Genomic DNA, 72,089 nt, shown 5'->3' on the forward strand with positions numbered 1-72,089 from the left:
AATAGATGGAATGAAAGGGAAAGAAGGGAGAGCGTACCTGGATGGCTGCTTCATGAAGAAAGAAAATCGTGAAAGAAAACACTGAAGAAATCCTTTCATAAACCTAGTATCGTGAAAGAAAATCGTGAAAGAAAGAAATTCGTGAAAGAAAACACTGTGAACAAATCGTTTCATGAACCTAGTATCGTGAAAGAAAATCGTGAAAGAAAGAAAATCGTAAATCGTAAATGGAAAATCGTAAATGGTAAATCGTAAATGGAAAATCGTCAATCGTAAATGGAAAATCGTGAATGGAAAAACGTAAATGGAAAATCGTAAATGGAAAATCGTAAATCGTAAATCGTAAATGGAAAATCGTGAATGGAAAATCGTAAATGGAAAATCGTAAATGGAAAATCGTAAATCGTAAATGGAAAATCGTAAATGGTAAATCGTAAATGGAAAACCGTAAATGGAAAATCGTTAATCGTAAATCGTAAATGGAAAATCGTAAATCGTGAATGGAAAATCGTAAATGGAAAATCGTAAATGGAAAATCGTAAATCGTTTATGGAAAATCGTAAATCGTAAATGGAAAATCGTAAATGGAAAATCATAAATGGAAAATCGTAAATTGTAAATGGAAAACCGTAAATGGAAAATCGTAAATCATAAATGGAAAATCGTAAATCGTAAATGGAAAATCGTAAATCGTGAAAGAAAGAAAATCATGAAAGAAAATCGTGAAAGAAATAAAATCGTGAAAGAAATCGTTTCATGAACCTAGTATCATGAAAGAAAATCGTGAAAGAAAGAAAATCGTGAAAGAAAGAAAATCGTCAGAAACCATGAAATAGACACCAAGTTTGCATTTCTAGCTCATCTCGTTCAGAAGTTAGAGCCAAACCTATTTTCTGGGTGCTAATATTATGGCGGCCATATTGTGGCGGCCATATTGGATTTCATGGAAACTTGCATTACAAAAGAAGTTCGTATTTATATCATTGATCAACCTGTGATGTTTCGTGGATATATCCCTCAGTTTAAAATGTTGCCCTATTCACCCCCCATTATAATAGGGTCTAATATTGGGGCAGCCATATTGGATTTCCCGCAAAACATTGACCGCGTTGTCCATATAGATTGTGATCCTACGGGGTCATAGATATTATTTCTGGTGGACAACCTTTGAGGTCATGGCAAATTTCCATTTCAAAGTTTCCTAAAAAAGGGTGGTTTGCCCCCTGGGTAGCCTGAGCTAACGCTAGACATTTCTGGTCTGCGGTTCAGAAAAACGCGCACCCTGATTGGTTCACCGATCTGTCCGTCAGCCCCGGTCTCTCCTCCCCCCCCCCCCCCCTGTGCAGCACTGTTATTGTGTCGACCAGAAGCAGAAACCACGTGGTTGCTGGAGTATACTATTCTAACAGACTGTCAAAGTTATTTCCACAGAGTCGGCACACGTTGTTTTTTTTTCTTAGACGGTGTGGTGGGTTCTTCAGCCATTCTCCTCATTTTCCTCGCATAACCTTGTTTGAATTCCACTGGTAATAATTTCCTCACGGTGTTATTTTGAGGGGTGCACACCGCTCAGAGCCCTGACGTCACATCATTTGGAGCGATCCCACTTTTAGACCAGTGCAGCCCATGCAAATCCAGGCTTTCATTTTTCGCGCAGACGAAATGAAAGCCTGGGTATCGAGGCTACCCCCTGGGTAATACTGTATAGGGGAAAATTATGTTTATGAACTTTCTACTTGTTAACTTCAGCTTTCCCGAAATGTCACTTCATTAAAAAGTGGCTTTCAACTCTCTTCTTGGTTTGTTGACAAATGTGCTAATCTTTGAATGTTAGTTGAGTTGAGAAAGGTTAAAGTTATTCATCTGAAGCAATGTTAGAATTTATTAAAGCAGCAATGCATACATTTTTGTCCTCTCGCAATGGGGAGAGGTGATTGCAACTGTACTTGAGATTCACATCTACCACTCATGCAAAAGGGAATACACCCACTTGGCCAGAAGAGAGATTGGGCTTGTGAGCTTCAGGCAGGGCTACTTATATAAGCCAGTAATTACCTCTAGAACACTAACCACGGGTGATTTTCACCCGGACAATTATATTTTTGTAGAGTATCTCAAGTTTCCATGTATCAAAATATATTGAAGTACAGCAATTCAATATATTATGATGAGAAATATCTTTTATGGAATATCAGGTAAAATATAGGCTATCTGGGTTTAGTGATAGTTTGACAAAAGTTACGTTTATGTTCTAGGGTTAATTTGTACAAGGGTCTGGATTTCTCAGTGAAACATTGTATTACAGATTGTATCATACAGATCTTGTAAACTATCATTTGATTAATGAAAATAATGTCCTGGTTGCAGCTTTAATTTCAGCTTCATATGATGGGAAGTCTTTTTGTAACTACATTTGGTCAAATCAAATATATTTGTTTTACACTGTAATCAGGGAGTATGTGGGATATGTATACTTTGTTCAATCCTGATTATGTTTGTGACATTTAATAGAGTGTATTCATTCACTTTTTGTTTTGACAGCACTGATGACAAAGTTCCACTTCTGATAGGAGTAACAGAGGGAACGCCTGAGGCTGGCCATTGTATAATTTCCCGTATCCTCATGGTACGCAATGAAGATCACGGTCCTAATATATTTCACATGGGGAATAAATTTGGTGTATGAGGCTGTGATTTATCCTGACATGTTGTAGTGCAATCTGGGATTTGATCCGCTGTGTGACCACAAGAAATTAAGTGGTCTGGTGCCCAGTTCACCCACACGTATTTACATATTTGCTGGGAGCACATGAGCAGAAGAAATTGAGATGAATGCAGACAACAGAAACATGTGGGCTGCAAATGGAAAGGGTCTGTGTTGCAAAACTTGCAATAGCTCTCCCACTGGGACTAATGGCCAATTTATGCTCCATCGTACGACGGTGTCATGAAAATAACTGATCTACGAGCTCTTTTTAGCACGCAATACCGTTGTAGGAAAGAGCATAAACAGGGCTTCAGACTGTCTCAACCCGGGTGGAAATTTGGATCCATCCAGGTGAGGTGGGATAATGTTAACCTGACGCTGCCAGATGGGGGCGGTATTGGGTAACCATGTTCCCCAACACAGCTTCCATCTGGGATCTCTCAGGGAGTTCAGCTAACACCAATCCGTTCCGTACCGAACCAATCAGCGTGAGCTAAGGGCGGGATATGTGCGAAACCGGATGTGAAGCTATATAGACACGTCAATAAATATGATTGGTTGTGTTTGCACGCCCACACGGTGATAGACAGACGGTCCCATCCAATCATCTACCAAGTATCTTGAAAAAAAGGAACAGCCCCGTCATCGAATTTGCTTCCGAGATCCCAGATCCCAATAAGCTGTGAAACTAATTTGTGTAGCAAGCTTCTTGGATCTGGCAGCGTCAGGTTAGGATAATGTAACCGCAAAGAACAGAACTGACAGGAACTGCATTATAAAACACTTAAAAAGGAGCAGAAGATCCAATGCAGCAATGCATATGCAGACGTGCACACTAGGTAGAGGCAGCGCACGTTTCATTCTACTCTACAGAGCTCTGAGGGGGTCAGATAAGGTTGTTTCATAGATCTTTCACTTGGGGATTCTTTCTTTCTTTCTTTTGTTGATGTTGATGGCTACTGCTTTAGCCAAACACTCAACTCGCCCTGAAACAACTCACCCCGAAAGTGAAGACAACTCACCCCGGTGAGATGTCCGGACTTTCGGGGTGAGATGTCCGGACAACTCACTTGGAGGTGGAAAGTCAATTGTCTTGTTACCCGGCATATATGTCCTGGATGTAGGGAGGCACTATGTACTATGTAGTTTAATGGAGGATCTTCTATTACCACACACTTAATGACAGCCTAAACAGTGTATTTTATTTTATATTTCTCCTATCTATTTTTAACCCCACAAGTAGATGGCCTGTTTTTGTAGAATGGTGAATCATAATGTATACAAAACAAGTTCTTGTTCATCAAGATGTATACATTAGTAGTAGTGACATTTTTTCATGTTTATTTATTGTTGATTTTCAATCATACATTTGTCACTTTACTCATTATCATTGCCTTGTACTGACTTGTGACGTGTTCTGATCACGTGAGTCTGTACTCTGTACACAGCTGTCACACATGCCATGTGATCATGATGATTGGCAAGAAGGTTGTATAAAGATTTGTTCCTCTGTGTTCACCTTTAGTCTCGAAACGTCAGTAATCTTATTGTGCAAATAAAGGTATTTGTCACAGCATCGGAGCCCACAGTGTGCGTGGTAAGTGTGCGAGCGTCTTCATTTGGATACCGGAGGACTCACCATTTTACCAAGTCACCACGGCGAAAATCCTTCATCAATGTTTTCATCGTTATGCTAACATGCTGTCTTCATCAGTGTAGTATGTCAAACTCACAGATGTTATAGTTCATTTCCAAAGTGATAAAATTATTTTGTGGTCAGAAAAAGAAAGAAAGTTACTATGTTTACCCAGGGTAACTGGACTAAGCTCAAGAACTACAGCCAGGCCCTGCTCATAGAACATTTCATGGTAGGGGTTCAATGCCTTGTTCAAGGGCACTTCAGCGGTGGTAATTTTAACGTGCCGGTCCGCGGATACGAACTAGCGACCTTCCGATATCAAGACCGCTCCGCAAACTGTTCGGCCACTGCTGCCCCCAGCTAGATGATGATAAAAAGGTGAGTTTGTGAATACCAATGATAAGTAATGATAGGTACCAAGTACCATTTCAGGAATTGTTTACTAATGAAATTCATTGTTTCGGTACTTAAACATTTAGCATTCCTACTTTCTCTAGTGTTAACTCTAAACAACTATCCTCTCTCTCTCTCTCTCTCACTCTCTCTCTCTCTCTCTCTCTCTCAATTCAATGCAATTTAAATGAAGGTGAAGTAAAACTAAAATGCACTAAATCACGGTGAGTTGGTAAACTGGCGAGTTCTCCGGATACCCTTCATTTTTTATCCCTGGATGTAGGGACTCTAGGGAGGCACACATCCACAGATACGTTTGGCACGGCCCTCTGCATTGCTTTGTGGTTGAGGTCAGTTCCCATTCCCAAGTGGTAGCTACAATATGAAACAATGCATTATATTCATAACTGATGTGATGTTTTAAAATACTAGGGATTCTAAGAATGATGAGCATACTTGCATTTCTAATAACATTTTGAAAGTTTAAGTTTGTGCCTCCAAACCATGCATTGCTTTTATTAGGATCAGCTTGCGTGCCATAGTTCACTTTCAGTAATCTTTAAATTTGTCCTGTGTCAAGTAAAGGGAAATTGGTCCCTGTTGTACTAAGCATTCTTATAATATGCTATTTCATTCCTAGAGTGGCGTCTGTTGTTTGACAAGCCTCCCCCCTCCCCCCCTAAAAAAATTAAAAATATTGCACTTTGACAAGAATAACAGCACCAAACCATTTCCTGGTGTCACATGTTTCAACTCGGTGGAAGATGAAACAATTCGTTCTTTCATCGTTATGAAATATGAGATGACAGATAATCTTATAAATATGTGTTGTATTCCTTTTTTCTGCACTCCATGCCTGAGAGAAAGAGGCAACCCTTTGTTTGGGGGGGCCTGGCTCACAGGAAGTGATTGCAGCGGGACAGTGAGGGACACTCATCCCTTGGAAAAGGGGGGAATGCTGGAAGACGTAAACCTGTTTGATCAGGGCTTGCTGATGGATCGCCTGGGGAAAGGTAAATGGGGATCATACCTGAGCCTGTTGACAAGAGGCCTATTTTGATGTCTCCCCTTTTTCTCTCATTGCCGTTTCTCTTTCAAGCCAAAGTCTGGTGACCAGCCTGAGAAAATGGTCTTTTACCCACCACACACGCCACAGAGCTGTAAGTAAGATCCCAAACATGTTCATTTAAAGGGATACTAGGCAAGTCTGTGTGTGTCACACCCTCACACCCTCCTCCCCTCTCTGACAGGCTTTAATTGATTAGAGAGAGCACTAACGAGCACAGAACAAGTTTGAATCTTGCATGGCCCAATCAATCAACTAAGTGCACAACCATTTGAAGTTCAAAGGGATCAATTAAGAGCTCTGGCTAAGTTCCCCCCTCCCTTCACAGAAGAACACCCCTGCAAGGGATGAATGTCATCATAAACAGTGGAAATGTCAACATAAACAGTGGAACAAAACCAAAATACAGCAAGGAAACACATCAGCACAATAGTATATAGTGCCTGATAGAGGGAAATGGAGGATAACATATTTATATTAAAAAAAGGCTAAATGTTACTTAGTTTCCCTTTAACTCTGAGGAAGGGTCCACTTGGTTCCATTTGTACACTTTTGAGATGGGGATTGAGACCAAAATAAAGTGCTTTGCAGGCCTACACTATGGAATTGTGTCCTCCTTGCACTTTCATTGAAAAGGCTTCTGATTTCTTTAGAATACCTATTAGTTGCTGTCGGGAGGAAACCACCTAACTCCATTTTTGAGGTTTTCGATTTTTTCTTCTTTCAGAAATCAACTAACTCCACCACCTCTCCCCTCTAATGCAAGTAAATGGCAATATATAAAGTCACAACACCAACTTTGATGAGGCTGTATTTGCTTTGTTTTCAAAATGGGTTTTCTTAATTTCCTGAAAATGTTATGTTTTTCATTTCCTGATAGATGGTTTCTTCCCGACAGCAGAGATATTCTTTTTTTTTATCCTTTTATATAAGAAAAATATTTCACCTCAATGAGAGGGACAAGTCCTATGCACTCCAGGCAAAACATATATATGACTAGTTGGCTACACGTGAATTGAATACCAGAATCCAGCTTGCAATAAGCTTGAAATAAAAGTCGTCTGCACGCATAACAAGGGCGCTGGTTGTTTCATTCCCAGATTGTTTAATTCAAAAATGTCGAGCCCATGTGAGAAACATTATATCTGAGCAGCATCAAGCCTCCATATTCAATGTAACTATAACCTCAAAGGCCACATGTTCGAGCTGTGTTTATAATGCATTAGTGGAACAAACTCAGCACTGTACTCTCTTTACAAATCCCACCTGGCCGTGTATTAGTTGCAGATGTGGTTCTCTAATTCATAATGAACTAATAATGGTTGTGTTGGTGTAAGGTTGTTTTTCTTCCCTCCCTCGCACACACACATAGTTTGAACTAATCTGTATCGGAGGTGTGTCATTCAGGAGAAGATATTGCACGCTGCGTGAAACAGACTCAGGAATGCAGCGTACAAAGGCAGTGAGCTTCTCAGTAATGTACATCACACTTATAGGGATTTATAGAAAAAAACTGCTCAATATCCTTAAATAACACTGATTTCCCTTTTGGAGTGTTACCATAATGGACTTGCCAAGACTATGATGACTGATTGTATAGGGGGGAGGCCCTTGCATGAACTGTGTTTACTACAAAGTAGAACAGTGACTCTCAACCGTTTTACGGTCAAGGACCCCCAGTTTGGGTTAGGCATGCTGAACGGGAAGGGACGAGGCCGGGGAAAGTGGGCAGCCCTGGTGAAAAGAAAAGAAAAGAAAAGAAAAGAAAAGAAAAGAAAAGAAAAGAATGCAGAACGGGAGGCCGACCGGGGCACGGTGATGGCCGGCGATCGCCACCGCCATGCTTTTACTGTAACATATACACAACACATACAGATAGCGTGTGTAGCAGGTATATCATGTTTATAACATTAGCATCTTATGCAGGATTTGTGCATGTCCTTTTTGGGATGTATGTACATAACACTGAGGTGGGATTAAAGAAAGTAGCAGCAGGTGCAGTGTTCTTTCATGCAGCAAGTTGCAGTTCTTTCATACTAACCACATTGAGAACTAATGAAGTAGAAGGTTACATTTCAGGATAAAATACAGCCATTATGCATTTATGGTTTATTTTTTCTATACATTTCTTCAAGGTTGTACAGTCATTGCACCTGTGAGGGTTCTTAAAGCCCTTATATGTAAATTAGCATCCTTTCTTACAAGTGAATGACCTTGCTTTATACACAACAGATGAAACCAGATGACATGTAAATAAATCACTGAGTTTGTTTTCTAATGGAGGTTTCAACTCATCCGTCAGCGGTGTGAACCAACTTTCCCTGAAAAGAACAACTAGAACGTCACCGCGTAGCTGCTGTAATATAGAACAGGCAGTATCCCTGGCATGTTTCCCACTGTTACCCACTAAATACATTTTAGTCATATACTGAAGGCTACATTAAAAACACAAATGTCACTGCATTGCTATATACGTTCACTTTCCGCCAACCTTTGAATAAGACTTTTTTAATGAATGTGTCAATTAAATGCCTACTACATGTGTTTTCTACTCCTTTGGAAATATGCTTAAAGGTCCTTTCAAACGGGAAGCGATTAACGCGCCTAGTAATTCATTTTCAATGAGACCTGCGTTTTTTTGTACCCGCGGAGAACGCAAGCGGATTTATGTGGGCGCGGTCCCAAGGGGCCAGCTAGGCACTCCAATGTTGAAGCGCTGGTCCCTAGTGGTAAGAGGAAGGACTGCAGGCGGACCCGTGGATTCTTGACGAGGAAACCCCGTGCAACCGAGCGCCCAATGTAAAGCCCAGGTGCACTCTGGGTGCACTTCCGCATTTGGACACCAAAATGTGGTGTCCAAATGCGGAAGTGAAATGCTGAATCAGCGAAAAGACGGTACTTCCGGCAGCCTTCCGGGTGCTTCAAAACGCCACTGAGCAACTTCCACTGACTATCGTTCCACTAGCGGAGGGGGCGGAGCTTCGCGCTAGTTTAGTCTCTATCCTTTTAATACTCTATGGCGCGGTCCCGTGAAATTGTCGCGTACATGCTGATCAGGTGTGCATAAGACCTGTTACAGGTTCCACAACTTCATGGCATATTTACCCCTAAAACCTAAAGTCGTTTACAAACAAGCCGTCAGAGATTAGTATATCCAGGGACACATTTTCTCCTGCCGTGCTGGGAGCCGCATTCGTCGGCTATGACTGCTGGGTTGATGATCCGTTTGAAACACTGGAGCATTGGGGCACGGTGGCACATGGTAATGCTGTCGCCTCACAGCTAGAAGGTCCTTGGTTCGATTCCCGCTGGGGATGCTGTGGGCATGTTCCCTCCTCAGTGCCCTTACCCGAGGCGGGGTTGGCGAAAAGGCCTTTCTGTGTGGAGTTTGCATGTTCTCCCCGTGTCCCCTAGTAGGGTACCCCTCACAAAAACATGCAGGAACTGGTCGGAATAATGTGTTCCTTCCACGCGCTACGTCCGGCCGGGGAAACTCTTTGAAAAGAAGCAGCTTGGACTTCTCATAGAAGGAAGCATGAGGTCAGTCTGCTGCCCCCCAGGTTGGCAGAGGAAGTGTAGCGCCCAGGATTACATTAGATAATTGACACTGGGTGAAAAAAAGAGCTCCCTGGAGCAGAGCACAAACTACGAGCCTGTCATTGTTTCAGCATGACTTCTATAACACTACATTTGAAGAAACGACTTTGAAAAAACTAATAGATGAGTGAGAAAAGTGTGTTTACTGTTCACATTTCAGAAAACTAGGAAACAACTTGAAGCGGGCGCCCTGGCGCTGGTCTGCTGACGGAGTCTCTCGATGGTCTTTCGTCAGTAATGAGAGAACAAGGAAACCACGCCCCCCCTAATACAAAGCTAAGTAAAACAAACAAATATTATTAGATATGCCTACGTCACATCGCAGAAATCGAACACATTGAGCTGAATCTCAATGTATGAATGAATGCACCATTGTAAAGCGCTTTGAGCACTTGGAAAAGCGCTATAAAATGCAGAAGCCTATGAGCGAATTGTACTATAGCATTCTTCCCTATCACAAAGGACACAATTATTATTATTATTTGTCTTTTTGCTAAAATCTAAGAAAAAGTTATTTTCCATGGCTCGTTTGAGTTTTGAAGGAGGATTCTATGGTATCTAATGAAACTTGCTTGAGTGAGATAGGTAATTAACACATGAAATATCATTGCACATTTATGTTATTAATCAAAGTTATGTTATTGTTGTGTTTTAATGTCCTTTAAAGCGCAAATTGATGTGAAAGATGTACATAGGTGAATATAGTCCCTGGAACACTGACAAGTTCGGTAATGTTTTAAAAGGTGCAAGCAAACGGGCAATCTAAACATTAAGCCAGATCAGTCTGTCTGTTCTCCTCTATGGCTGTGAATGCTGGACGCTAACACAAGCCCTAGAGAAATCACTGGATGGGTGCTACACCAGAATGTTACGTGTGGTACTGAACATCAACCAGGACGAGCACATCACCAACAAGCGTCTGTACGGGGAATTACCAAGTGAATCAGAGAAGATAGCAGTAAGGAGGATGAGACTAGCTGGCCACTGCCACCGACACCAAGAACTCCTGTCTCCCGGCCAAAAAGCTTGCACTGTGGGAACCAACACAGGGGCATCGATCGAGAGGACGTCCCACACCTACCTATGTGGACGTACTAAAGAAGGATGCTGGCGCAGAAAGCACAAATGAGCTGGCCAGATGTATGGAGAACCGAGATGACTGGAGACGCCGATGGAGGGCTCGTCTGAGGACGGCGTAGAGAGAGAGAAGCCATGAACAAAAAATACAATTACAATGACATGGTCTAAAATAATATATGTATTTCATATTAAAGAGTTATCCAGTATATTGCAGCACAGCCAATGTTACAAAAGTCACATTTTACCTCTGCCGGACAAATAATGCATTGTGTTCTAGGATTGGACACTGGACACACCCATTATTTGGATAAATCCATGTATATTTAGCTTTCTTATGAAAGCCTGACATTTCAAGAGAGGATCAGCTACTTAAGTGGAGATTCCCATGTGCACAGATCAACCTACAGTATAACCTTTCTCAGATGCAATCTGTTTGAGATTTGGGAACACAACGGCAGTTGCCAAACACTCCACTAGCCATAATGCATTATGTTTTGAGAAGCTTTTTTATGATTTATCTATATGGATTTGGCCAATTGCCTCTGCAACAAATCATGCTGCAAAGAGAAAGGGGAGTAGAAGACATTTGGAGACTAAAGGTCTGACCATGAGTCATATTATGAATTTATATCCAGCCTCTGGATAGAGAGGCTTCTAACGGAGGAATGCTTCAGTGTGACAAAAGGCAGGCCAGACTCGGCACAATATGAGAACAACCCAGCCTGTCAAACGTTGTGGTACAATATTCTTCCACTGGCTTCACGCATTCCCCCCTTTTTTGGCTTATGTAAATGGCACACACTGCAGGACACAGCGAGTCACAGAAACACATCATGAAAAGGGTTTCTTAAATCGCACTGACTGTAATAGCCACAGACGTTAGCGCCAGGGGTCTTCCATGACTTAGCAGCATTTTGCCTATGACACACAACTGTTGATGCAAGTACACAAACAAAAGCTTTTGTGCTTTGTTGGGTCTCAAAAGGGTTGCAGGGAGACCCAAGCAGTGGTGAAAGAAGTAGGCTACGGTACTTAGATTCTGTAACATTAAAAAAGTAAAAGTAGCAATATCACAATGTAGAATAATAGTAATTGTCCTGTATTCATAATTTTGCTTGATGGCCCATTTCACAACAATTGGATTGTAATTAGTAATGCATTAATGTGGTCATCACCATTAATTTGCAGCTGGAGAAGGTGTGGCTGATTTCAATAGTAGGCTACCTCAAAATTAAGTACAATGCACGAGTAAATGTACTTAGGTACTTTCAACCACTGCAAAAGGGTCTCAGAAGACTAAAAAAATAATCTGTTATTAACCTGTAAAGAAAGAGCAAATAACCTGTCTCACAGGTTGTTCTAATTACAACTCTGAGACATCTGAATGAAGTCCTTTGTGACGTTAGTCGAGCATAGTTATACCTGCATCCGAGAATTCTGTTCCCCCACAAGACTGAGCAGTAAAAATAAAATTACAGATAAAAAAACAAAGGAAAATAATATAAAGGAAGGAATATGAACAGTGAACAAACACTGATAAATACTGTGTGTGTGTGTGTGTGTGTGTGTGTGTGTGTGTGTGTGTGTGTGTGTGTGTGTGTGTGTGTGTGTGTGTGTGTGTGTGTGTGTGTGTGTGTATATATATATAGAGAGAGAGAGAGAGAGAGAGAGAGAGAGAAAGGAGGAAATCTAGAGGAAAGCAGGACTGGGGGTATTGTAATTAGTTGCACCTGCTTCCTTTAACCCAGCTCCAGTTTCCCTCTACAAACGCATGCAGATGACCCATCAAAGCCCAGCAGTCGCCGCCTCTCCTCAATGGAGCCTTTGTTGCCAGTTGTCGGGAAGGCGGCCTGCAAAAAGTGTGCAACACAAACAGACTGCATAGCTCTGGAACTTTACAGCAGTGGTGGACAGTAACTTAGTCACAAAGTTACTGCATTTACTTGAGTACTGCACTAAAGTAAAAAAAAAAGAAAGGAAAATGGGTTCCCGTCCTAAATGGGCTAAGCGCTTACGCCCTATTTCATAGCAGATCTACAAGCTCTGAGCATGTAGATCTGATATTTCCACAATTTGTTTAACTTTCTCAAATTTACTGAACAATATAATTTGTAATGTTTAATACTTGCGTATTTACTTGAGTATTCATTAAGTGTAAAGCAGTAAATACGGCTTGACAGTTAGGACCATGCAGACCCCCCTCTCTCTCTAGCATGACACGGTCCCACCATGCTCTAGCCACAACAAGAATAATGGGGAGACAGCGCAGACAGAGCGTCTGCATCACTGTGTGGTCTATTTGAGACACTGGTGGCACTTATTCCATGGATGTGACCACAGCAGTTGCATCGTCTGTCAACAGACTGGGGAAGGCTGCTAGGGAACTGTGAATCTAAATAGGAGCAACCACTGCATGGCGACATACGTAACTCCCATATGCATACAATATGTCACTGAGATAATAATAATAATCTATAAATGCACCAAGTCTCTCTCTGTGTGTGTGTGTGTGTGTGTGTGTGTGTGTGTGTGTGTGTGTGTGTGTGTGTGTGTGTGTGTGTGTGTGTGTGTGTGTGTGTGTGTGTGTGTGTGTGTGTGTGTCTGTGTGTGTCTGATTGATTGATTGTTTGATTGGTTGAAATATTTATTAACAGTTTGCAGAATTACAGTGCATTTCAAGCACAACTCAACACAAAGACTGTTAACTGTAAGTGGACAACCCAATAAAGCATTACACTTGTCCACCTTGTTCAATTCATCAAAACATTTAGAGATGTACAAATATACACTTCTATAAAGCCAAAGAACAGGAATTCATCATAAAGGAGGTAAAAAGGGAAAAGAATCATATACTGTATAGTGAGGGGGAAAAGGGGGGGGATTCCGATTTTACGGGGGCCAGTTACGAATTGCAGCCGTCCGTAGGTGCCCTTTGAGAGCGGTTTTGAAGGAGTCAAGGGATTCACATGTCATGACTGTTGGTAGGGCGTTCCACATTTTGGTGGCATAGGAGCAAAAATAATTTAGTCCCTTGTTTGTGCCAAATCTGGGTTGTCCCACTCCCATGGTTGTCTCCCACTCCCTCTGGTGTTGTGGGTGTGTGTGGACTTTGTTAACATTAAAGAAGTATTTAGACAGGTACATGGGTATCTTGGTGGTGTATCGAATCTTGTGGACCAGATCCATTGCAAAATGCTGTACTCTGTCGTCAACCCTAAGCCATTCCAGCCTGTCAAAGTGGGCAGGGGTGAGGTGGGTTCGGGGGGTGATCTGTAATCCACGTAACTCGAGAACTGTTCGTCCAACAGACTTCAAATTTCAAATTGCGGTCCATATAACCACAGGGAGGTCAGTGCCTGGTCTCGAGTCGGTGGGACCCACGGTTGTCCAGAACCGCCACAAAAGGCCTCTGGTCAGGCTCTGAACAGAAGCCCTAGATCTCCTGGCCTGTTCTGACATCACAATATGTTCTGACATCTGCATAGACTCCATATTTGGGCATGCCTGACAAATAACACCATACATATATGGGCATAAAAAAAATAACTAGAACTGCACTCTGTCGAGTGCCTACTGGCTTGTTGCACACAAGTAGGCGGCCTACTAGTGCGCAAGCAGAGCGCGCAAGTACTGTCAACCGCTACAAACTGTCAGATCTCAGCTTTTCTGTGAAAGAAGAACATGAAGGAACATGAAGGTAATTCTATTTAAGCACTTCAAATTCATTATTTCGTTACGTAATTAATAACAATCAATTACGTAATGTTGTAATTAATATGGATGAGTGACGGCTTTCGATGGTGACGTACATGTCGATCAGTGTCGGGTGGATTATAGGAAATGCCTCTATGTATATGTATATGTAATTTGTAAGTTGATTAGCGGTATACTGTGGTTACTTTGAGTATGCCCCGTTTGATGCGTGTGTATCGTAGCAGCATAATGACGTCAGGGTATAACTGGTACAACTAGCTCTCAATGATGATGTAATAAAAAGATGTGGATTAAAGGACCCAATGCCAGGGTGTAATTGGTTTTCGATGGTGACGTAATGACGATATGTTTTAGTGTCGGGAGGATTAAAGGAAATGCCGCTATGTATACATGTATACATGTATGTAATCTGACACCACTGCCATATCAAGCACAAGTAGTCATTACGTCATACGCTGGCACGGTGCATACACATCAAACAGCGACATACGAAAACTATTACTTGTGCACTCTGCTTGCGCAAGTAATAACTGGGTGGGGCTTGCATTTCCAACTTGCCCAACGGGCACCGCTCTATCCTATTATAAATGCACCACGTCTCTTTGTGTGTGATGAGGTCAGATCAACATATAGAATGTCAGAACAGGTCAGCTCCATATATGGAGGTCTAAGGGGCAGGGTCAAATTAGCCAAATGATCACACCTGTACACCCCTAGATCTCCATATATGGAGCTGGCATGTTCGGACATCACAATGATATTCTGACATCTTGATAGACTCCATATTTGGTCATGCCTGACCAATATGGGCATAAAAGGGACACAGACATAATAACTGGGTAGGGCATACATTTCCAACTCGCATCATTCCAAGTAGGCCAGTGCCCAACGGGCACCGCTCTAGTAATAATAAATAGAACATTCGCAATTAAAAAATAATTGCAGGTGGTGGTTGCCGCAGTCGCTTACATAGGCCCCTCCCACTAACGTTGCTAGCCAATTACAATTTCAAGTCACACCTGTGATCACGTGTAAGTAATTCAGGGGGGATTTATGCAGATATTGCGAGAAATGGTTAAAATGTTCGCATTTGCGGCGCCCCTTATAGATGAAAATGGAATTGCTTTTGGTTGATTAAACCACCCCGAACATGTGATTAAAATTTGGAATGGATTGGACATTCCGTTCGTGATTTATGGCATTTCTTGTGATATAGGCCCCGCCTACTAACTTCGGACGACGATTACGGCCGAACGATACGCACTATCAAAATTCGGTGTTTTAATCGGATAGGTCGAGAGATCATGTGTGCTGATTTTTGTGAGATTTGGGCAAAATCTGTAGAAGGAGCAGCAAAAAGTGTGTTTTGGATAAAATTTAAAATGGCGGAAAATCTATCATGACGCAAATGGGCGTGGCCTATATGGGGAGATGCGTCATGACCCAAGGAATCCAGTGAAAAAATAATTTAGATTTTACGACCTATGGTTCAAGCCAAAACGTAAAGTGGGTTGTTATAGTGCCACCATGAGGCCGACCGATAACATTATAAGTAAATTAATTTTAGTAATTATTATGAACCTACCCTCCAAGTTTTGTAACTATAGTGCTTACAGTCTCTGAGGAAAAAATACTTGAATGTGAGAAAATGCTAAGACTAATCCAGTGGAATAATAATACGCATGAATAAAGTGTTGCAATTACAATAGTCTGCTGCCAGTTGGTTGCTCACTAATAATAATCACGGACGGACACTTTAACCTTTTTTCCGTGAGAAGAATGATTGCAGGATTAACACTTATTGGAAATAACAACAAAAGGCCAGGTTATCAATAGGGTTCATCCTCCGGGGAGCATGGCTGTTTCATGGCAATCGCCTGTTAGATTTTGAGATATCTTGTGTGTAACTGGAAATTACATGACATGGCAAGGGAACAAAGTAAGATTACTGGAACGTTAGGACCATTTAGGTTTAGGGCATAAGGAACATCATCCTTATCTGGCAGCAAGCGGATACAAAGCATGCTAAAGCTATTTATAATTATTATATATTGTTCAGGCAGGCGGGAAGACAGACAGACAAACAGACAGACAGACAGACAGACATCGGTGAAATTATACCCTCTCTGAAATCTAGGACTGCTACCAAAATAAGCCCTGTATTTCCTGTGCACTGCATTGAATGTGTAGTGCTTTACATTATTATCTGTAAACTTGCTGACTTACTGAAATGTTGTAAACCAGCTGTTTGAACGGAATTAGTGGTGCAGCACATTTTAGAGGCTGAAAGGACAAATCTGCTCAGCTAATATGTTTTTTTAATAACTGATATAGCACAAATACACTGTAGGCCTATTACAGATCTTATCAGGGTTCATTGGTCTCTTGACTGATAGGCCCACTCATAATCAATAACAGGCATTGACCTGTTGTGCATGTAGTGCTTCTATTTGCTGGTGTTGTGGATTCTGGAATGTTCCAGTGGAACACTACTATACACCAAGTAATCTAGTATTTCATGGTCACAGCATAATAAGAAATCTTTGATTCCATACTAGTCTTCTACAAAGCCAACACAACCAAGGCATTTAGTGGACCCCAGCAACGACACACCACATTTTTACCAGCTGCAAGCAAGAGCTTGCTATATATCCGACCGGGTAGTACACACTGGTAGTAGACACTGGAGATCATTTTCTGCTGAGCCTGCACGAGTGGTGTGCGCATGCGTGAAATTGGAACGATACAGAGAAGAAATTGGAACGAATAATGCAGCTGGTAATTCATTGATTTCATCAATTTGGGCTTGTTTTTGGACAATTAGCACAATCTTTTTTAAAGGAAAAGACAGAAGAAGTGGCATTGACATCATTACAGTGTTATGCCAATCCATGTCACAATGTGTTCTCACTCCAAATATAATACACACACACACACACACACACACACACACACACACAGTCATGTACTGTAGAGACCTTGTATCTGCATATTTCAATATATATAGCCTACCTATATTCTGTTAAAATAGCCTATGTAAATATTCTCAAAGTGAAAGTGGTTAAGTGTGTCTGTGGATTGAACCGATGAAAATGAACAAGAAAATCATAACTACATTGGAATCATTGGAACACTGAATCCAAGGTTTACACCGGACAGCAACGATATATAAATATATATTTTTTTCTACCCAATTTAGTCGTCATGCCAAATCATTCCTCCCACTGCTTCCACCCTACCCTCACCTGCCATTGGGGAGCTCACACTGTCTGGGGGGACTATAGGGCCTACTCTCCCGCTCAACATAACCAGCTGACAGGTGCCACCCCAGTCCGTAGTAGTACGTGCACCCGGCATTTTATGCTATTGAGAGGGAACCCAATCTGACAGGGATCAAACTTTGGCAGAACTGTAGATCCATGCATTGTATGGAACGGGGGGCACATTCTGACAGAGATAAGTAGCTTGGCATGATACTTATCCAAAGGACTAAAGGGAGGTTTTCTAAGTGTTGGGATGGAGAGACAGTGGCATAAACAACAGTGGTATTGTCTGTCATTGACATGGACTGTGATAGGTTCATGTGCTCACCTCGTGGAATGTATTCCACAAAGAACGCCATGGTCGGAGGCAGGGGGTAAAAGGAGGAGGGGGGGGGACAGTTCTGCATTCAAGCGCTAATTAGAAAAATTAGATCTTCGAAAGGCACCGAGTGATCTAGGCCTTCAACCTACGTCTATGTACCGCTGTAACAGCACAAAGGCGAGGCAACAATGAGCGCCGAGGAGAGGGGATAAATAATTTAATCCATTATCTACTCTGCAAAGCTCATCAGCACTGCTCCACAATGGCCACGATTGAATTGCTGATTGCATTTCTCTCCTACCCTCCAGGAGAAAATGCCCAGGCTCCACTATGCACTCTCTGCCTGCCAGCACCACCACCACGAGAGAGAGAGAGAGAGAGAGAGAGAGAGAGAGAGAGAGAGAGAGAGAGAGAGAGAGAGAGAGAGAGAGAGAGAGAGAGAGAGAGAGAGAGAGAGAAGTGTAGTGTAGTGTCTTCTACCAAGGTCAAACTACAATACAGCAATCTAATTAAGAGTATCAGAGAGTTTCCTGTCCGGGGTCAACCTTCCTGTTGTGCTCACAGGCTTGTGATCTCTATTATGTTTGGAGTCATGTAGTGTAGCTACATGCAAATAATGGATATGGTCCTGATTAGATCTCTCTTCGTTTTACCCTAGTTCGCCCTGTCCATATTCCAGATTTAATTTCACAGTCAGTGTGTTAAGAAGCAGGATGGATTTGTTGTTCTCCTGTGCCATTTGAACAAGCTTACTATCCGTCTGCACTCTGCACACAGCAAAGATCCTGAGTGTAAATGTTACTGAGAGTGTAAAAATGTCCCCAAGAGTCCAGGATTTTAGTTGTGTGTATGGTTGGATTATTGTCCTCTGCAAAGTACACAGGAACATCCTGAGCAACTCCAGTGTTACTCTGAAATGGACATGCAGCAGACAGATCGAGTTAAATTAAGGATTTTACAGTGTACATGTCTCTCCACTTCATCAAGTAACGAGTGCAATCACATGGCTTTTGATAGCGATGGTCTCTCTTTTTTGTTCCGTTCTCACCAGTGGTAATCTATCATCTGCCCCTGGCTGAAGTTTTTCTTGGCCCTGTGCCCCTCCTGACATGCTGGCTTCATTTTACCTTCCACTTCAGCGCAGTAGTAGTACATTTACATAAAACCCTGTGAAAGTAGTACACATAATGTTCCCCTTTGGCCAAGCGCTTTAAGGGCCCTGTCCACAGTCCCAGTGAGGGGACTCAAGCTGCCTCTGCTCTGCTCTGTTTGTTTTATGGAGCAGTAGTGAAATCACTCTGAGGTCAGCAAGCTTCAGAAAGTGTGCTGGGTCTCTCATGGTCCACTGGAAAAAAGGGGGCCCAAAAAACAACCCAGAAGGTCATTTCCACCCAGTCCAGCCAGACTTAAATGAGGTCATTATTTTATGAGCAATTTCAGCAATAAGAGGATCGCATGCTCTAGAATGGACTGTGATAGAGACCTTCTTTTTTTTTACATTTGTTAACCTCCTGGTCAATCTTTAGAGACGTGGGCTTCAGTAATATGCACATCATTTAAAAAGTCTAAAATGTCCCCTTTTGCAATAAGGGACAATGTAGTACACGCCCTGAATTAATTTGAGTGGTGTCATTATACCTGAGAGTGGCACAAATTGTCCAAGACCAAGTGAAACTATTTATAGCTTCCACAAGGCCTGAGAGCCAATTGAGTCTAATGGTGTAATCTGTATTCTTAATGGTAATGCACTATTAGTTTGTTCCATTTGGCCTTGTACAGGTGCATTAACAGCGCTTTGGTTTGGTGAGCAGTTTGAGCTGGCTGTCGCCCACACTGCTTTGAAGAGGATTTCAGTGGGACCAGGGCTCCCTCTAGTGGCTGATAGATGGGAATAGCATGACATAAATTAAGCATAACAGCAATGAAAACTCAAACCACATTGAATTAGAACTAGGGTTGAACTTGAAGTGAGTCATTTAGTTGACTTAACACTGCAAACACAGCACATAATAAATAAGACCTATTTAGTATGGCCTTGACAAATGGGTAGCCATAAAACAAATAAAACAGGCCATATACAATAAAACAAATATGCAGGAAACCAAGAAAACTACAGTAGACTATTAAAAACAATCCTGTGTTAATTTAATCCAAGAGCTGCTTAAAATAACAATGCAGGAAGCAACACTTGTGATATTCTGTTCCTAATTAACCTTCAAGCTCATCAGCCACAATCAATAAAGAGTGTGGGCTTTTTAATTGAGAAGAAGTAATTATCAGACTGTATTCATCTAGTTAATGAAATAATGTTCCAATATGCCTGAAGCAAAATTGTTAATTGAGTTCTATTTTCTGAGACAGGCAGCCTCGTTTGGTGTCCACGGCCACACCGCGGTTAAGCCCCAATTATACTTCGTCGCACAACGGCGGGAAAATACCAGATCTATAAGCTCACAACGCGTCGCAGACGTGACCGGTTGAGAGCTTATAGATCTGGAATTTTTCTCAGTCAGCGACGCAGATGGGTTGGCGGCCCATTTGTGGTGTCTCTCTGTGTGGGCAGAGGGAAGCCATGCCATGGACCGCTGGAGCGTGGTAGGTCCATGTCCCCACTGACACGCACACCCTCCTTCCCTGTCTATTCACCCATCAGAGAGGGGACAGGGCATGGTAATAATGCTGTCCTCAGCACCGCCATCATCCCCATCCCCAATCTGTTATTTCACCGTTTCACTGGTTAAGTACTCCCTGTTGAGTAAGATATACCGAGGCAATTATTCTGTAATTATGGAGTCAAAAGAAGAAGAATGGATTCAAGAGTCAGTTACTGGGCGCATGTAAATTATTGTACAAGCTCAATAGGTTTTTCAGCCAGGAGTATACATAATTGATTTTTTTTCCTCGGCCACACACGCACGCGCAGTCGCGCACACACGCGAGCATGCACACACACGCGAGCAGCATGCACAGACCGAATATGCAGTTCATGCTAAGCATGTCTGTCTGTCCAAATAGTTCAAACCAAGGAGCCCACTTTCTGTAAAATGACAAAACGCGTCTGAAGTATATAAGACAAATGTAAAGCCTCACTATAGTGAGTCTAAAGTCTAAACCTAACACTATTATTTTATTAATACATTTTAATTTTGTCCAATCTGTATGTTAATACAATATAACTTATACAATTGGGGTGATTATATTTTGTCTCCCTGGTATTCTCTTGAAGCATTTAAATCGTGTCAAAGGTGTCTCACCTATAGACACATGCAGGATCTGACATGAATTTTGATCAGATGGTCAACATTCAATTTACAGTATCCTGTGCAGCAAGCATGCAGGGCTTGCTTGCTATACTGTAGCTCAATGGTACAAATGTTAGCACTTGAGCAGGAAATAGGGTTCAAATTCAGTGTAGAAGAGGAAAGATACATAGTGCTAAACACTGATCCTAAAAAATGTAATCAGAAAAGACACTATACTGCAATTATATGGAGTTGTGGGTCAGTGTCTGGAATGAATAAACACAAAATGTCAATTGCAGTTCAATGTTTGTGGTCAAGACTGTTGGATAGGATAAACATGATTGGGAAAGGTGCCAAGATAATACAGATAAAATAAATCAAGCAACATTAATGTAATGGTGGAACCATGTAATATTGTAAGTAAAATGCAGGTTTCTGAAAAGGGAGGGGGGTGGGTATATACTTTGTTTTATGACAAATAGCAAGAAATTACTGGTCTACAAGCTCTTGACGTGTTGTGAGCTAGAAAATCTGCTATTTTATGTATACAGTGAACTTTTAGCAATCTTTGAAAATGAGGGATGATAATGTAAATGTAATTAACGTATAAAACGTAACCATGAAACACATTACATTTCCCAAAAGGAAATGCATGAATGTATTCAGTTTGACCAGAAGCAGGGATAAAACATCCTCACCAATGATGAACCAGGGAAGGTATTCAACCCTGCTCAAATGTAGGCCTACCTAAGCGTTACCTACATGTTGTGACTTATGATGAAGGTGTCTAATTCCCACTTTTGTCTTTCTCAGCTGAACCCTGTGACCAATATGGAATTAAATCAAAACACACACGTCTCATAATCTGATAAACCCTGTATTCAAATATCCAATGCATCCGTGATCAAACAATTCGGTTTGTTTTAAGATATTTTACCTGATCTAGTACCAAAACATTGTAATACCTGTACATATTTGATATAATTACAAGTTAAGACAGTGTGCAGGATTGTTTTGTTTGCCATGTTTTAAGATATTAAAAATAAAAAAGGAACAATAATAACAAAGAAACAAGTTATGTTACAAAAGATATTGAAGGATGCACAAATGTTAAAATACTGATAATATGCATCTTAAAAAGTGAGAATATTTCAGTGGGATACAAAATTGCATAATTCATGTCACACCAAAGGATGCAACATGTATTCCATTTCCTTGTCTAGTATTTTGGTCCAATGTATTGAGGTATACAGCTCTGCTGTTCCTCTTCTGGACCACGACCATGTATTCCATAGTCTGTAAACATTGCATTGCATCTAAACTGTACAAATAATGCTGAAAACAAGATGATACAAACTGTTTGCACAGGTCAACACAGTTCAAATTGACAAACACATTCCCTTTTCACGCGTGACACGAGCAGACCTGGGCAAAAACACATCTGTATGCATTTGTGTAATATTTGAAAAAATACAGGTTACACAAGATAAATTAAGCAATTCCTGATTTGTTGTGTTACAGGTTACAATGTGCTATTTTACCCAGGTCAGTCAGAATAGAAACATCCCAGCAGCTGTACCAGACATGCTATATCCATTCAAACCGTCTTTAGAATTCAATTGGATTCATGTAAGTGTATCAATTCCCATTATCATGCCATTATGTCATCATAAGAAACTTCTGTTCAGTGTTGCATCCACAAGGCCACAGTGAAATGCTTTTCATTGAGGACAACAGTCTGATGTTCATTAGGTCTCTACGGCACCAGTGTGCTTTGATCTTTTGAGGCTTCTGGAGTTATCTACTTGAGGGCCAATGATCCCAGCAAAAGATTGCCTCGAAATGAATATGACCTGGCTGGAATCCTTTCCCTCTTCCTCCAGTGTGTATGACTAGGTCTAGTCTTTAGATGGTCCATGTGAGGCTTATGCCAAACATAGCAGATCTACAAGGCTTAAGCTCACAGTGCAACACATGAGCTTTTAGATCAGCTATTTTCGGCAGGCGACACCGACGTGCAACAACGTATAAATCAGGCCTTAGGCCCCATCAGTTTTTTCCTGGCCTCTCCTTAGTTGACTTTGGGGTAGATCTTTTCATAGAAGAAGCTCTGTGCCAGTACGTAGAGTTCTCCGTCCTTTTCCCTGACAGCGTGGGCACGGACAAATTGGAACTGCTCCAGTGCAAACTCATAAAATTCATTTTCAATTTTCCAGATGTCAGACTGCTGCAGCTTGGCTATCGACTCTTTGGCGGGGGGTTTCTTTTCGGTGGTCTTCCGTAGGTGGGACTTCTTCCCTGGGAAAGACACACAGCAGAGTCTGTCAGGGAGGCAAATGTCATGGTACTACATGGTACTTGGCAGGATAAGGTCAAATAAATATGTAATAAAAGTAATACGTTGTGTTGCAATGTTACTTTCAATGTAATGTAATTATTTAAAGACGTTTACACTGTGGACAAAGCCAGCTCGGATCCGGACAAATCATGACAGCAAACACAATGTTTTGGGCCGATCAAATAATTAGAAAGAAGAAAAAAAAGGCAGGGTACAACACTTTTTGTTTTCTTTTTCTTACTAATTATTTGATCTGCCCAAAACATTGTGTTTATTGTCATGATTTGTCACAAAACGAGTTGGCTTTGTCCGTGGTGTAAACGTCTTTAAATAAATACTTTCCTATGGGGAAAAACTCAACATTCATTCATCTTCATAACATTACTAAGCATTATCAATATACTGTTACATCACAAACAATCCTATCCTGGTGAAGACCTGTGCCCTGAGGGGCACTTCTTCTAGTATTAGTTTTGGGTTAGCCTTCACAAAACACCCTCAAATTAAGTGTAAAAAGACTAATGCTGTCTGTGTTGACACTGGCAGATCAATCTACAGACTACCTTTCAAATAATTTCCAATGGAAGGCAGAGACATGAAGAATATACAAAGCTACAACTGACCTTTGTAGCTTCTACAAACATGACAGATACAGATACAAAGCGACAAATGCAAGTTGAGCTGGCCTCAACTCCAGCTTCAAAACAACAAAGTGTTGTGCGGGCCCTATCTCCTTCCATGTTATTCCTTATTAGCCCAGCAACCACCATTGATGTGCGTGTGAATAGGTAGGCTCTAACCATTTGCACTCACCTTTGTTCTCCACACAATTCCTGCTTGTAATTCCAGGCTTTATTTTCCTTTATATTTTTCTTGCTTGCCGATGCACGCCTGGCGACGTCAATGAGCTCGTTCTACGTCCCCTTTTGGACGACTGGGTCAAATTTGGCACATACCAGTTAATGGCCAAATATAGGCGAGGTAGAAAAATAAGGCTGTCAATGCCTATTGGGTCAGTTTTGGCACATGCCAAGGTATGACTGGAAGCACTTTGGCACCATCAAGTGGTTTGGAGAATAAATTACATTGATTTGAAAAAGAAGGAAGTGGAGACGACAGCACATGGTTCTAGGCTGCCAGTGTGTGACCTACTGCCCAAATCTGAGATTAGTTGTGCTAAAATAAAAATACACACCAGCTAACTCAATGACTCAACTACAGATATATTGAAGTAGATTACATTTGACCTCACTTTTGTCTGAGATATTTGGCAATGTCCGTTTGGTACAAATTTGACCCATCAGGCTACTAGATTTATGGCATCACAATAATAGAGATAGTAGTAACTGTAATAGTGGAATAAGTGTAATAAGTGCAATAGTGTAATAAGTGCAATAGTGTAATGGTGTAATAAGTGTAATTGGGTAATAGTGAAATAAGTGTAATAAGTGTGCTAGTGTAATAGGTGTAATTAGTGTAATAGTGTATTAGTGTAAATAGTGTAATTGTGTGTATTAGTGTAAATAGTGTAATTGTGCAATAACCCTAATAGCCTACCATGCCAAATTTGGCACATAACTTATATCTATTGTTTGTTTGTGCTAAATTCAAAGTATGTAAACTTTTTCATCCAAAAGGGGTTAAACAGCAACTCTGCAACCAATATGCTGCTTCGCATCTTTTGAATTTGCCAGTGTGAATACAGTAAGACCTGAGGCTGATTCTACATATCTTCTTAATCATTTATTCTCATTAGACTTTCAAAAAATTAAAAAAAAATAGCAGATGTATAAGCTCTGTATGAGCTTGTAGGTATATACGGTATGCTATTTTTGAATAGCCAACACAAAAACAAAATCTAAAATGACACAGATACTTTCCCGGTTTTAATGGATTAAGCACAATGTTAAAGTAAGTTTGTTTGTTAAAAGTTAACGTTCTTCACTAGTTATTCGTGTTTGTTCAGTAACACACAGGGTTCTCCGCGTCTCTTTCATTTTCAGGACCATCAATTTTGTCCAATCAGGAGAACCCCCAAAAGATAATTTATCAGCTTCAATTTTATCATGTTTCAAATTTGTCTGCTCTTTTTTGTTTGTTTGTTTCATCACTTCCAATCTCATTTGTTTATCCTGTATGGGTCGGGATACCATAAAAATGACCTGGATAGATAGAGGTGTTATTTAAACAAAAAGTACCACTTACTACCCCTATAAATATTAGAGGAGGCTAAATTAAATGTACTGTAGAATACCACTATAATGTAATGCTTTTTTAGCAGCCTGAAGTCAAGATTAAACACAAACAACTCAGAAGCTACAGCACCCTCTATTGGTGAACAGAATACATTGTGAAGAATAAAGTGAACGTTCATTACAATGTCAAAGCCCCCAGGGGTCTTGAAGGGTTTCCAGGGGATCAGCAGCTAAATTATTGATAGTTTTGACCCTTACAGGTCTGTAAGCATGAGAGCATACAAATGTAACCAAATGGACTCGGAGTGTTCCATTTGTACACTCTCAGAGTTATGGGGGTCTGTGGCCTAATGTAATGTTTCCCAAAAACTGGGTCGGGATCCAATAATAATAAGCCATTATTTTATTTTATTTATATGAATTCATTAATTTAAATGAATGAATTTAATAATAACTCACATGTCACATAGAGATGCGTTGTGAGCTTGTAGATCTGTGATTGTCACTAGTTTGGGTCCCAGGGACTCGAGCTAAAACGTTTGGGAACCACTGGCCAAACGCATCCGATACTAGGGGTCCTTGAAATTAAAAAGGTATGCGAACCACTTCAGTAGATTGTACCTGATCGGTAGAGTTCCGTGGCTCCTTTGAAGAAGCGAGGAAGAGCTGCCTCCAGTATCATAATGAAGTCCTCCAACTCCTCAGTCACGCCAACCAACAAGTACTCATTCACCAGATTATACTTGGCCTGCTCCAGCGCCCATCTGCTGCCCACGTTCCTACATCACAAAGCAGCATTGTACACTGAAAGGCCCATAAACGGATGCAACGGCAACGAGGAATAAACATAAGCAGGGACATTGTTGAACAAGCAAGCGCTTTTTAAACACTTCTTGACTTAAACCCTATATACTTAGTTCACCCTGGTCCCCCAAGGCTCTATGCTTGGTCTACTCGCTTTCCGACACTGAACATCAAATCTCTTCGCTGAAAATAGCCCATTTACACACTCAAAACACTATGTCACAACACCGTTTATCTGCTATTTTTGCAGAATGTTTGCCCCAGAATAAAGACACATTCCAGTGCAGTCGGAGGTCAGTGTGCGGTTGGGATCGATGGACACTCACCAGCACTCTGAATGGTGTCCACAGAAGAAGGGAATCTGAAGCCAGAGCTTTTCAGGGGCGCAGTCAGAACCACCTGAAGCCACACACTCATCAAATGTCTGAAACACACAGATAACCACCCTATTTCAATGGGCTGCACTGAACTATGTTACGTAAACCACATAGTACAGGTGGCTTTGAAATAAATTTGATTAATTCATGTAATTTAGCATCCGTGAAAAATGAGAGATCAGCTAAGAGTAAAGACCTTTTTGTCACCCTGTTTCCTTCGTCGGAGGCCGGGCCTGTAGTCGTCTCCGAATCGCAAGAAGTAGTAGTACGACACCAGGCGCTCTATTGGATCCCGTACGACATTTATGTACATGGGCTTACCCTTCACTCCATACCTAAAAAGGAAAGACAAATGAGTCATTACTGTTACTTTGCCATCGAGTGGATCAGGAACAAGAGTGGTCTCCTGGTTTGTCCACCCCACAGAGGAACTAATGGAAGACTGTGTGACATTTAGCTACGTCAATGACAGATTGTCAGTGTTGTGCTACACTGTGGCTTGGGGTGGCAGAAGAGCCAAGGTTGCCGCTGTACCTCAGTGCACCTGATAATCGTTTCACCATCAGCGGTGTCTGCCATCTGAGAAGAATGAGACTGCAAATTCTTTTCTCAGACGAGCCTAGTGACCACCATCAGGGTAATTACCTAATGACCGTTTAAATGATAATATCAAAACAGAGAGTGGGCTGGCAACAGTGTTTATCGACAGCAAAAACACACACATTAGGAATCAACACCGGACCGGTTTTATCTGCCTCGCTAAGTGCTTGTAACCAATTTGGATATTAACAGCATTACAAGGAAATGAAGGGCCTCACTTTGAGAAGTCCAGATAAGCCACATGGCCATGGTAGAAGCCTGGCTTCATCGCTCTCCAGTAGGTGACGTTCCTGACAAACCGCACCTGGAGACAAAGATAATGGAAGCCAATTAGTTTTCTGCAGGCAGGGGGAAAGTACTGGAAGTGATTTTATAAAGGTTTCTTTTTCCTGGATGCATATAAGTGAGAATGAAGTATAGACTGCTGAACTATTATTTCTCAACAATTAGTTTTTTATGTATGCATTTTCAACCTGCTGTCACCATTGTGGGCATGTCAATATAGGTAAAAAGTTACAAAACAATTATATAAAAATAAAAATAAAAGAAAAATCTAAATTTTAAAAAGGATCCCTGGCTTAGAGTTTTAAGCCTTAATTAATATATTGAAATTTCCCTCTAACAAAAAATAGAAACAAAAAACACCTTAAATATTTTATTTATCTTAGAAATACTAAGTTTTTCATGCAATAGTAGCCTACTCCCGTCGCAAGCCATATGATGTCATATAGAATGTATGGAATGCATGTGCTAATAAAAACAAAGTAACACTTCCTATAAGGTTAATATGAGCATCAAAGCTTTATTTGAAATACGTTTTATTAGCACAATCCATAGGGCTGGACCACACATGGGTAAATGACATCATCAACTTGCAACAGGAGTTTTCCATATTCCCTATATAAAAATAACAGTGGAGCTACAAAGTACAGTGCTATTTTTGCTATTTGTCACATGACAAAGTACCTGTAGGGGTTGCTAAATTCTATCATTCATGTGTGTGGGTGATGTTTAAATAGTACTGGTCTACTGGAGAGGCTGCATTAGTGTTTTAGACACAAGTCTTCAGTCTTCACTATCTTTCATTCTGAAATATACATGATCTATGTTAACAAAAGGTCCCAAATTCGAATCACTAACAATAGAGGGTATGTGCATGCATAAAGTGAATGGAAAATCGAGTGGCAAATAGAGTGTCAAAGCGAGTTTAACGTTGTTTAACGTCGTTTAAAGCAATCAGATAGTACTTTTATGTTCGGATGTATGAGCTGTCAAGGTCAGGAAGTCGTTTTTTGACACTCATGATGTGGGCATACCCTCTAACCTCTACACCTCGACATTTACCATTTCCGGAAAAGCTTGAAATTGAACTTGACAACGTTCAAATCCCACGTTTGCTTGTGAGCTGGCGTACGCTTGTTTTTCTGTCGTAGAACGGCGGAGCAGCATTGTTTGACCAGCTGAGAGGCTGCCAAAGGCATCGAAACATATGTATTCACTCCTAAAATGTTAATATAAAACTGTATGTATATGGGCTACACATGTAAAAAGAAAAAGAAAAAGAAAAGAAAAAAGGAATAGACCTACAAGATGTGTATTTGTGTCATATGAAATTAGTAGGAGCTTTCCAACTTTACAATTAAAATCGCGCTTGATTTAAGCCATTTAAACAGTGTTTTGCATGAGCGCATACATGCGAGGATTTGGGCTGTCTGTGCTGGAATATTTCCATGACGTTGGAAAGTAGTGCAATGCAGCTGCGGAGAGTCCCAACATGCATAGTTAGCCTATATACTGTAGGTAGCCTAATCTACAGTAGGCCAACAATGTCTTTCTGGAGTTACGGTATATGCAATCTCTTCCTCGTTTAATAAACCTGACGTGTCACTGGAATGTCAAATGTGCCGTGCCAGCCCAGCGCAAGTGCATGGGAACCGCATCGGCGATATAGGCTAACCCAGCCAGTCAGCCCACCACCACCAGTACGATATATTTTGGCTGCACATTAATATAATTGACAGTTGACAGTCCTGCAGTGACTAGCGACTGCGAGGCAATCTAAATAGACTGTCGAACGTGCATGGTCAGTTGGTCACGGACGGACCACAGTGATAGAGAGAGACAGACAGACAGGACAGGAGGAGCACCTGCAAAACAGCAGCGTGTGTGTGCCTATTTGTTATTTAATTATGGTTCAGGTTTTCGTTCACTAATATATCTTGTTGTATATTAAATTAAAAATACTTTAATAATTTAATATACAACTAACAACACACAGTGAAAGTTGCTTGCAAATTGCGATATGTGCGTGCGTGGCGTGCGGGGGGTGAGGCGGGCAGCAAGGGAAGCGAAGCGAGAGGAGAAACAGACAGCTTTATTTAATGTGTCATGTAGGTGCGTGCGTGCATGACAGCAAGGCATGCGAGGTGAGAGGGAAACAGACAGGGTAGGCCTACAACTTTATTTAATTCATGCAGGTGTTCGTTTTTTATTTATTTAACGACACACCAGTTAGTTGGGCTTTCAAGTTGCGTGTGCGTGCTGTGCGTCTGTGCGTGTGTATGAGAGAGTGGGGTGAGGCGGGCAGCAGCAAGGCACGGGAGAAACCTATTTTTTCATGTTACCATGGTTTCAGCTAAACGTATTGCCGTTTTCAAGTCGCAAAAACGAGGGCGAGGCTTGATTTCATAGGGCGTGCCAGATAGATTTCAGCCGTCACATTTATTAACGTCAGAACGAAATTAAGGAAGGATCAGCTGTTTGCGATCACTTTACAAATGCCGTGGCGACGTGGGTGTACTACGAAACCTGCACTCGAATCTGTGGCAGATTTTACACTCGATTGATAAATGAGGGCCTATATGCTTTCGTAACAAACAATAGGCTATATCTATGGAGCAACAGACCGCCTCCACCAATTGCTCTTTATCGCTGACAAGCATTCCACTGTTCCAGAGATAAAAAATTTTTAAAGACTAATTCTAACCAACTTTCACACATTTTGGTCAAGCTGAAGAAAATAATTTAACATAACATATTTTAATTTTCCTGTAGCTCAATGAGTGCGGCTTTGACAATATAATATTGTCGAAGCTTAGCATATAACTATTCCCTCAAACTGTGTGCCAGTGGACCTTGTATCATGTACAAAAGAAAGACTGTTTTCCAAGATGGAAGGAGGAGATTGATGCGAGATGGCAGACAGGATATTACCTGGCACTAGCAGCCAAAAATAACACCAGCATAGCCACAGGGCATTTACACCATGTGTCCTCCTAAGTCATGTTGACAAGAATACAAAAACACACGATTCAACGATGTGTGTCAGTCACAGTCAGTGGCATGTATATTGTCTGTGGCTTTGGCAGTATGGATAGGGTCTGAACACCAGGTTTTCTTTAATGCTTGCCAAAACCTGCACAAAGGTTGCAAATTCCTCATGCTCCCAAGGAATTTCCTTCATCAACTTACCCAAAGGCAAGGACGATCTTATTAACACACCCAGTGGAGTTTGATTTCCACTAAACATTTCCACCCAAAATAGTTTCTAGATCAAAGAGCTGCATTGACTGGCGCGTATACAGAATGTGAACTTGAAGGGAGGAGAGTTCAAGGTGAGGGAATGCTCATTAAAAATAAATGTATTTTGCTTAACCTTACAGTACTGTAGGCAAAGACCGATTGAAATCCATATTGTATCACATTCATAGTTATTTAAAATCTGTTTTTATTTTAAAGTCTGAAACTGACATTTGAGTTTATAACGGACTGAACACCTTTACAGTTGTGGATAAAATTAGAGTTGGAAGTTTGACTATGAACCAATGTTTTTAAATATAATTGAAAATATATGATTACGTGCAATCAATCAATAGAGCTTATCTATGAATCCCAAGGTTCTGGATTCGATCCTGAGCACTGCCAAATCTGCCAAATCAGCGTAATGAGTAGCACAGCTCTGGTAACAAGGGTGTGTGTATTTGGTTGTGTTACCTGGTCTTGTATAGACAAGACAGGGTTGTTTTTGGTCGTGTTGATGTGCAGGACGTGGAAGTGGTTCCTCCCACACAGGTCATAGGCTATGTTAGTGAAGGAGGTGCTGGCAGTCTTGGGCACTCGGTTATAGATAATGACAACATCGTCTTCTGCGGCCAGGGCCGGCGGCGACTCTTGCCCACCGTCTTCTATGCGTCTCTGTTCTACTTCGACCACCTCGTGTCTGGCAATGGTTTGTTCTAGGAAAAGAGATGCTGAACGTTAATGGCAAGAATTGTGTGTTGTGTGAAATGTGAATGCTGCCTCAATGTCTCAGTAATTACGGGTTTAAATCTTTGTTACGACAAGCACAGAGAACAAAACCCGAAAATAGTAGATGCATGGGGGCTGTGGGTCGTGTCTGGCTCATCACACAAATGAGGGTATCATACCTATTAGCATGCCTTAATTAGCTAAACAGCCCTGCTTATTCACAAAGAGATAGCACATTTGCAGGTGATTCAGCCTTTGATGATAATATTCAGGAGAAGAGGATTAATTACAAGTGTTCTTTCCACTTTTTCTAGCTAATGCCAGTCTATTGGGGGGCAATTACAGGTATGGGCTTGTTGAGTGGATGTTGACTGGCTCACAGGGCAATGCAGCGGCTCTTGACTGCATGAGAAGTCCATGTTGAGACTAGCAGAAACATCTGTAAAATAACATTTTACTCCAAATCATTATGATTAATAATTATGACGACATAGTTATGAAAATGTCTTAGGTCATCTACAAAAGAACAGAGATGTGGGGTCTTTTCACTCTGATTAGAATTGATTACACACCTAATGATGTATGTTGTTTGTTTGCTAAACATACATCTCAGGAAAATCGAATAGGTATCCCAGGTATTATGGCCAATATGAGTAATAGATATCATTTGTGAATTGTGATATGGGATGAAGTGAATCTCATTGTGTAAATATTGTGTAAAAGCACTAATATGCGTAAATATGTAAAAGCACTAATAGTCAGCCCTAACTGGTACATTGTTCATGCCCAGATCATATCATCACCCATTAGAACTCCTCCTTCCAGTATAAATTCAAGAAAATAGACAAACTCCATCCAGATGGAACAATGGCCCTACACCATTGAACATCTGACATTACATTAGACATCATGGCTTTTAAATAACTGCAAGAACAGCAAGCATGAGTGTAGCTAGACGCAATTTGCATGAGCATGAGTGTAGCTAGACGCAATTTGCAACTCTAGATTTTTTTATAATGGGATGAATCTAGAGTTGCAATACCCTCCATCTGCTTGTATTAAACGACGTTAAACTCACCAACATTGCAGCTCTAGGCCAAGCTTGAATTATCCTCTTTCAATCTGCCGAGCTTGTTTTTCATAAATGCAGCGTGACCCGTTAAGGAAAACGAGTGCTTCCAAACTGCAACATTTAGAAAAAGAATCACATGCACAGAATTTCTTGACAGAAAGTAGCTCATAACATGTCTACGGTGGATTTTTATGAATAACAAGCTCGGCAAATTGAAAGAGGATAATTCAAGCGTGGCCTACAGCTGCAATGTTGGTGAGTTTAACGTCGTTTAATAGGCCTACAAGCAGATCGCAAACGCAATTTGGATGAGTAGGGAGTCAATGGAGGGTATTGCAACTCTAGATTCACTAGATTGACTATGCATCCACCTCTTGGTACCACAGCACCTCAAAGGCCCTTAAAACAAGGCTCCAGACCTCCCAAAACAAACTGGTCAGGCTCCTACTTGGCCTCACCCCCCGAACCCACCTCACCCCTGCCCACTTTGACAGGCTGGGATGGCTTAGGGTCGACGACAGAGTACAGCATCTTGCAATGGGTCTGGTCCACAAGATTCGGTACACCACCAAGATACCCATGTACCTGTCTAAATACTTCCTTAATGTAAACGAAGTCCACACCCACAACACCAGAGGGAGTGCAACAAACCATGTACAACCCAGATTTGGCACAAACAAGGGACTAAATTATTTTCGCTCCTATGCCACCAAAATGTGGAACGCCCTACCAACAGTCATTAAGACATGTGAATCCCTTGACTCCTTCAAAACCGCTCTCAAAGGGCACCTACGGATGGCTGGAATTAGGCTCCTAGCTTCTCCTGAGAAGGAAGACACCCTAGGTGACCACAGCTGCATCACCAAAATAGGTCCACGTTAGCATGTAAATTACACAATTGACACAAGGCATTGCAACATTGTATAATTATGGAATCCCATATTCTTCACTGGCCTCTGTAAAATCTGAATCCCCCCACCGACCCCCTTTTTTCCCCTCACTGTATATGTATCCTTTCCCTTTTTGCTTCCTACATGATGAATTCCTGTTCTGTTCTTTAACTACATAGAAGTGTCTATTTGTATGTCTCTAAATGTTTTGATGAATTGAACAATGTGGACCCTGTTGTAAACAAGTGTAATGTTTAATTGGGTCGTCCACTCACAGTTAATAGTCTCTGTATTGAGTTTGTGCTTAAAATGTACTGTAATTCTACAAACTGTTAATAAATATTTCAATCAATCAATCCCATAATTTAAAAAATCACACCCGTGTGAACTGAGTGGTGCAACTCCCCTCCCCCCTCCTCTCTCCCATTAGCAGGCAACAGTGCAGCACTCCCTCTCTCTGTTTAATAGTCATATACTGGTGCTCACACAGTCAGTGGGTTAACGTCAGTTACGTCACATAGGCGCATAGACACGGACATTGCCAAAAATCTAGAGTTGCAAATTGCGGCTAGAGTGTAGCATTGATGCAAGGGAAGTAAAAAAAGTGTCAAGAGGCTGACACATACAATCCATGAGCCAGGGCCCACAGAAAAGCACTAACTGTTCTTTAATTCATTAATTAATTTCTGTAAAACAAATCATGTCTGCAGGCATTATCAAAGGCTAGCTGTTCTTGTAAAATGCAATAATGTCAGGAAAGGAGAAGGTTTAAGCAAGTGACTAAACATTGTAGAGATGAACCCCACCTTGTCAACTAGCTCTGATCCACAGCTCTAATGCGTTGCATTAGTGCAACGCATTAGAGCTATGGACAGATCTACTTGTCAACAACATTACGTCATTATTGTAAAGGGAACCATGGGCTGTTGCCTGTTCAACAACAACACAACACCCCTATGCTATCCATTGCTGGTGGAATTGTCGTCAGTTTACCTAGTTTGGCTCTGGACTCCTCCAGTTTCTGGATCTGGTTCTCAATGAGAAACATCGCCACTCCAAATGCCAACACAGCCAGAAGCTGAAACTTGTGTGGCATCATGATCCTTAAAATCCCCATGAAACAACCAGATGAAAAGTCATTACCGCGAATCTAATCGCTAGTTATGCTAGTAAATCTCCAGAATAGATTAGCACGGGAGCTAGCTATCGGCTAAGCGAAATTATTTGCAATTCCTTAATTCCGATCCACGTTGCAGGAAGCTTCGCTACCCTGATGAGTGTTCCATGATAGTTTACTACTGTGCGAGCAAGTTTACATGTAGACATCGTTCACTTCAGAAACCAGAGTAGTAGCCGATAACAGTATGGATTGCCATGCAGTTAACTTGCAGCTAGCTGAGCTAGCAGCTGACCGTGCTCACTCACACGGAACGGAACGGAGCAGCCAGCTGCATGTAGTTACCAGGACGACAGACGCTGCCCGACAGTCTCCAGACAGTTATTGTGGTCTCAAGCAAAATAATAAAAACATCATCTATCTCTATATAAAGTCCGATTGGATTGGGGGAAGTTTTACAAAATTACATCAGACCAGACGCGTGCATGCCACGGTGAAACACTGGGAGTGTCACGACAGTCGATCTTCAAAATGTGAAGTTGCAACTGCAAACTAATACAATACAGTTTGCATTGGTTGCGTTTGTCATGTTTCAAGGCGTTGAGCCTGTATCTGCTATTTTCAAATGTTTGCCTTTCGGCTGTATATATGCAGAGGTGGTGCTTGGGTCCCTGCCCTTTTGCCTTTTGAATTCTGTATGGCCATATATGGAGTGTGTCTTGAGTGTACAGGGTTTGATGAGGTCAAAGGTCAGATCAACATATGGAATGTCAGAACAGGTCAGCTCCGTATATGGAGATCTAAGGGTGGCAGTGTCTTGAGTGTACAGGGTTTGATGAGGGCCCAGGCCGGGCCTTAACTTTCGTGCCTGTTGAGAACTCTAGTTTTTCAGGGATCTCCATCCTTGATGATGTCACCATGGGGGCTACCCTGGCCTGGGAGTCACAAACCACAGTTTAAGAACCACTGATTGGGCCATCACATCAGACATTAAAGACATACACTGTGTTTGCAGATAAATTACTGTTGGCCACTCTTCAATTATGCTAATATGTGCATGTGCATCAGAAGATTCTGATGTTTTCAAGAACCTCCTAGGCAATGGGAAGTCAAGTTTCTGACATGTCTGGTCATGTGCCTCCTGTATTTCTAATTTCCATGGCAACCATTGCTACCCTGACAGATCACAGTCTCCTAATTAATGAATCACCCATTTAAGCAGATTAGCTACACAGACTATTGATATGCAACAGGGCTGTTAATGTAAATTGGGGTTCACATTCAAATCACCTAGTGATTTGCTTGATTTTCTGCGTGAATGGTTCATTGTTTAATTTGTTCAACTCAATAGGCCTCTTCACCTGGTCAATAAAAAAGAGGTATTGCCCCAACTTGCCCACTCCTCCACTCCCCTCCTTTAGTTTCAGTCAACGGACCAATCAGAATCAGGTTGATACCTGATTATATAATGCAGACCTTGATGACCATGATCATTAATCAATGGACTTGGACCAAGGCAGCAGCAAAGGGCTTTTCAACATTTTGATTTAACATTGAGATGACTTCTCTACTCAACATGCTGCACAACGGCCGGTATTTGACACACAGTTCCATCGGGAAGGGATCATTTGGAGAAGTTGTCAAGTGTTTCGACTTACACACTCAGGAAACTGTGGCTATCAAGATACTGACGGAGTATCTTGCAAATTATTATCTTCTACATGCCAGAGAAGAGGTATGTTTAGATTCATCCAAAATTAATGTTCATGTTCATGATTATTATGATTAAAATAGGACCATGTTAATCCTATGTACATATACATGTAATGTTAAAGCCTAAATTGTAGTGTATTTATTACAAATATGATTGTCTATCTATACAATAATATTAATGACATAGAAATAATATTATTATATTAATAATATATTATAATATTCTGTTGCCAGGTGGCCATGCTGGAGAAAGTGCGCTGTCTGGACCCAGACAACATTGTGCAATTCCACAACCACTTTGTGCACAAAGGACAGGTTTGTCTGGTCTTTGAGATGCTTGACATGAGTCTCCATGACTTAATGACGGAGAGAGACTTCAAACCATTCTCTGTGATGGAGATGAGGCCCATTATACAGCAGGTAAATTCAGGACACCTGTGGACAATAGCAATGCCAATTTTGTGGTGTTCAAGGTTTCTCCATTGTGTTCCACTCCCATCTTGTGTACAAGAACATAACAATTTTACTCTTACTGCACCTGTACACAAGTTGTAGCAATAACGAAACCTTCTAGTGATTGGTGCACCATTGCTTTTAAATGCCCACACCACTGTGCCTAAACATATTCATGCTTATAAAGAATAATTTACAGACAAATATCATTATTATGGTCTTAATTATATGTATGACATACTGTACATGTATATTTATTATTTACAGCTTGTCATGGCACTCAAAGCTCTGAAGGATGCTCATATTATCCACGCTGACGTCAAGCCAGACAACGTCATGTTGGTCAATCAGAAAGATCAACCCTTCAAAGTTAAACTCATCGACTTTGGCCAATCCATGTCTCTGTCTGAGGCTGAACACGCCCAAGGAGCTAATATACAGTCTCGTTATTATAGGTAAGTAACTCAACTCAACTCATATTTGGTACATCAACCAAGCAATGTGTGGATACCTGTACGGTAGTGCAGTATAATTGAGTTTCTGCCTTATAGTTGCTTTCATATCCACACAACTGCAGTTTGTTTTTCAGCGTGTTAACACTGAACATTGTAGCTTGCAGATGACACTCGAATTCATAAGTTTCTAAATCTGAAAATCCATGAATTATGATGCAATCCCACACCATGCACACCATTGAACATAACCATTTGAACTGGTATGTGCATTGACACAATACAGTATTGTGCATGACATTGATCAATAATATCCAACATAAGTCATTCACATAAGTCATTCATTTGTATATTATAGGTCCTAGGACATGCATAAAGTATCTAATCATAAGAATGTCAAACATCACCTCTTGCCTGTTGCATGGTCGGGTATTACTTAAAATAATTAAAAAACATATATATTTTTTCAATAACCAATAAAAAAAAAAAACACTTATCACTCAGCACTATTGTCATATTGTATGTTCTATTATTGATTGACAGAGATGGTCCATTCTTATGTTGTGTTGTCTCCCCCTACATTTAGATCACCAGAGGTTTTGCTGGGCCTCCCAATTTCCCAGGAAATTGACATATGGTCACTGGGCTGCATCATGGCAGCTGGGGTTATGGGGCAGCATCTCTACCCCGGCAACTGTGAATATGATATGGTGAGAATCTTACTACACCAGTACACCTAACCCTATACTGTGTGTGTGTGTGTGTGTGTGTGTGTGTGCGTGTGTGTGTGTGTGTGTGTGTGTGTGTGTGTGTGTGTGTGTGTGTGTGTGTGGTACTGCTGCTAGGACCTCTTCAAAAACACGATGCTACATCTCAAGGGGTTATTCCAAATAAAGAATTTCAACACACAGTTATAAGATCCCTAGGTTATCACAAGAAAGATATTTGAACTCAACTGTTATCTGATTTGATTCTTTGTTGTTTCTCTAGATGAGATTCATTATCTGGGCACAGGGCATGCCAGCACCACACATGTTGAATGCAGGATTAAAAACTACAATGTTCTTCACATGGGGTCACGATGAGTGGAGACTTAAGGTAATTCTCACAGCAACAACCCGCACCTCCATCACCAGTTCACCACTACCGAAATAACATTCACAAAGTATTGTACATCTTTAATTTGAATTTGTTTTCTTTAATATAGACACCAGAGGCGTATTGCTCTCAAACAGGCATCAGACCTGCAGACACCAGAGGCTACAACTTCAACTCTCTGGATGACATAATAAACGTGGGTGGTCTTTGTGTTATTGGAGAAGTGAAGGCTGAGTGGGTTAAATGCATAACATTAAGCCAATACAGTATGTTGTTTTCTCTGAGTTGTAGCTAAGCCTCTTTACTGTTTTAAAATCCAGGTCCCCCCAGCATTGGCAGACGACGAAGTCTCAGACATGATAGTCTACATTTCCCTGATGAAAAATATGCTGCATCTGGATTCTAAGCAGAGGCCTTGGCCCAGTGAGGCTTTGGAGCATCCATTCATCACCATGTCCCATCTAGTGGACAACAAGATCTCCAGCTCCTAGTGAGTATGAACATGACCTTCTGATGGAAAACACAACCGTGGCTTCTATTAAGCAGAGGCTCAGACAGACAGACAGACAGACAGACAGACAGACAGACAGACAGACAGACTTAAATTACTTATTAATTTACTTATTGACTGTCATTTTGCTTCCAGTGTGAAGGCATCAGTCCAGGCAATGAGCACATGCACTAGAGCGTCCATGCAGCCTGGCCTGCAACGCTCTGACCTGAGCCAGGAGGTGGAGACATCCAGCACTGACATCACCTCCAGGGGAGTACTGCTCAGTCGAGTCAGTCCCAACCTCTTCCATCACCAACAGTCTGGACAGGAGACCTGGGAGGAAGAGGAGCACGCAGAGCTGCCCAGTACCGCCTCCTACCACAACCAAGCTGAGCAGGAGTTTTGGGAGGAGGTGTGTCCCACTCCCACCTCCTACCACAACCAAGCCAAAGACCAAGCTGAGCAGGAGTTTTGGGAGGAGGTGTGTCCCACTCCCACTTCCTACCACAACCAAGCCAAAGACCAAGCTGAGCAGGAGTTTTGGGAGGTGTGTCCCACCTCCTTCCACAACCAAGCTGAGCAGGAGTTTTGGGAGGAGGAGGATGAATCCAGCAAGGAGAGAGGTGAAGGAGAAGAAGTGGCAGTGTTCTCCTGGTGGACACAACTGTCAAATCCCAACCAACACTGTCAGTCTTCCTACCCCCAAGCAGCTGGGAAGGAGGACTGGGAGGAGGAGACTGGTGTTAAAAATGGAGAGGAGAATGGAGGGCACAGTGGGCAATCACTCCATGAGTCTTTGCTAGAAACACGTCGCCAGAAAGAACATCGTTTTCATAAGGTACGGCGCGCCTGGCGTGGACTCCTCTCGTGCGTCAACATGCTGCGCAGTAGAATGCTGAAGAGGAGAACACAAGATGGCTGTAGAAGGGAATAGATTGTAGGAAGAGGGAGAGCCACATGCAGCATTTGTCAATGCTGTAGTTTACTACTAGACAGTCACATAACTGAAGTGAAAGTTTCCCTAGAAGTATTGACTGCATGGCAGACATTTTTGGAAGGCTCTTATATAAACTGGAAATTGAAGTGAGTCCAATATAAATGGTTTTGGACTGTTGTTTCAACCATATGTCGACTTGGTCAAAACAAAATAGGTACACAGTAGGAATGTAACATACCTACATTTTTATATACTATGTATAAAACAGTTGTCCTCCAAAGAGTTTGTTTGTTTACGCATTATAATAGTGCCACCTTTTCAAAATAAAAATCTGATCACAAAAAAGGATTATTAAGACCACAAAATACAATACAAAATTGTCTGATGCACCCAGAGCTCACAGACCAATGGTTTCTATATCACAAAATCATCTCCTGAATCTTCAAATATATGAGTATGAGTTCTGCTTAGTCAAATAAGTCAATACTGAAGGTCAAAATGCATGGCATGCATTGACAGCCAGGAGCAGTGATAGTCTGCTAGCCAGCAGATGGCACCAGAGTTTCAAATATGAAATAGTCTTAAATGTTTTTTAGAAATATGATGCAATGTGGACATTTTATTAATGTTTACGAGAAATTATGGATGCAATTTTGTATTTTCCTTTTAGTGTATAAGTGAGGGCTGGAGACCCTATGTTGATTCTGGTTCTAGGCCTATATTAGTTTTGGAGTTAGTTTAAATGCACATTTATCCACAGTATTTCCATTCACAGTTGTCATATTTTCCTTTGTGACAACCTTGTTGATATTTTTTCACTTGACACATAGAATTTACACACAGTCATTAAGACACATTGGCCCTAATCTTTCATTTTACTTTATTCACCACTTGCTCTTTGACTGTCTGTGGCGTTGAATCAGAGGTTTAATTTTCAATCTCTTTCCATCTTGCTTTTCATAGTCACGTCAAGTCTAGATTTTGGGCAATTTCACGTTAATTCATATGGATTTTAGTCTGAATGTGGCTTGAGCTTGTTCTACTTCTGGTGTGTGGGTTGTCTAATTCTCTTTGACATAAAACATCACATGATGTCATAACATATCTTTGTTGTGCTTTATTGACATGGAATTGACATTGACATGACACTGGACTGTCTAGTAGGACAAAGAAGCACATTGTTTGGCAGCCACTATGAACATAATTTGCTCTATATCTCAAATAATTGATCCAAGATGACAATACAATTTCAATAAAATTACATTTTAGGTCCAGAACAACACTTCTGGAACTAAAATGGACCAACACATTTTCAAATAAAAACTTGCTATATTATACAGAATAGTAAAAAAAGGGAACAATAAAACACTGCCTGCATGACCACAAAAAAACTAAAGGCTAAAGCATGCATCATGATAACAAGTAAAATAATGTAAAATATATGTACAGTCCAAAAAAAGATTTTGGTAAAATTTTCATTGTCTAAAATGCATATATAATACATTATAGTCGGCTTATAATACTGTATAATTATATGTATAAGAACTTATAAATGCTTTATAACAATAATCATAACACATTATAAAGTGTTACTGTTTTATAATGATGATATGGTCAAGTATAATATTTCATCCTGGCCAGGACAATATTGTTATATTATAATTCTCATAGTTGTGTAATACATTATTATAATCACTAGTCTGTTAAAAATGCATTATAGTGTAACTATAAGTCATTAATAATAGTGTTCACTGGATGCTTTAAGTAAAGTATGTTTACATTTCATATTTTCTTCCTCAAGGAAATCACACAACCTATCATGTGCTACACATAGTCAAATCTTTGAGTGGACTGTCTTCCATCCACACTTGGGACCCTGTAAGAGTTATTAAAGGGCTGATGGGATCTGGACTCAGGTTTGTAGATAGCATGTTGAGAGGCAGGCTTGTAGGACATCCCATCATACCTAAGGAATATTAAAAAACAAGTTGTCCAATGTTAAATAAAACAATGGGAAATCCACGCATACAGAGCAGCATGGAACATCAATGTTTTTTTACTTATACATTTTATTTAAGTAAATAATAAACAAAGGAGGAGAGATTAGATAAAGTAAAAATATATCTATAGCTGATAGGTTCTCAAACCTTTTCATGTCAGTGTGTGTGTGTGTGTGTGTGTGTGTGTGTGTGTGTGTGTGTGTGTGTGTGTGTGTGCGTGTGTGTGTGTGTTATGGATGTCCCTATCATATTATATTTATATAACACGTTGCCATATCACAATAGTACAATATCCCAAATCACAGACAATGTCCAGTCTAATATCATTATATCATGCTATGGATATAACGTCCCGATCCGATTCCGATCATTTGAAAATGACGTGATCGGCCCCGATTTTCGATCGCCCAATCCGATCGAGTGTGTGTATTGTGAAAGGTTGTGATATTACGCACCGCTGAGGCTCCTGTTGAACCATTCCACGACAGGCCACACACATCATGATTCCGGCTATGAACAAGATAGCCCCACCAACCCAACCCACGAAGAGGGCAGGGCCAAACGTGTACCTGAAAATGAACAATACATGAACAACAAAGGAACAGATATGGTTTCAGGAAGTTACATTATACAGTATCATGAGATGAAATAGTTTCGTTTCGTTTAGATTACCTTGGGGTTAGACTTCCTGTGAGTCCACCTATATTTGCTTGTCCTCCTCCATATCCTCCTCCTCCACCGTCCACATAACTGGTGAAGCGAAAACTTTGCACTATCAAGTTAGCAAAGGCTGAAGCCCCAGCAATGCCACAGATACCTGAAAATAAATATATTGATAATAATACAGTAAACGAGTATAGCATATACAATTTGAACTACTGTAATAAATATATCATTAAGAGAATCTAACAATAACATGAAAAATAGTTAACCCCTTTAGGACTGAGGGAGATTCTAGAAACTCTTTCTAAATCTAAGTTTTCTGAAAAAATCTTATGTTGCTATATACAGTACATAACAACAACCCCAAAAGGGCCCTTCCTGAATGGATATTAAGGAAAGGCCATTCAATAAAAGTGATTTAAAAAGAAGACACTGATTGATAAAGGCCGAGATCCTCAAGCACGTTGTTCCAGAGTCGAGAAGCTTTGTGTTTTCCTTTTAGTCTTTTTGTATAACTGTACCTTTTGCTAATAAAGTATTCAATCAATCAGTCAAAAACATGGCTCTCAAAGCCTTTAAATAAGACTCCAATGTTTTTGCCAACAGAGAAAGGACAGAGAGATGACAGATATTGATCATGTATTAAAGTGATCTGGGCCAATTAAAAAAATATGAAAATGATCAGTTCACCTCCGAGGATAAACATGATCCCAGCTGTCAGAGACATTGTAGCCTTGATGTTGTCCTCCATGCTGCCCATTTTCAGACACTTGAGTGCAAAGATGGCGATCAGATCCCCGATTACTCCAAGAATGATTCCAACGATCATCAAGGCCCGCACGGCTTGAAGCAGAGCTGAAAGTCAAACATAAACCTTTTAGGAATAGGAGGGGCACTTCTAAGGCTATGCCGCTCACAAATAATTGTGATGGTGTTCATCACATGTTTAAAAAATGTACATTTGTATACTCTCTCAGTTACAAATGGATAAATGAACACTGTGTATTGCTGTATATAGATTTCAGAACATACTGAAATTAAATTAATACCCTACTGCGTGTGGGTTTTATAAATATTGAACAAATGAAAAGTATTAACAAGAGCTTGTGACAAAGATCCATTGGAACACAGGTTATTTTTTCTTGTTTTGAAAAGCAATAGTTTTGGACATACAAGGTTTCCATTTTATGCGATATAATACTATAAAATACATTTAGGTAAAAATGAATTGTAGGTTAAGGTCTTATCTTTCTGGCTTACTCATCATGGTTTAAGGACCTCAGTCAATCCCTGAATAAAATCCAAACATGTCCTTGGAAATAACGAATGCATCAGCATGGGACTAACATCCTTACCTGGTAACCCTAGTATGGTAAAGTATGGTCTGCACTGTGTTGTGCCATATGCAGTCCCTACACATGAGTTCCACAGACCACTAAAGGTGTAAAAGTTTGTTATAACTGAGGTAGAACGATCTTGCAAACTCCACATATCCATTGCGGTTGCAGAAGATATCAGAAATACCCCCAACATCGACAACATGAATCCTGTTAACTGAACCATTGAGACGGCCATTTTAGTTGTCTCACTCAAAAACTGTTAGGTTGCTGCCTCATGTGTCAAGGAGTCATGAGAAGGTAGTGTCAAGGTAGTGTCAACACGCTTCCCATTATGTTTGGTCTAAGGAGGAGCAAGGCTTATCGTAAGTCAGTTTCGGGAAATGGCGGCAGTTAAATGGGCATTTCCTGACCTTGAGAAATCAAGGGTGTGGTTTGACTTTTTTTTCATCGTTATGTTTTTGCCATCACTCTTAAATGTAAAACCAGAAATGATTAGACCTAAATGTTTTTGTATTGGTCACCCACTCCTCCATTTGCTTAATAGCTTCTAACTAGCGTAATACTGTAGGTACTTGTTCAGAAACATTCACAAACATTTTGAGTCATTTCTGTACTGCACTATACAAAATAATAATAATAATAATAATAAAACTTTATTTGCATAGCACCTTTCATGACATGAAATGCAGCTCAAAGTGCTTTACAGCAAAATAGAAAAATAGAATCACTTGGTTGAGGTGCTGGGTTGGAAAAGATCATGAAGAAAAAAAGAATAGATCTGCACACTCATCTGCTCCAATGTAATTTACGTCATCATACTTCATCAGGTCAAAACTGAAAACTGTACTACAGTATACCACATACAGTTTGCAAGTGAATAATCCAACACATAGAAATGCGGTCCTACTAATCACTCAACCACATTATCCTAAACTGACAAACCTAGTATTTCTTTGTAACTTTTCTTAGTTTTAAGAAGCCATGACATCTGAATGATGCTCATGGTACTTTGTTGGTGATGGTGCAGACTGAGACTGATAAGAAGGCTTACTTGGCAGGCCCAGAATGGTGAAGTACGGACGGCACATGGTGAAGCCAGAACTCTGCCTAACACAGGAATTCCACAGGCCAGAATAGGAGAATACGGCGGTCACAGGGTTGTCAAAGAGGTCTTCTGTGGCCCACTGGTTCATCCCTGTGGCAGCGATGACCCCCGCTACCCCTAGTAGACTCAACCCAAAGCCCATCACCTGACAGATCGTAGCCGGCATGGTGTTCTCACTGCTGTGTTCTCACTGCTGTCGAGGGAAAAGGGAAAAGCTCTCGAAAAAAAAAAAAGGCACCTGCCTTAAGCGCTGAACCTGTCCAGTGGCGTCACCTGCACGCTGTGCCTTTGACTCTATATTTGATTATGATACTGGCAGGTTTGAAGTTGGGAACGACTTTACCTGTGACCCTGAGTGTTTGCACATAGCCCAGTCATCAAAGTATACTGTAATTGGGTGGAGCAGTATCGGTGATTAATTTTGACTTCCGTAAACGGTTGGTTTGTCGATGCACATATGTCACTTTCACATTATTGTCTTTTTGTTTGTGTATCTCAGTATCTGTTTAATTATGAAGCAACCTATAAAAAACGTATCAAAAATCCTTAAGGATTGCACACATAATCTATGACCGGTGATAGTTTTAAAGTCTTATTATTTACGTGATTTACTTCAGAATCACGTGATTTCCTTCAGAATCACTTCAGAAACAATATAAAACCCTATTACGGTATACTTTTTTTTCCTGCATTTATACAAGTGAAGATTGACAAGAAAGAGGGAGAGAGAGACGGGGAGACATGCAGCAAAGGTCGTCATGAACGGGACTCGAACACGTAACGCAGGCGTCAGGCCAGAGCCACGTGGCATGCACCTGGACCAACAGGCCAGCGGGCGCCCCACTTCGTTAACCAGTGTCCCCCAGGGGTGTATACTTGGTCCCCTTATATTTCCCTCTACACCAAATCTCGTTGCTGACAATAGCCGATCTACAAGCTCACAGCAACGCTCTGCAACGCGCCATGTTATAAACTTGTGAATCGGATAATTTCACCGAATGTTTGCATATTATGTAAACCCGTGGCTCCAACATACGTGGCCGGTTAGGGTTAGGTTAGGGAGGTTTAGTAATGTTCGATTATTGGGACGTCGGACTAACGCTACGCACTCCAGGGACACCCCTGTAGCTGAGTAAATTATACAATGATTACTATCAGAATAGATATTTAACAGAACAAAGTTCTCATATCAGGCATTTTGTTAAAAATGTAATGTTTGGTCATGGGTGGTAACCTAGCCTCACGTAGCCAAACGAATCTGCCATTGCAAAAACAATTACGCTGTGATATTGTCTGGCTACAGGTATGGCCAACATTGAAGGACCAAATATCACTTACACAAACTTTAACTATCTATTGCTGGGTATCAACAGAGTACTGTACAGTAATTTGTACTTTTTAATACTTCCAGCAGAGCAAACCAGTTAAACGAGACAATGTAGTGAGACATAGAGTGCCACTGATAACATTTTTATATTTTGAGTGGAAAGTTATGTTCATAAAACCATAGCTTATTTATTTTCTTTCGTTTTTTTGTTATTCAGTCCAGTACAGTACATATCCCTTCCATCCATCCATTTTATTTATGCTCTGCATGATACACATACAGTACATAATGGTTTCATTGGCTGGTTGTGATAGCAACACCCAGTGACACTGTTGACAGAGTGGACCTACACTACCGTATAGTTGTGCCACCGTCAGCCTGCCAAGCAAAAGTAAACACCAAACACTGATATGATTGTAGTGAGCTGAAACCAATTTGCCTGTAGCTGATACCATACGTGGAGGAGAACTGTGAGACACCTGCGTTAAGAAGAAGCTGGGTTACAGCCTTGCTGTCAGATGTGTCTCTGTATACAGAATATACAGAATTTGAACAGGCTTATTTGTATTGTTTGTAGAGCAGGCTACACATTCAAATCATGACTGTTCATTTAACTCAAGAGTGCATCAAATGGATGCTTACAGGTCCATTTGATAATATTTGTACACTTAACATTTGTACACGAGTAAGTTATCCACCTCTCTGAGTTGGATAAATTAAAGCTACAATCCTGTGGTCAGGTAATACAAGAGCTATTGCATGATGCTTAAGTGTATCTCCCATACTTGGCTTTCCGTCTTAGCTCAGAGCGGAAGGCCGGAGTTCAAATCCGGTGAGGATTTGACCGTGTACAGTAAAGAAATAGTCTGCAGCTGCATCCATCTGCACCGGATCCCCTACGCTTTGGCCAGAGCATGGTGCTGTATGCTGCATCGCAGCTACTGTACTGTATGTATGCCTCATTGGGTGGTTACAGTCACACAGCCAAGTAAAACACAATCTCATTTGACAGCTAAACACTCCACTAGAATTGTGTTGAGAAGCAAAGTAAGCAATACAGGAAGAGAATCTTGATTAACAGTTCATCAGCCCTGTCTACTTTGATTGTTTGACTGTTTGTTTGTTTGCATAATATTCTATTCAGCTTGCACCATTCCATAGAAAATGAATTGTATCAGGCAACATCCGTCAATGCATTTGGTGCATGAAGACCTGTTCATACACCAGTTTTAGGTGATAAGGTGACCACTGAAACGGCAGTTAGTGTTGGGGTGAGCGGTGAGTCGCTGACCACCGTGGCATGACGTCATGTTATAGTTTTCACTACCTTCACACACTGGTGGATGACTTCTATTCATTTTGGTGACCCCATGGCCTTTCCTCTAGTCTAGCTCAACTATGACACTACAACACACGTGTTCCACACCCCCACAGGGAGTGCAGTACCCGGTGTCGAGTCGGTCGGACCCACGGTTGTCCAGAACCACCATAAAAGGCCTCTGCCCGGGCTCTGGACAGCGCCCCTGCCCATGCTCCATATATGGAGCTGGCATATTCACAACACTCCATATTTGGGCAATGGGCATGCCTGACACAGAACGCCATAGGAATAAAGGGACACAGAGAGACAGATACAGAAATCTCCATATCATATATTTCCAAATAGTAGCCCTTACTCAAATAGCCGCCCACTACATAAGAGCGTCTGCTAAATGCCTAATTGTAAATTGTAACTAAAACAATTGTAAAGGTTGTTCGGTGTAGTACATAAAGCAGTCTGCATACAGGGCTCTATAGGAGGAATAAAGAGACACAGAGAGACAGATACAGAAATCTCCATACATATATGGGCATAAAAGGGACACAGACAGATGGGTGGAACGGGTACTCTGATGCGGGTACAACTTTGCATAGCCGGGTGGGGAATGGATCTCCAACTTCCATTGTTACCGACTCTGTGCTCTACAGCCGGGCATCAGTCTAGTGTGACTAGAAATAAGCTGATTATTTTAGTCTTGTTTATGAAGTGGAGCCTATAAACGTTAAGGACATAGATATGTTTTATATCTTGACTTGATGTCTATGGAAAAACACACTGCATCCTAAGAATTGCAAAAGAAATTCATTAAAATTGTGATATTACCAATTACCATCCAAATCTATTATGACATTAACACTTGCTGAGAATCCACATACTACGTACAGTGCATATATTCTTGGATAGAGGTAAAATAAAGAGGTAATAAATAGCTAAAATGATTATCAGAGCTGTACACTCAATTTGGAGTAAACTAGTAAAATGGTTAAATGAAGGAAAGGCTGTATAAGAGAGATTGTACTCTAGTCTAGACCTCTTTTTGTTACAGTAGGTCACTGATTGATGTGTTTTGAGATTTGTGGGATTTGATAAACATTGTGAAGGCAAACAGTGACCCACCCAATCAAGCACACACTATTCCCTCACTTGTTCAATCTTACTCTGACACACACATTGGCTAGGCTACCTGCTTTCACCTCTGTGTCTACAAAAATAGCCTACAAATAGCATTTATATGAAGTATGTGTTGCTAATGTTGTTTGTGTTCCAATATGCAAGGGTATATTCTCAAACAGGTGGCCATGCCTTAAGCAAATAAGCTTGTATGTATGATTTATTCATATATACTTTTGAAGAGCATGATATTGCAAATATGTGTACTTCTGTAAAGGTGTTTGCTAAGAGCATATAATACACATTAATTACAGTGACATTTTCATTTCTTTGGAAATTAGATTGATAGGAGTGGCATGTCACCAGTAGTACCTAATTATTAGGAAAAGGTAAATACTTAAAATCAATGCTACCTTCCCAAGCTGTGCTTCTACAGTAGATCAGGTCAGTAGTTTCATTGACTATTATCAATATGTAAAATAAAAACGAAAAAGTGGCTATGGACTGCGAAACACAGATATGAGGGAGGGGTGGCTGGTAATTTCTAAATTACATGAGGTCCACACTACTAATACTAGTCCTGTGTCAATATGCTTTTTGAAACCTTTAAGACTGGATTTTGATCTCATATCTAGAGTTCAATTATTCAGGCCACAATAAAAAAAACTGTGAACAGAGCCATGTTGAAAAGATGAAAGGATGCCTTGGAAAATTGGGGCATTTACTCTCTTCTACGAATGTTTGCCTGCCTTTTCTCAAATAGCTTTTATTCAGTAATGAATGTGTTGCCGTCCAATTTACACTAGAGGGCAGAGTCTGTGCAGGAAATGGCAGCGAGCGGCACAGCGGGGGACAAGTTTGCTGTGAGTGTGATAAGAGGGCCTTTCACGTGAGGAGGCCTGCAGTCAATGTGCTGTTTCCCAGAGGGCCTCGGGAACTTCTGCACAAATGTGAACAGGTCACAAGGAGGACAATTAGGATTTCAGCAGACATTTCCATTCCCTGTAAAATCATGGCCACAAAGAGCGCATGTGACTGTACAAATGAACAGCATGTACAGTATTTGAAAAGAATGTATATGAAAGAACAAGAAGATAGAAGCAATTTCTTTAGCAACACTGCATCCATTGTGCTGCAACGCCACAAGCTCAAAGCTGCTGCATCAACCAGGTGGAGAACAAAGCATATTGAATAATTCTTCATATGTGGTAAATGAACCATGCAACATACTTGATACAGATGCAGTCTCTCAAGTGATTGTCACGCTGTTTTTGTTTCCGCTCTATCGCACATTCAGCACCGATATACAACGGGACTTACCATGCAGCTACCTCATGGGCTGGCAGCGAGAGAGAGAGAGAGGTGTGTGTGTGTGTGTGTGTGTGTGTGTGTGCATGCGTGTGCGAGAGAGAGAGCGAAAGAAAGGGAGAGAAAGGAAGAGGGAGAAAGAGAGAGAGAGAGAGAGATGGGTGGGGGGGGGGGGGAAAGTCTGTTACATTTGAAGAATGAGAGAAAACTTCAAAAATCCCTGAGCAATTAACCAATCAGAGTCCGGCAGGACAGTGTGACAGAGTGCACACATCATTGGTCGACAGGCGCGCATCCGTTATGCTTTCAGTGGGGCGAGATCTAAATTAGAGAGCCAATTAACTCTGCTAATAGCCCTCTCCTATTTAATCTGGGAGACAATGGGGATTGAAGAAGGAGCTTTTACAATATCCTCTTTCTGCCACTATTCTGAGGGTCTGCGTTTGCTTCCTTGTTTTCACTTCAATTAGCCCACTGCTTTCTATGATTAAGTACCTATAATTATTTTTCAATTAAGGCTTTGATCTGGTGTGTACAGTATACAGCTCCTTAGTGCGCCTGAAAGAATGAGGATGAAACAGTGAATTTGTTCCCTTCTGTTTTGCCTCGATGGGGGTGCATGAGAGATTAAGCTTGCAGAGCCACAGGGACAGCTGCTCCACACTCTGTAAAACTCCATAAAACTCACCACAAGATTTCCTGTTTGCTCTTCCAGACTCAAAGTTTAGAAATTGACCATGTCCACATTCAATGTAGTGGTGTGGTGTAAATGTTTTTTGTCAATCAGTCTATCACTGATGATGATGCCATTCATAAGGCGCGAATAACGTTGTCATCACAACTCCTTAACGTTCTCTGGTATGCCATCATTACAGCTCAATGACACAATTCCTCTCATCACGATATTAAATGTTCCCCATAGTAAGACTGACCGTAGGTAAATTGTATCCCTCAATAGTGTGGAATATAAGATATTATATTCCATTGATTCAACGTTTCGATCACTGGGATCTTCTTCAGGAAAGTATAAGAAAATATAAGAAATCACCCTATAAAAAAAGTTAATTTCTTACAAAACAAATGCATCATATTAGTGATAAATATGAAAAATCTAACAGATCTGTGTTGAACATGTGACTATAGAGATAGTGTATACCGATTTGCGTGATGTATGGATAAAATCTGTGCAAGTAATATAAAGAAATGTGTTTTGCAAAAATCGGCCTGAAGCTATAGCAGGCAGATGCAAATAATGTAGGGCAAAGGTTTTCCCTTGGCCTCTAAGGAGTGCGCATACAGTACAGTAAGTTGCACACACATCGGTGCAATTATAGGTCAAAACAATTGGCCTGTTATAGCGCCACCATGAGGCTAATTTGAAAATGTTGAAGTGACATTTCTTCCTCTGCCTAGTGGGAATGTGAAATCGCACTCTGTGTTAAGATTTGAGGCATTTTGTTCAAAACGGATCAATCCTGCAAACTTTCATTGGAAGGCAGTCTTAGCCAATGGGGATGGAATATGGGGAAGTGGACAGATCCGTGTTGATCACATGACTATAGAGATTGTGTATACCGATGTCCGTGATGTACAGTATGGATAAGATGTGTAGGAGTAATCTACAGAAATGTGTTTAGCAAAAGTCGGCCTCATGGTGGCGCTATAACAGGCTGTTGTGGAAAAATGGGGGCAGAGGTTTGTCGTTGGCATCCAGGGAGTCTATGTGCAAAGTTTGGCATCGCCCAGGCCAACGGTGCCGGAGATTACCTGCACACGGAAGGACGGACACACACACACACACACACACACACACACACACACACGGACGGACAGAAGGACGGACGGACGGACGGAGTGCAAAACATACTCTCTACCCATGCCTTTGGCCTGGTGGAGACAATTAAGTGACCAGTCATTTAGTTTGCATACTCACACACTTTGCCAGTATTTGAAGCCTCAATTTGTGCACTTCCGAGTGTCTTCAATGCAATATTACAGTCTACTGAGCAGGGGAAAACAAAATACAGCAATACAATCTAACGGTAAAACAAAGCAAAACATGCCTGCAGAGAAAGCAGATGTACTTGATCCACTCATGCACAGCCAGATACTTAACAATCACATGCTACAATAATTCCTCACCCACCTGACCTGGAAGGTTTATCAAAAGTAGAATGTTGATTCTGGGTTAATTATCTTCAGAGCTTTTAGGGATTAGGGGGGAAAAAATCTAAATAAACTAAGCAGCATTTAGCGAAATGGAGAGGCGACAACATGCATTATATCAGAAAGCCCATGGGATGTACCATTGTGTGAGCACTATCCACCACAACCTCAGACTCTCCCACACATGCTGTACAAGAGTTCTGCTAAAATTATTTTTGCACATGCTGTCACAACAACAATGTCATACTTATACTAGGTATGACAGTGATGCTAACATCAGCATTGATAAAGTACCTATCATTACAGTAGAGCAGCCCTTTGACAATATTATGGCATTCATCAATATCAATATAGCAAATCAGGAGACTGCAATATCGATTACCAACTAGTTTCCTTAAGCTTTGTGCTGTGTGTTTAGCATGGCAACCAAATTGCCTCAATTAGCTGGAATTATTATTTTAGGAGATTTGACCTCTAAGCACTTAAAACCTGGTATGCCAATGTTAGGCATACCATTAGGCTGATTCATACCCCTATTTTACCGCTGTTTCGGAGCTGTAGTGCCGAAATGATTTTGTCAGAAATTTTCAGTAGCACCGAAGAGGCGACTTTAGGACGGTACTCGGCCCCCGAACCTCAAATGACGTCACATTGTAGGCTCTAAGATTACCAAAGAAGTTAAACAGTTTTTAAGAGTTAACCACTTACTGAGTGTGAAACATAATAAATCTCATTCTCAGCCACAGGAAAGATGTGTTTAAAGTTGCACAAATTCTTTGCCACAAACTAGTTTCTGATGTGGGGAAAAATGGCAAACCACAGCACCGGTTCCAAAACCATGTGAGAGGATATCTGCTGTAAGCCATATGGTCAAACAACTATTTTGTGTACTGTAGCTAGCCAATTACTTTGAGAGATAGAATCGGCCATGAAACTGGGGTTAGATGGAAGACAGAATACAGCTAATCAAACCAAATACAGTGACCTATGAAACTATGAAACATAATCAACCCAAATAAAGAACCTATATGTTTCACCATTTTATCCAAAGCAGTTGTGGAGGGTTTTATTTGTATGGTGCTCCTGTGTCTGTCGCCACTGCACGTTAATGTTGCACAGGGGCACGTGTGTATTTAGACAATTAATAGTGGATGTCACTTTGTCTTTGCATCTTATTGAGGCCTGCTCAATCAGTTCAGAATGTGGATTCCACTAGCTTGCAGAGGGTGCAGAGCTGGGATCCCACAGAGAAGACTGTAATTAACTCCTGCACTGTAATTAAAACACAGGAAGTCTCTTAAGGGTGTCAGCCTCCTAATGAGTTGTGACATTTTCAGAGGCTCTTGCCTACCCAAAACTGCTACTCGTCATCTCCGCACACGGCGCAGCGGCGCCGCATCCCGTCCGGCCTGCATGGTGCAGTGAGGCAGCCCTTTCATGGCCGTGGAAGAAAGGGGGCGAAAGGGGAGAGGAGAATAAAAGGGGGGAGATGGGATGCTTTCGTTGCCCTGGAAGGGTAGAGAGAGGGAGAAATAATGGAATATCAGGGCTTTGTGGAATATATAAGAAAAATCTAAAAATCAAAAAGGGAGGTGTATAGGTAGTGGTGCGGTTGGGAGGAGGGGTAAAGGGGGTTTAGGAATTGTGTCTGAAACATTTTGAATGACCTCCTCCCTCGCCCATCCATCAGGCAGGCTGGCTCATTATTCTAACTAGCCAGTTCTTTTCTTCTGTTGCGGGACGCCATCAGCTGCAATCTGCATGCCAATTATCGGCCAGACCCCCTGATACCCCTGCATGGAAAATGATCTGTCAAGGCGGAAGGGGAAAAAAAGAATACGGAGAAGGAAAAAAAGCGGGGAGGCTTGTGCTAGCCCCAATCTTTGCACCCCCAGCCCACCCTCCGCCCCCCCTTTACACTCTATCCCTCTCTCCCGCTTTTCCTGTACAGCGGTGACAGGGCTTCCTCGGAAATTAATCTATGGAAAGAGAAGAAAAAAATTATAAATGTAGCTATTCTCCCCACTCTGGACGCTCAGTTCTCCGGGCTCCGGAGGGCAGGCGAAGTGGAGTTTGTGATAATTGCCAGGGAAAGGGAGAGAGAGAGCGAGAGAGACAGAGGGAGAGAGAGAGAGAGATAGAGTGTGTGTGTGTGTGTGTGTGTGTGTGTGTGTGTGTGTGTGTGATAACAAAGGGACACTCTTCTCCCTGAATGTTACGCTAAGGGCAAAAGGAGCAGTCATGAAGCAGCCATCCAGGTACGCTCTCCCTTCTTTCCCTTTCATTCCATCTATTTCATCGTCAAATTACAGATGAGATGAGCGTCTATTTCCAATCACTCCCTTGATCTCTTAACTGTGCCAGATAGGCATGGCAAGGAGTATGGGAAATTTAATGTCAATGGGTCATGCCATAGCCATTACACACACACACACACACACACACACACACACACACACACACACACACACACACACACACACACACACACACACACACACACACACACACACACACACACACACACACACACACACACACACACACACACACACACACACACACACACACACACACACACACACACACACACACACACACACACACACACACACACACACAGATAATGAACAACAAACAGTTATGGGTGAATCATCATCATTTACAAGCTCACAATATGACCTAGCTGCTATTTTCAGAGCACAATACAAGTATAAATAATCAGATATTATTATAGGTATCTGTTGGTAGCTTTTTGATTCCCCAATATTCCAATCAACCTACACAGTCAAATCTGGAGTGGATCCCAATCACACCCATTTCAGAAAGAATTGACACTTTCAGAGGGCCATATACCATCTGCTGCAAGACAGCGCAAAGGGGCAGCGCAGTTGCTATTTTCCAACCGACAGTCAGTCTTACGCCTGGCGCCCCCGTTGTCCATAACAAATGATCTTGCCCCTATTTAGCACCCATGTGTGGGCCTTCAAAGGTGTAGTCTGGTGCAATCAGGGTGCACTGCTATCTTACACACAGACTTTGCACTCTGCATGTAGGCCTAGCCTCGATACTAATAGCGATACTAATATCACAGTGTGGATATTAGTCTCGTCCCTCTCAGTGTTCGATTTGTTTTCTTCTCGCAATGACCCACCCCATATTTGAATAGTGGTTCCAGACGAATCTGGTTGTCCGTCACCATTTCAGCCGTGCCAGACTTAATCTGCCTGGGGCAATATGCATTGCAAACTAAGGCAGATGAAGGCTGGCTACGCCAGGCTAACTAAGGCCAGCTTCAAGGTATTCTTATCTGCCGACTCAGTGACGGCACAGATAATAGGGACTTTAAGCAACGACGGCTACGGGCTACGGCAGTCCGCTCCGGCAACCGGAAATGGATCAGTGCTCGATACACAAACCTGCTTGCCATCGCAGCGCTTTCTGCTACGGCAGAACCTACACTTACACGTAGTGTCTACAACGCCATGTCATAACCATGTTTATTGAAATTATAGCGGTCATACATTTACACAGATTGCTCCATCACCACTCTTATGCTGTGTAATGTGTTGGCATGCTCTGAATGAAGAAATAACACTAATACCATATGTCATATTAACCGTGTTTATTAAAACAGGTTTAGAATAACACAGATTGCTCCAGCACCCACTACTGTTCCTGTCCAGCACATGCAAGTTAGCTGACGCGCGACGGGTGTTTAAAAGAAAAGTGTATGTTTGACACATGCTGCATAGACATGTCACCATGGGAACCAAAAATGGATGGGAACCCGTCGCCGACGGCTGTTTGCTAAACGATTTTGACAGCTACGGCAATTGTGTCATAGCGGCGTACTTCCACGTAGCGGAGCCGTCCTGAAAACCGGCGTTGCTATAAAGTCCCTATTGCGTCTCCTCCAACTTGCCAAATCCATCGTTTAACTATCAATGCGCTACGACGAAGATTGGTGCACCTGATTCTTAAAGGAAATGGGAGTTGGTTTAATTAAGGCACGCCCAAAACAAACCCATGACTAATTCAGGCTTAATACCATCTCTGTAGCACCCTTGGCCTCTGCCTCTGCATTGTGACCAGATAGCGTGCTGTATATCTAGTGAAATTGGTGTGGACACACTATGACACATTCTGTGACCTGCATTTTAGACCATGCACCATAGATTGTCTAAATAGGGCCCTGTTAGAGTCAAGTAAACACTCTGGATTTTACTGTGTAGCATCCTATGTGGCTGGCAAATGACAACATCCAAGTGGATCATGAGACCAAACAATGGGGAACAATCACAAGAACACAAATACGGAAACAAAGTTACACTTTGCAGTCTGGTCTTAAAGCCCCCAAATCCCTGTTGTCCCTCACTTCACAGATGAGGCAACCCATCTGTGGGAATGACAGTTTAAAAAAGGAACAAAGGCGACCTGATCCCGATTTCCCCAGCGTGAGAGCCAGGAAAGGAGCAGTATCTTCACAGAAGCAGCGAGGAATCGGGTTCGCTCTGTCTCCCTTTGTGGTGCATGTGTGTGTGCTTTGATTAAAGACAGAAGATTCTTTAAGCACATTAGGGCCATTTTGTCCAATTGTTTCACGCCCTCTCCCATATCCACCCGCACAAAGGATATAGACTGTGGCACAAAGCGGTGCTCGCCCTCTCTAGTCTACTCTATCACACTGAGCAGGCCCAGTGGAGGCATAAACAGACAAGCACCAGAGGAATTATGGTCTTGTGGTGCTCTACAAGTAGCAGAAGAGTCAAGTGGAATGTGTTATCACGGTACAGGCAGATGAAGTATTGACGGAGACAGGCAAAGCAAACAAAACATGCAGTCTCGTGTTCAGGAGGTGTATCAAATAATCTTAAATAACAGCCAGAAATATCAGAGTACGGTATGAATGATTTGGCCGAGACCTAAATGAGTTTTTCTCAGTTGATTGATGAGGTCCAGTTTTGACTGTAGTGTTGAAAGAACCACTGTTTTAGCCAACACTGTGACCGTGTCAAATCAGTGAAGCATTAAAGCTACAGGGTGTATGCATCCTATTTGTGATCCCCTCCCAAAGTCCTGAGGTCTGACGCCAGAGTGCGACGAACAAAAACTGCATTTCAATATTCATAGTGGAGAGGAAATGACTCTGTTAGCATACTCAGTAGCAGAGCTGAACCCCGGCCAGCCAGCCTCCATACCCTAGAGTAATAATTAAGAATCCTGTCGCCGAGTTGTCAGTAGTCAATTACACCTCCCGTTCATGTGGGCACAAGATCTGACTGCGAGCCATACGAAGACACTGAAGTTGTCATCTCAGATGGAGAGAGAGTGGGGAAATGACGGAAATGAAGATTATTGTGGAGTGGGGATTTGGAGCTGGGTTTAACAGCCCGTGTCAGGAGGTGGGTGCCGAATGCGAGTGACCAAACGTCCCCCCAAACATGAAACCATTATTGCCGATTACACAGAACGGGGACTTTGGTGGTGCGTTAATTGAAGCTTTGACTCGCATCAGTTTCCAATTACTTTTATGCTAGCCTACGGTTAATGCTGTGACAATGGACAGTAAGAAGACATTCCACAGATGGAGGGCCGTGCATGAGATGGGGGAGGCTCTTGTTGTCATTGAGTGTGAATAGTGGAATGTGGGAGGGAGAAAGGCGGCACGGTTGCTCTTCTGGGCAAAAAGCAAAACATATTCAGCATACAGAACTGGTTCAGAAAAGGCCAAACCAACAATTAAAAGACATCAGCTACGGTGCAGGTCTATTTCACCGACTGCATATGTAGTTGCACACCACAGGATTGAAAACTTTGAAATGCAACTTTTTTGCCACTGGCATAATACATAATTCTTCACATTATCAATAGACATGACCAATGTATCTAGCTACAGCTCAGCTTGTTTACAAAGCAGAAGCTTAAAGAGCCTGGGCTGCATTGGGCTCCCCATCTGAGGGTCCAATGTCATTCTCACTATCTGAACATCTCTTATCTCTTTCAGCACAATAGCAGGTTGATTAACTGTAACATATCCAATTAGTCAAAGACGAATGCTTCATTTATGCTCTGTCGTACAACAGCATGCGCTGAAAACATCAGATGTGCCGTGTTGTGAGCTTGTAGATCTGATATTTTCTGAATAACAAAGTATATGACATGTCCCCTATGTCATACTGCATGTCATGAAGGATGTCCAGCTATTAAGTAAGAAATGAAAGTTTTACCTAATTTGCCCGCATTCTGTCCAAAGCTGAATAACTATAGTTATTAGTTATTCATGACATATTGTCATAGTTACCTTGGAGATGGTGGATGGTGCATGTTTTTTTCTTCACAACTTATGAACAGATTAGATTTGCCAACTTGGCCAAAGAGGGGTGTGGTGGTGGATGCCTCTGACATCTGATATGGCATATCTTAACAATTGAAGTTGGTATGTGCTCTACTGAATGTGATCTTCCTTAGTTAGCCTATAGTTTAGAGTTAAGATTGTATTAGCATTTGGGCAGAAGATTAATTAAGCAATAACACAAGATGGAGGGCTTTATCATGGTTATTGGCACAGCTGAGCTGTGGCATAAACACAATGTGAAGCGGAGTAACGTTGCCCTGCACAGCAATGCTAACAACACATGACATTATGATATTAATAGACACATTTCATTACATTCATTAACCATTTCTTTACAAGAATAAATTCCACAAGGAAGCCTGCACAAACAAGGCAGTTACTAACTGCATGGCAGCTCTCACGGAGTATTGTTAACAAACTTTTAAACTATGCATTGATTGTACATGTGAAATCAATTCATACTGAGCAAATACATACATGAACAATTTCTTCTGTTATCAGAAATTGCAGATCCAACCGTTTAAGAGGTTGTTTCCAGTCAAGTGAGTGATATACATATACTGTAAGTGTACAAAGGCAGAATTCATAGCATGGTACAGTGTATGGTTATTATACCACACCTATCAACCAATCAGATTGCATGATTGAACCCTTAAAGGGCCACTTCACTCCTTTTGCAACCAGATCTTATGTTAATGATGTTTAGGACACAAGATACACTTAACCCATTATAGGCGGGAACCCTTTTTGTAACCCTACCCTTCTGGGCGGGAACCACTTTTGGGGTTCTGTACAATATGTACAGTATTCAAATTAAAAAAAAAACTTAGGTCAGGATTTAGAAGCCCCCCCCCCCCCCTCTCTCCACAAGGAGGGGTAGTGCACCAAAGCATTATGGTCATTATAGTACTGTGGATTCATATCTGGAAGTACACTGCTTTGTTCATATAGGCAAACTTTAAAATTGTTTAAGAAATATTCAACAATTATCAAACATTTTCAATTGTAGCAAATACCGTCATATCATGAGTGTATAGTAATTAAAAGCACATTATTCACTCTCCCAAAGCACCATTTTCATTTTAAGGACAGGTAGCTGCCGGTTTGATCAAAAGATGAACTTTCGTTAATCTAATCTAAACTTTCATTAGAGGCATTTAAGACCATTCATCTCTCTCTTTGAAATACAGTACCCTTTTATTGCAAATTATAGTTCTACTCCAGTGTCAAAATGACCTATTTATTCTCCTTTTCATTTGGTGTGGTTCCCATTGAAAAGTAAAAAAGGAACTGTAATTATTACCTCTACGCGGGGCCACATTTCACACCCTATAATCTTTCCCCATTAATGTATTATTAGTTGGATTTGCTACAAACAGATTAAACAGCAGTGAGAAAAGGCTGAGGGTAATTTGATAATTGCTTTTGGCACCTTTTATTTTGTTCTCCCTCACCCCTCTTGACGTGTTGGCGGCGCCGCGAGAACTCAGCAGAGTTTGTAGATTAGTGTGCCTCCTTGCCTCGGCGATGAAGGCACAGAGGGCTGAGAGCAGTGTCCGGCGCCCCTGCTGCGTGGCTGTCTAACAGACGACTGTGCTCTTGACTCCGAGGTTCCACATTGCCCCGGCTCAGCACATGTCTCAGATTCAACCGCGCACTCCCGATTTTTATCGCAGCTCGAATTAAACCTTGATTTCTGTCAACTCAGCAAAGAGAGCTCCACCAAGTGATATTAAGGCTACATCATTTCACACTTTCGGACAGGCAATCCGCAAACGTATGTAAATGTACACAAACCCCCTCCTTTTTTTTCCTTTCCCGGCGATGGCCTCAAAATTGCAATAAAAGTGCTTGACACTGATTTGTATTTATTTCATTTCCCCACATATCCCCAACGTTCAAAACCTGTTCTGTTTCGGGGCCAGTCTCTGTGGATTCTCACTTGTGAGAGGAGAGAGAAAGAGAGAGAGAGTGAGAAAGAGAGAGAGAGAGCGAGAGAGAAAAAAAGAAAATTAAAATCCATCAGCTAATGTGTCGCCTGGTAATGAAATAAGAATCTGACACACTCGCATTGAAATGCAAAAGAGGTGTCCTGCCTTTACCCTGGCAATTTATCATAAAAGCCAGTGAATTTCTACTTAATATACATGAGGTACAGTGAATTATTACAGGGCTTGCCATTATAACAAACTTCTCAAAGTGCACAGACAAAGGGGTCAAGTATATTATTTTGCCTTGCGTCACTCGAGCGGACGATCTAAATGGTTTCCTGAAGTTGGGGGAATTTCACACTTTCTTTGAACGTGTTTTATGTACTTTGTCTCGTTTTTTTGCACAATGCAGCCTTTTTTCCTTTGCCCTCTGTTCTCTTTTTGGTGGAGAGAAAATGGAGGCGAGGGAACAGAGAGAAAGAGAGAGACAGGGAGAAGAAGAAATGTCAACTTGTAGTATCGGGCGTGCTTTTGCAGACCTCTAATTCATCTCTGCCAACGCCGTTGACCCATTCTCCTTTTCTCCTCCTCTGCTCCAGATTGTGGTGCAGGAGTCAGACTGCTACACCCTCAATTTAACTATACAATCCTCAGTGTTAAAGGGGCATGAAACCTTGGCTAATTTTGTAGCTTGTTTTCCTGTATAGGTTAAAACAATATGGCAGGCAAGTAAGCAACACAGCTGCAGCTGATACAACGAATAATTGATTTAGGACTGGCAATGTGCAAGCTTAGACAGTAGTCAACAGTAATGCCAGTACTTCCATATTGACACACCTAAATCTAACACTAACACACCTGTTAATACATTTCACAGACTATAGGCCTACTAAGGTCAGCCTTATGCAGCCTGCCATGTTTTTAAACAGTTCCATAAAACAAATGACAAAATCAGCCTACGGTTTCACTTCCCTTTAACTCTGAGCATACAAATCTAACCAAATGGAGCAATAAGGGTCCATTTGTAAACTCAAGAGTTACAAATGGTTACAATAACACTAAGGATTTGACTGTGTCTAATGATATACTGCAAATTGATTAATAATTAATTGTCACAACATAATCTAGTGATTCTGCCTGGTTAAAACAATCAATACTTGACAACTACGTGTGATTGATGTACTGTAGGCCCGCTGCATTGAAAATGCACAGTCGCTGGGGTGCACTTTTAGATAATGTACAATAGTATCAAGTGCACCGTGTCGTGTGACTGATGTGTTTAGTCAAGCAGCAGCCGAAAATAGTTTATGCCTCTGTCAAATGAACCATAAATAAAAAAACAGAGGCTAATGTACAAGATATATCACCCAGAACAGGCCTTGCGTTCGCCATATCAACAGCCACCAAAACTCAGAACATCTCTGTCACGTCATCAATATGCTCGCCCCGGCTAACAATGCTATAATGAGAGTAATGGTTTTAAGGGATCCAAACAAATTATACACACGCCGTATAATGGCTGATAAAAAAAAACAACACAGGAGAGTATTGTAATTACTCCACACTTTCGGCATTGTCGTTCACATTGTAGATTGGCCCATGCATTCTTAATCTATAATCAAAGACCCCACTTGAGCTTTGATGGAGTGGACCTTTAATGAAACAGGAGCCTGGAGGGGGGGGGGGGGGGGAATGCATTAGACCTGACACCACCATGTGTTTCACTGTAGACTGAGACCTGTCATATCAGCCTATGATGCATGGAGTCCGTCACCGTGTATAATTTATATGACAGATTTTCACTGAGGCACGCATAATGCCATTATCATATTGGAGAATGTTTTTTTTTTTTTTTTTGTAGTTCCCCCATGAGACGTCTCAACAAATCACCATGCCTCACGCAAACCAGGGCCAAAGATTAATGATAAACATGACAAGGACAAATTGGAATATGTATGGAAGTTTGCATGTGAGAAACCACACCAAATATCCCGGAGCTAAATAGATGAATGCTTGCTATTCTGATCACTCTGGTCTGATCCCTTCTTGTATATGAATATTTGCATTTGGGCCCTTTTATGTGAAAAGGAGAGCGTCATTATACAGCGCTTGTTTTATGAAGACAAAGGCGCCCCTTTGTCACAGATGAAGTAATATTCATTGCGCACAGCGATACTAATGTCGTTGAATGATTTGCATCTACAGCTCCTGTGGTAAAGCGCCAGAGAAGAAAGTGGAGGAAGCCACTGTATTGTCGCGGCACCACAATAACAGCTTCATGCCTTCCACAATGACACATTCTCATGCAGCACTGCGAGGACTGATTCAACCGCCATGGCTTTATTGTGGGTGATAGGAAGCATAAATCCCAATAAGCATCGGCGATGAGCGCTGAGCCATTAGGCTCTCTGAGTGACTGTCACATCCGATGAGGGGGGGGCCCACTCGTCCATTTCCACCTGGGGCCGCGGAGATGGATGGCCTTCTCTTCCAGGACGTGCTGCCTCATTGCTGCCCCCGTACAGAAGTCAGGGCTGATTAAAATATCCACACTGTGTCCCTATTTCTATTACCGATTCACGAGGCAGCCCGAACCCTCTCAATTAAAGCGCTTTGGCCTGGATGAATGGAGATGTGGGGGGTGAATGGTGGCTGACAGAATTACAAACGCTCACAGTCACAATTTATCCTCTTGACAATTAGGAGCAATTTGTTTCATGCTAACTCATCCTTAAGGTTTCAGAAGGTCTTATTTGATATCAACAGGAGTGGCTGCAGCTGTCACTGTCCCCAAAGTGTCCCGCTCTGTTTTGATTATACACAGTCGGATGCACTTAACAGTACAAACTAATGGTTTTTCTCAATCCCGTTATTCAAATAGAGCAGAGGGTTACTGTTAAGTCGATTTGTGTGTGTCTATGACTGCTGAGCTATTGCACTGTCCTGGACACTCAAACAAGCCTCATTCTGATAGAGGGATTTAAGCAATTTACTACAGTGCCTGCTTATCATATCGATGAAATCGCCCCATATGAGAGACTTAACTGTACACACAGTTATATTCACAACAGTAATTATCAACAGGCGATAATGTGACCATGAGGAAATCTGTAAGCTTCTCAACAACCTTATAACTCCATCCACAACAAAACAGAAACTGGAGAATGATGGATACTTTTCAGTGGATAACGTCTTTATGCTCCATCATACGATGGCATCATGGACCAAAAATAGACGATCTATCTATAAGGTCACAATGCATTGTGGATGCAATGCATTGTGAGCTTGTAGATCAGCTATTTTTGGCATGCGACAACGTCATATGGCAGAAGTATAAATCTGGCTTCATGCCGCTGCACAATGGCGTACAGCTCTCAATGACTGAGCCACTTTCTTCAGCGGAACCACTAAACTTCTATGGTGATATTCCATTGTGCTTTGAAAAAGGGCTTTTGAAATGCATTAGCACTACACACTTCCTGAAGAAAGACGAAGCATGGATTTGAAACATAGCGAAGGAGTGGAAAAGGGGGGGTAAGGGGGGGCCACAAGCATTTTTTAAAGATCCTCCCAGCCCCCTTGAGAATTTTCCTTTATTGTTTGTTGACGACTTGATACTGCAAAGTTCCATCTGTTTTTTCCTCTCTTTCCTCTTTTTCAAAATCATTCTTTTTCTTCCCCCGTGGCAAATTTGTTTCAGGCTCCATAAAATAGCCTTTTCTTATTTCTAGCAGCAGTGTATGCGGCGGAAAATCTTTCACATAATATATCCTTAAAAGCACATTACTCTGTCCCATACACCGTTAAGAGTTAAGAACACAGTTAATATTTACAGTTGAGAGGAAGGAGGAGAAAAAAATGAAAATGGGAGAAAAGGAAAGGATTTTGCTAGAGAATAAAACAACCCCCACCCACGTATACACACTCACTCTCACTGCAGCAGTTGAACAATTGCTATTCACAATCCTATCCTTAATGCCTAAGACCAACATAAAAGAGGGGAGTTTAAGAATATAGGGATAAGCCCTTTCAGCTTTTCTAAGTCTTAAGGCTGGTTTATGCTCCGTGAATACTGAGCATCGGCAGCCAGTGCTGTTGCCACTCTAAATAGATATTACAATGATTTGGGAACAATGCGTTCGACTGATTCCCTCAGACACAAAAATACATATATGTGTATATATAGTGAATAGGAGGCAAACATTAGCGCTCGCTGACAATACAAGCATTTTTGATGTAGAAGGGTAGAGCAAGATTAATGTCTGAGCGAGAGAATAGGCGAGATACCACTTTGGGTGTTTGCTGGGAAAGCTGCGGCGGGAAGATGCTTTGAGGGTCTAAATCCCCCTATGAGCACAATGCAGGGCTGCTGATACAACCAGCAGACACGGGGTCACCTCCCCTCAGGGAGACAATGGAACCCACAACAAACTGCAGTCAGGAAGCCACGTGAATCACAAAGGCATCGCGAGCGAAGGACGGGGAAAATGAAACAAAACTCAAAACGAGGCACTTTTTACTATGTTTTCCGTCATGATGATGATGATGATGATTATTATTGCTAATAATGAGTGTCTTGACAATGACTTTGGAATGACATTTAAGCAGAGGGAAGCACAAGTTAGCCAAAAGGCTAACTTAGAAAGAAAGAGGCTATAATCCATAATTGTGTCTTTTGTGTCCAAGTCTATGTAGAAGTCACACTGCCATCATAAACGATGATGTGTTCACAGTAAAACCCAGAGCGCTCATTTAACTCCCTTATCCCATTTTCACTCTCTCAGAGTTAAACGAAAACACCGGATTTGACTGTGTCTTGAATGTGCTACAAAAGGCTAGCCTTGCATCATTTTTGAAAGTGTCTCTTCACTGTATGAGGGAGGATATATGGGTAAGCAGCCACTTTTTTTGCCACTTAAGCTTTCCAAAATGGCCTCAGGGCTCTAGAACAACTCCGACCCCTTGTGTCTCCTCTCCCAATCCAAGATTAGCCTGTCTTCTTGTCTTAATCCAGCAGAAACGCTGCATCCTGACTCCAACACCTTACCACAATTACTGCACTCCATAATCCTCTGCCTGCCTCCATTTTCCCTACTGCTTTAAGAGGGGTAAAGATCAGGGGTGAGCACTTATTCCCCTCGCCACCCCCACCCACACCCCCCGAGCCCTCCCCTACCTCTCACCATGGCAGTTAAGTGTCTGTGGAAATCACAGAATGAGTAAGCCTTGTGACAGGTTATTAATACTAGCCCTCTTCTCCAAGGGGTTTACCAATGGTCACTTCTTAAGTACACTGTACTAGATTAAAAGGATTTGCTTGTAGCTCAGGTTGGCTTCTGCGAAAGAGGTGTTTTGGCACAATTCGCCTGTTTCTGTCCGTACTAAGATGTCACTGATGGGGCTCACATTTCATTGTGTACAGGGGCTCATGAGCTATTAGATGCACTGCAGAGCGTGAGCTGTTTATGATCTATGAACCGGGAGATCTCATGTCTTTTCAGTGTCACTTTATCCTCTCAAGGCACAAAAGCTTTCAAGCCCTGTTTCGAAAATATCATAACCTGATGAACTGATGAAGTATATCTTTATTCCCCAAAACTTCCAGAGCAGTGTAACTGCCAGGGCCGCAGCCCCCTGGTAGTTATTATTATTATTATTATTATTGTGAAACATGATCTCCTTACTGTGAAAATGTTAAAGAAAAAAAACACTATTTTTAAAATAGTACGAATAACAGATCTACAAGCTAAGCTCACTCATTGTGAGTGGCTGTACGTTTAAAATAATTCATTCGCAATAGCCATAATTCATAATTCAATAGCCATAATTCATTCGCAATAGCCATAGCTTCTGGCTATGGCTATTTGGGGATCCACGTATGGAAACATTTGGGAAGCCATGTTCCAGACGATGACCAACACTGTCCCTTTCCACTGAACGCTGCTGTTCAACTGCAGTGTACACACAGCCGGGTGACAACGAGAGACGAGAGATGTGCTTAAATGAATCATCCCGCTGGCTTAGCATAGTTTGGCTGCCTCTGTCCTCTGGATTTCTTTAATGTGTTTGTTTGCCTGCGGGCCTCACGATTCTTTCTCCTCGCTTTCTTGCTTTCTAGCCCAGATTATGTTTTTTTGGGGGGTTTTCCTTTTTAAAATATATTTATTTCAAAACTTAAATGGACTCGAATCGATCAATACCTCATTGTGCGTGTGACGAACGCGGCACAGGAGAAGGCACCCAATATGACAGATGTTACAATTCAGATTTTCCTTTCTTTCTTTTTCAAGTAAACACAATGGCATATCGAAAGGAATTTCAAAAGCTGTTTTAAATTGATTTGAGTTAGCTCCTTGTCATAAAGCTGTGTGTTCACAAGTATCACAAAGATGACTGGCAGGGGAGAAAGAGCGTAAAAGAAAGCTTGCCTCCTCCGAGGCAAGTCTAAGCCATTGTAGGCTTCTACCCAAGCCTTAGATATAAAAGGGACTGAGCCTGGACACATTTACTCAGAAGTCTTTTCAGAAGATTTTTTTTAGCCTGCGATAGTCATCATGGAGAATAAACAACTTACTTTCCGTGATGGAAAAGACATGAAAGCATACGGAGGCAAAAATGGCACACTGGTAACAAAATCAAGGAAAATAGAAGGGCATCGGTATCCTCTGAGCCTCCATATCATGTGTCCCACCCGATCCCAGAATCCACAACAAAAACACACAGCACTTTTGCATAATAAAACGATTGACATGACATATCACTACAGCACAGGGAATAAAATGGAGAAAGGAGAGAGCCTTTTATGTGCAGAAAATATATGATATGATTAAGGCTTTTGATGCTGGGAGAGACTCCCCCCTTTTTTTACTGCATCAAAAGGTAAGATCTTACGTTTCTTTTTTTTATATTCATCCCTCGTATCGTTCAATATCTTGAAAAATTATTACTGCGGCATAACGGAATTAATCAGCAGCAGTACAATTGGTGCTGAAACCTCTGTTGCCCTACCGGAACAATCAGTGTACCAGGTTTTCACACAGTCTGCTCCATTTAAGCCTGATTTATACATTCTTGTGCACCGGTGTCGTGCACTGAAAATAGCCGATCCACAAGCTCACAACCTGCTGTGGCACAACCATGTTGTGAGCTTGCAGATCGGTTACTTTCAGTGTGCGTCACCCACTCGCAACTAAGTATAACTCAGGCTTTAGTCGACATGAATCCTGTCGCAGACTCCTATAATCTACCATGCCTCATTCATACAGAATGGTGACCACAAATGTGCTGTGTCCTCAACTATGAAAGATTGAAGAAGGAGAGGTAGAGAAAGAGAGGGGGGGCAGCAGTAAGTTAGAGGGCGATAGCAGAGTTGTTGGAAGGGAACGAGAGACGACGTCTTCGACTTGCTGCAGTGAGCCTGGAGAGAACAAAACATGCAATTAGAGCACCAGTACACTGTGAAGTGGTCATTACTAGAGCTAATGACTGTGCTATCTGTCCTCGCATTAAAGTGTCTGCTAACGAGGGCTTGTTCATCATCGCCGAACACAAGTCATCACATAATCCTATCGCCTGTCCTCTCATCCCCGAGCAGAGGAGGGAGAAGAAAAAAAAGGCTCATTTGGGCAGGCGGTGGACAAAGGCTAAAATCCAAAACAAGGCACACTGGGGGCCCTGCTGGGAGGCCGACTTCACCACTTTAAACAGAGTCCCTGCTCTGTCTGGACTGGAGGCTGGGCAAGTAACACTGTTCTAACTTCTACATCACATTACAGTGGGGACTGTACGTGTGTATACAGGTCAGGTTATGGTTCTCTTAACCCCATCATCTCACTGTATTCCACAACAACATAATTTGTGTAGCATTAGGTCAACTTTTCAAATTACGTTTCTCCATCCATATCTCAGCAGAACCCAACATCGACATCTACACTGCGTCTTCATTCATTAATTACAAGACTCTCTCTCTGGCTTCTGCAGCACATAAGGCATGACTTGAGACACGAGGGCATTCCAAAATGTCTTGTACAGTCTTTTGAAACGGTGTTCTGACAAGGCTCAGCTATCCGAGGAGCTCATGATCATGCCAGATTCACAGATTCCAGCATCACACACCAATGTCACCACTGACCACAAGAGGGCACTGCAGCCAAGCAGTTTTGCTCCCTGTATACACGCTGCTGCGTGGCATCATCATGCAAGCTGATAAAGGAAAGACAACCGATAGTTGCATCAGATAAGGCGAGGAACGCACTCCATAGGGTTCACAGATTCTTAAACACTTATTATCTGTGTGATTCAATCCTGATTGCAAAATATTTTCACGAGCAAATCCGCCCACAGGGCCGACAACCTCTTACGATTCCCTCACTCACTGTGTCCTTGTGTTTCTATTTACTCTGTCTCCAAAAAAGGAGGGGTTGGGGACAACAAAGTTTAGTCTGCCACTGTCTCCAAGTAGCAAGAAAATCTGTGAGCTTACTGAATGCCAATCCTTGGCATTAAGCAGTACGCCCCCCCTCCCCCCCTAACAGCACACACACACACACACACACACACACACACACACACACACTCTTAAAACAGATACAAAAAATTAATACAAAAAATATGTAAAATAATAACTTTTACAGAGTAAGCAACACACAGGAATGAATTCAAGTGACGGTGACGGCAAAGAAGATGAATTTGGATTTATTTTGTGTTTGTTTGTTCCCTCTGTCTCCACAGGGCAATGTTCTGGCAGTCACAATTGGATGAACAAGTTTTTCCTCAGCCATTGTTGAGTCTCTCTAACACTGTGCTATGACTCATTTCAGACCCTGTAATTATGGTTGGAGAGAACAGATTTTAATTGTCTTTAATTGTGTGAGAGCATGCAAAGTGAAACGCTGCTTGAACACAGATATAATGTGTTTAACCTTGGGCACCAACGTGCCCATTTAAAACGTCAATCGTGCACAAGATTATAAGATAAAGGTTTAGACTTTAGACAATGGGAAATAGCAAAAAAGAGACTATTATTAGTTGAAATCCAACTGCAGCAACTCTTTTCAGTGAATTTCATGAAGTGTACTTGTAAGTAGGCACATTATGCTGTTAACGTGTCCATATTGTTCAGACTTTCACCTGTGAATGACATTTGAGATATTTCACTAAATTAAAATGTTGCCAACATTGTATTGTTCCTTTTGTGTGCATTTGTATCTTTATACAGTGTAACTGATTTTATATTTATTTAGTGTGTGCAAATGATTTATGGGTCCATTTGGTGACATTTAACAATTAACACACACAGTGTTAAATGAACACTCTGGATTTGACTGTGTATAGGCTAATAAAAAGTAAGCCAATAGTTTAATTGTTACATGACGTGTTGACGAACCCTTCTCTACATGTAGAAAGACAAGTGTATCGGAGGTGAATCTCAAGTGTGCGTCTGATTACTTCCTCTCTATTCATCAAGTTGTCGTCTGGCCGCCAGGCATCAATAAACAACTGTCAGCCATCCACTGATGGCAAATCAGTCCGTTTTCACAACACAAAGCCACTAATGCACTTTCATTGTTCCTTACTTTATCATATTATTACTTTTTTTTTTAAAGGGGGAAAAAAGTTGATGATTATGTTTATTATATCAGTGATACGGGCACACGGATTGTCAGGTAAAACTGCAATATACAGTATGTACATTCTATGTTTTCATGAACGAGATAAAATAGATTAACATCACGCACGCACGCACGCACACACGCACGCACGCACGCACACGCACACGCACACGCACACGCACACACACACACACACACACACACACACACACCTATAGTTGTATGTATACACAGATAGATAAATACACACACACACTCACTGATGTGCGATCACAAGCATCAGAGGAAGCTTTAGCTGTGGTAGCATTGCCCCAAGGGACTGTTGACTGTGCCTGTGCAAACATGTGGACCTTGCCCTGCCACCTGGGAGCAGAGAGGGGAAGACAATCAAGATCAGCGGTGTAGATAATCTCTGTTTAGGATACCACATGCGTTAACGGCTGAAATGTGAAACTACTGTACATGGGAATTGTTTTTGATCTAGACATGTTTGTTCAGCATCTGTATCAGCTGGTGACTGCATGGCCTCCAGGCCAGTGGATACACAGGGAGAGGTAATAGCAGGGGAAAGGGGTGTGTGGGTGGGGGTGAAGCTATATTGGATGGGGGGGGGGGTTGGGGTTGGTGGGGGGTTTAAAAAACGAGACCAAAGGACTTGATTTATACTTGGTTGTGTGCCAGTGTCGCACAGAGAAACAAATCTACAAGCTTGTAGATCGGACAACGGAATATAAATCAGGCTTAACCACATGAAACCCTGGTGTCTCTACTCTGGTCATGTCACAATAAGATGTGCAATATTCACATTTATCAGATCTGCGAGCTCACAACATTGTCATAACTATTTTCGGCGAAGAGATTTGGTGCAGAGAGGGAAAAAGAGAGGACCAAGTACGGCCCTGGGGCTCCCCGGTCAACAAAGTATATAGGGTTAAATTTAAATATAATCTGTTAAGACACATTTGATTGTGGGGACTCTCGCTAAACAGACAAATACCATTGGAATCGGCTCAGACGTGCGCTTTCTTCTGCAACACCAACCAGAAGAGTCTGCGGCTCTGAACCAATTTCAACGCGCCTGTCTGGGGGTCAGCCTCATCTCAGCTGTGTAGGGTAACAATCACTCTGTGCAACACACAAATTATTCTTAACCACAATTAACCCGGGATGTGTGCACTGTACTCGAGGCCCGTTCAATCTCACTTTCACATCAGACAGAAGTTAGAAGTTAAAAGATTGTCTTGGATTCTTTCTCATCAGGCATCAATTATTGATTGTAGATTCTGGGAATATTGTGCACTGTGTCTTCAGGGGTGATCAGGAAGAGGACCCCTCACGTCAGCAGGGGATGGAGTCCGCTGGCGCTCGCTTGACCCGTCCAAGCCTCCATTATTTATTACGGAGAAAAGGATTCCAGTGGACGGGTTAAGGAGGTCAGCCCACATTTAGTGCTTCTGCGTTACAGAGCCCAAGCTTTAGATTGAGCATTTCGCGCTACGCTGACTCTCTCACACATGCCCTGATTTGATATTAATATCAATCTGGTTTTTTACCCCTTTCTTCATTGAGATTAGCACCACCCACCTTCTGACGTTCACTTTCATTTATGGTTACCGTGTGGGGGAAATAACATGTTTGCCATACTCTGCTTGGCATATACTGTATCTCTAAACAATGACATCTCAAATGTCTAAAAATAAGTTTCCAAATACACCACCTACTACATAACAGGCACAAAGCGGCATGCATGGTGTACATGTATGTGTACAGTAAAGTGTATAATGTTAACCACTTAAACCTAGTATATACTTGGCTGACCGGGGTCCCCCAGAGGTCTATACTTGGTACATAGGGGACTTTTTCCCCTATAAACCAATTTTTTTTGCAGAAGAGAGCTTGTTGATCGTCTGTTTTCGCGGAATGTTCGCCAATTATGACATGTCTAGAATAGTGACACTGGGGTCCGTATGGTTAATCGGCTCTGTGCATAACTGAATTCCCAGGTCTCCAGAAGGGGGCATCCCGGTCTCCTGTTCTGG

At 41.6% G+C, this 72,089-nt stretch overlaps 2 protein-coding genes across 2 annotated transcripts; both read right to left on the bottom strand.

The window, feature by feature from the left end:
• Positions 1–21,737: 21,737 nt before the first annotated feature.
• Positions 21,738–34,992, bottom strand: hs2st1b (heparan sulfate 2-O-sulfotransferase 1b). The gene is made up of 7 exons (XM_080770118.1): positions 34,541–34,992; positions 31,331–31,572; positions 27,556–27,641; positions 26,934–27,072; positions 26,687–26,784; positions 26,178–26,335; positions 21,738–23,321 (listed from the first exon to the last, which is right to left on the bottom strand). Exons 1-7 carry the CDS (start codon positions 34,662–34,664, stop codon positions 23,095–23,097), a joined length of 1,074 nt encoding a protein of 357 aa, XP_080626244.1. The 5' UTR covers positions 34,665–34,992; the 3' UTR covers positions 21,738–23,094.
• A 6,642-nt stretch (positions 34,993–41,634) lies between these two features.
• On the bottom strand, positions 41,635–45,084 carry LOC308320129 (claudin-18-like; the record flags this gene model as incomplete). The annotated part of the gene is made up of 5 exons (XM_080770448.1): positions 41,635–41,776; positions 42,266–42,379; positions 42,483–42,627; positions 43,164–43,328; positions 44,865–45,084. The coding sequence occupies 5 exons, from the start codon at positions 45,082–45,084 to the stop codon at positions 41,635–41,637; spliced, it is 786 nt and encodes a 261-aa protein (XP_080626574.1).
• Between the last annotated feature and the right edge of the window lie 27,005 nt (positions 45,085–72,089).

This window comes from Protomyctophum bolini, assembly GCF_963924005.1.
Source record: "Protomyctophum bolini genome assembly, chromosome: 8".
NCBI lineage: Eukaryota > Metazoa > Chordata > Actinopteri > Myctophiformes > Myctophidae > Protomyctophum > Protomyctophum bolini.

Coding starts and splice junctions, on each gene's coding strand:
- hs2st1b (XM_080770118.1), bottom strand. CDS start 34,664: ATGGGGATTTTAAGGATCATGATGCCACACAAGTTTCAGCTTCTGGCT. Junction 31,573..34,540: donor GGAGTCCAGAGCCAAACTAG/GTAAACTGACGA, acceptor CTCTTTTCCTAG/AACAAACCATTGCCAGACAC. Junction 26,785..26,933: donor GGAAACAGGGTGACAAAAAG/GTCTTTACTCTT, acceptor TGTGTGTTTCAG/ACATTTGATGAGTGTGTGGC.